The following is a 72,089-nucleotide window of genomic DNA, read 5'->3' on the forward strand; positions in this document are numbered from 1 at the left end:
GACTAAACTATCCTTCACCTGATTAAACCAGATAGAAGGAAAACTATCTGTGACTTAATTTGAAGAAATAAATGCTTTTTCCTAACCAAAATCAGGCATAGCCATTGATCTAATCATTTGAGAAAATCAACACTTTTTTCCTAACCGAAATCAGGCACAGCCGTTGATCTACTCATTTGAGAAATTCTTCACGTTTTTATTTAACTACTCGAATTCTAAGCGTATTCCTATTATTTCAATTTAATTATTAAAACTCTACTGATTCCAGCCTAACCCCATCCGGCCCATGGGTTAGCCACCACCCAACCATAATTGAATGCCTTTCTTAACTTTTGCTTTCGAATACAGATACGCACACACTCCTCTTTAAAACTTTAACATATAAAATAGTCCATTGACAAACAGTTATTGGTTATAGATGTCATAACTCGAAAATTCCATCCAGTCCCTTGTTTCTCAAAAAAAAAATAGTATCACTCTAGACTCTCCGTTGAGACGACTGGTCAGCCAACGAGATCCAGTAACAGATTACAATAATCATTTCGTCCATCATACATATCTTCCACGACATACGTATGGGTGTCCTAGGCACCGCGAGCCCGTGCATCGCCTAGTCAGAACCCTCGAGGATCCTCCTTAGGTGTCCTAGCACTTCACTAAGGGACCGCTTCATCGGCCCTCGTCCATCGTACCAGAAGCGCACCATTTTAACCATACCAAGGCTGGTCAAGACCTAGGCAGGCTTTACCACGTGAGCTGTCCTTTGAACACTCTCCCCGTTAGCTGTTGCAACCGAACATCCCTTAGAAAAACATATACCAAATGCTCCCTCCAGCATTCTGGCGACGTAAGACAGTCCTTTAAGAAAACAGGGATTCTATGCAAGTTTTCAGTTTGATTTTCTTTTGAATACAATGAGTATTTCTTGAATCAGTATCCCCAAAACTTCTTGATCGGCATTCTAAATTTCATACCAGAATTCCTCAGATTCTATAACCTTGATCCACAGATCAATTCGAAGGGTCTCAAACTTAGTTTCAGATTTGGCAGGAGTTTTGAGTGTATTTTTCTAAACTGATCACGTCTTCTTTCCTCGAAACTAACGAAAGAGTTTGGTCTTGGTCAATAGTCTGATTCTGTTCGATAAGATTTTTCTTACACTATCTTTCTCGAAAAGGTTTGATAATTCAGTTACTATTTTACTAAATTTCTTTCTTTGAACTGATTTCTAAATTAGTTACAAATTCCAATGAGGAATAAATAAATCATTTATCTGAATATTTTGATCTTTATAGATTTCTTGAATTTTCTTTTTACAATCCATGTGAATATAAAACGATAGAAATTTCTCTCTTAGTGTATTTAATTATTCATTTATCAAATACTCATAGAATTTAAACATAGAATTTAAGAGAATTCTAATTTTGATATAAAAATTCTTTATGCATCTATTTAGGCATAAAAATCAACTTCAATGGGAATAACACTTTTATTAAAAAAATCCTTTTATGCATCTATTTATGTATAAAATCAATTTGAATAGGAAAAATAATTTTAAAATAAAAAATTTTCCTTTATGCATCTTTCTATGCATAAAATCAATTTTAATAGGAATAACACTTTTAAAATAAAAAAATTTCTTTATACATCTTTCTATGCATAAAAATCAAATTTAATGAGAATAACACTTTTATAATAATAAAAATTCCATAATGCATCTTTTTATGCATAAAAAATAAATTTAATGAGAATAACACTTTTATAATAAAAAAATTTCCATTATGCATCTTTCTATGCATAAAAATCAAATTTAATGAGAATAACACTTTTATAATTAAAAAATCCCATTATGCATCTTTCTATGCATAAAAATCAAATTTAATGAGAATAACACTTTTATAATTTAAAAATTTTTGATTATGCATCTTTCTATGCATAAAAATCAAATTTAATGAGAATAACACTTTTATAATAAAGAAACTTCCATTATGCATCTTTGTATGCATAAAAATCGAATTTAATGAGAATAACACTTTTATAATAGAAAATTTCCATTATGCATCTTTCTATGCATAAAAATCAAATTTAATAATTTAATATCAGTGATATCCATGCATATTCATAGGTGAATATGTACATGGAGTAATTAGAATATTTCTTTTAGATGCAAAAATGTTGAAAATTACTCTTTTGGAATAACATAAAAACAAACTTTCTTTTCCACAAAATTCTTAAAAAATTTGTCATAACCTCCTTTGTATGGCTGACCATTTCTCATTTTTATCATTCTTTAATTGACTTAAATTAACCCAAATTAGATTTATAAAACTCTAATCTACACAATTTTCTAAATTCAAGAGAGTAAACAATAAGAAAAGTTTAATTAATCTCTTAGTTAATCTTTCTAGGATTAAGAAAGGCTGGAATGTAAAGAAGAGAAGGGGTGGCCTTTTCCTCAAAGGCATAGCATTTGAGTTTAATTCAATCAACTGTAAAACATGAAAATCAAGAAAACCATAGATTTAAAATTAAACAAGTAAGAAAATTAGCTTACATGGAGCCTGTAAGCTCTCCTTTGGCTTGAGGGATTGAGGGTTCTACTCTTGTTTGAAGCAAGAGTGGCCAGCAATTCAATTTGGAGAGGATTAGGCCAAAAACAATTGAATTATTAAGAAATTCAATGTAGATGGCTCAGGACAGGAGTAGAGTAACAGTGCATAAACACCATTAAGCTTTTACAAAGGGGGAGGCTTCTATTTATAGGAAAAAGTGAGCCTCTAACCAAGCAAATTGATTCTAGAATTTTCCAGATCAGTTTGGTCAATTTTTTACCATTTTTGGGTCAGTTCAGCTTACTTTTTGGAACTAGACTTGAAATAGGAGAGAGGAGAGATGAAAATATCTCATTTAATTGATTAGAAATTGGGGGTAATGATGAGAAAAAAGGCACCTCCTTCATGAGGGGGGATCCCCACTCTAAGATGTCAAAATTCAGTTTTTTAATGGTTTTCTTTGGTCCTTAGTCCACTCTTCATCTTATGTGAGCATTTACTCATTTTTGGAAAATTTTTCTTTTATTCTTCAATTTATCTCCTCCCTACATTTGGATTAATCTTATTGGTCCATAAGAACCTTAATCCAAAATTTTCAGAGAATCTGGACCCTTAGGCTAAGGTCTTTTGTGCACATTATAATTTATTTCTAATGCACCTTAGGAATTTCTTTTTAAACTTCTATTTTGGGGGAATTTATTTTAATAAGAAGGGATATTTTTTCCATCCAAAGATATCTAAAAATTTAAATTACCTCTCTTTAGAACATTTGCTCTCTCTAGGTCAAAACAGGTAGAAACAAGATCTTTTATTATTCCAAAAAGGGGATGGATTACAGGGGAAGAAATTGGACATCTTGAGGGGCTGGGAAGAAATCTTACACTGCTCCTTATCCTTCAACTCCTCCTAGTGCTCAACGCACTCCTATCTCATCCGTGATGCCATCTCCCTAACATACGACGGCATCCTCATGATGCCACTCAGGTGGTGATATCTCAAGAGGCCGTGGTGCCTCCCATTTCTAGGGGTTCTGCTATTCCTCTACTCACGTATGCATTTAATTAGCTCATTCTAAAGCTCCCCACTTGAGGTAGATTTGAAGGAGTCTTGCATGCGTGCCTTTTCTGTAAGAAATTGGCTCACGTGGGTGTGGTGAGCTAGACTCATGTCATGCCTAATAGGCTCATGCCTATTCGCTCACATCTCGTGGGCTCATGCTTGTGGACTTATGGCTTATGCCTAGCTAGGCTCACTCATGTTTTTATGAAGTAAGCTCACGGATTTTGATTTTTATAAAATAGATCTACTTTGGCAAATATTCCAAGTAGTCCAAGTAGTTTATGGAGCTCCGAGCCTATGATAAGATTGGTGAATAATTTTAATTATACTTAATGCTCTAATAATTACAAAGAACAAGAATATTTTTTGAAATTTGATGGTGGTATAGATGTTGGCATAGATTGTATAATGATAAAATCTTTCTAGAAACATAAGTAGGTGTATTGGCTATATAGTATTTAGTTTACCTACCTCCTCTAGACACATACCTCAGGCCTACTATGACTCATGTCTATAGGCTCACAGTTCTTCACGTTTGTGGATTCACGAATCATGTCTCCAAGCTCATGATTTATATCTCTACGCTCACAGCTCACATCACCTATCTAGACCACTAGATTCACGTCTCTCCCAACTCGAAATGTGGTTTGGCCTAGTTTTTTAAGTCATTTTTTGTGGTTTTTGTTGAAATGTGCAATGTAAACTAAAGCTTGGGTTATTTAGTTGAGGGTGTAAACGCACCCTAGAGGTGCAAGATATTGTGAAAAGATAAGAATGCCACATAAGATATTGTGTGAATGTTGAGAGTCACATAAAAGAATGTGGAAAAGGAGTTGCCACATGGCATGATGATGTGTAAAGGAGATTGGGTCAATGGATATTTATATTAGAAGCCTTGTATGGTATACATTATAAGCAAAGAGTATTGTTGAGTGTGCTTCTCTCTCTCTCTCTCTCTCTCTCTCTCTCTCTCTCTCTCTCTCTCGTAATGGCTTTCTTAGTGTGGTTTAACTCACCATAGTTTATGCTTAATCTATGTTATTAATCACCATGACCAATCCCATATTAGTTTTTTTAACATGGTATCAGAGCTAGGATGGGCTCTTGATTATGGTGGATATCTATGTATAGTAGTTTTTATGAGAGTTCATTTGATTAAGCATATTGTATGATTTTACATCTTTTATTATGAAAAAATTAAGCTCACTCATCATCTTTAGTATTTCATTTGGAGAGAGATTATGCTGTTGGTGATTGGAGAGACCATGAAGCTGCCTACAAAGCTGAAAATAGAGATTTCAGCAATATGAAGACCTTTGGAGTCTACATCGTCTCAACAAAGAAGTTGCCAACAAGGAGGCAATGGTGTCTTAAAGATAAGGTTAGTTTTACAGTTTTGCCTCATGAAATTTTGAAGAAAGGTTGCTTAGTGATGGGATATGTGAATCCCATGGTTCTTTGCATTTGGTAAGGAACATGAAGAGGTGTAAGCGTGTCCATGAAGGAGATAAGCAGTTAAGGGCTAAGGAAAGAGCCCACGGTTGGGCACACCAAAGAGAGGATTGTGCTAATTGAGTTTGCCTAAGGAAGATGAGCAAAATGGTGTGGAGGCCATTGAAGGCTTTCATGTTGATATGCACCTTTGGTTTCTCAAAAGAGAAACTTTTGAAAGAGCACCCTTGAAAAGTTATTGCATGTGAGAGTGGAGCATGCAAGTTTGACGCTCAATGTAGCCATATTGATAGCTGTTGGAACCTCATGGAAGAGGTTTGTGGAGGAAGTTTTAGAGTATGAAGAGATTGAGGGCTCAAATAGCTCATGGAGCTCAAGAAGATGCAACCAAACAAAAGGCTAAGGGAAGAGCATTTATTTTAATTGAAAGAAGGTCTTGCAAGCAAGAGTTGAGACGATTTGTAGAAATGAAAGCAGTCATAACAGCAGCAAAGGAGAGCACATAAAGCGACCAACTATGTCAGATGGCGATTTCAGAGAGAAATGGAAGCTTAAAGGAGAGCTATAGAAGGTGGCAGCCATAAAGCAAAGAAGATAAGCCAGTAAATGGGCATTAAGCTCATCTCTTGAGCTACACACAGATGTATAGCAGCAGCGCATCACTCGCATAAACACAGAGAAGCAGCATTTCAGAGTTGCAGAGAAGTGGGCACGCTAGGAGGAGTAGGCGGCCAAATCATTGGCCACAATAGCGTAAGCAAGGATTGGCCACAACAACGTACACAGTAGTAAGCAAGGATTGGCGACCTTGGCTGCTGTAGGCATGAGTTGATATAAAAAGAAAAGAAATTTGCTATTGCCAGCAGCTCAACACCACAAGAGACTAATACACAAAAGAACTCAGCTTGGTGATGGCAGTTGTATTCCTGCAGTAGCTTGGTGATGGCAGTTGTAGTCCTGCAGTAGCAGCGTAAGCAGTGTATGCGGTAGTTTTGCCACCAGCAGATGGGTCGTGTTTCAATTTTGGATATCATCCCTGCGAGGGGATAGATTGCAACCATTGATTGTGTAACTTTTGCTGGAAAAGAACTATATAACACTTAAGTTTCCCCATGGAATGGTTACCGTACCCTTGGCGGATAAGGGCTCCCTGCGCCTATCAACATCTCAAGCCTCATCCCCTTCACTTACAAGCCATCACCTCAGGTAACCCCTAACAATCAGTACTCCTCTTGCCTTATTGTGTAGACCACCCCGTCAAACCACTATGGAGATGTAAAACCTTGACAATCAAAGATAAATACCCCACCCCCAAAACTCAACCTCAATAAGAGGTCTCACCAAGAAAGAGTGGGTACCTAAGAGTACCTTGGCTAGCCAAGAAAGTTACATTGCTCATAAGACCTGGGACACCATTTAGCCACACCATTTAGCCAGAAGCCTATCTATGAGCAAAGATCTACCAAGCAGGAGCCCCATGAAATAGAGTTTTACCCAAACCTTGAGCCCCGTTGGATCCTCCTCATCATTGAACCTAAGAGTACCCTGGCTAGCCAATATTATGATGCCCATAAGACCCAGTCAACCATTCAACCAAAAGCCTACCTAAGAGCAGAGATCTGCCAACTCCCATACACATAGTTTTACCCAAACCCCGAGCCCTCTTGGATCCCTTTCAAGATGTTAGAAGCTCAAGGCTTCTATAATAAAAACCCTTAATTTTGGATCCCAAAAACCTCAAGAATTTCTCCTTGATCTCCATAGGTAGCAAAGAGAGTCAGGCGGCAGCCTCAACAAGCGTACCACTTTGAGCCTAACAACCCACATTATGTTGGGTCACAACATAGCATACCACTTTGAGCCTAACAGCCCACATTATGTTGGGTCACAACCAAGCTACTAGAAGCACAAGGCATCTATGAAGGAAACCCCTACATTTGGGTTCCAAAGTCATAAAAACTCGTAACACAAGCCTCTACAACTATATATTTAAACACCAGATCAAAGATAGAGTGGAGACCAAAATCCATGCCTCCGTGTGATGCCAACACTTAAGCTTAAGCAAGAATGAAGACCAGTGGGTTCCACCTCAACTCATGTGCCAACACCACCTTTAGAGGAGTTGGATTCACACTAAGAAGCAAGAGGCAATACCTTTCCCTAGGTGCAGTGTCCTTATCCATCCATTTTTCCCATCAAAGAAGAGCCACCCATGCTACCCGACCCCAAAGAGTGCCATGCACACACTTTCATGGAATTGCTGAGCAACCCCAAGGCTCAAAAAGAACAACAACACGACCCCATAACACCCATGCTATAAAAATACCAACTCGCCCGAACTAGAACTAAAAAAAAACGTAAAGCACAATCAAACGGCCAACAAAGCTAGTGACAGTGACGTTAAGTCTTTCATCCTTTGGATGGGTAAGTGACTCTCCACCTTCACTCAGTGAAGTGAGGCCACACGGTAAACATGGAACCTTTAAACCGAGTTATGTACATGTGTAACATAGCACTTCTTATTAATTGTATATACACATATACATGAAAATGATTAAAAACTTGAAATCCAAAACAAAACAAAAAATAAACAAAAAAATAAAAAACATGTATATATATACCTATGAGTACACACAACACACACACACACACCCACACTTACCCGTATGTGTAATAATACATACACATACGCACACTCAACCCCCCTCTAAAAACTACTCCCCCTTAGGATCTATCAATTTTTCTTCCCCTTAAACCCTTTAAAATTCTTCCCCTAAATTTTTAAAACACCCCCTCCCTTGGAGAAAAGTTCCACACACACACACACACACACACACAAAAAGAGACCCAAAAAAAAAATCTTGTAAAAAAGGGGTCTATCACATGGAGGCTCATGTGTACCACATCATCACCTTGGGTCACATTGTCACATCATCATGTAGGCTCATGTTGTCAAATCATCGCACAAAAAAACATGAAAAAAGCGGCCATGTTATCACCAAAAAATGTATCACATCATCACATAGGCTCACGTGTGCCATGTATCATCGCATAGTCTCACGTTGCTTCTCATCACACGTAGGCTCACATGGCCACATCATCACGTAGGATCATGTTACCACGTAGGATCATGTTACCACGTCATTAAAAAAATATAATTTTTATTATTAATTTTAAAAAAAATAAAAAGAGGTGAAAGAAAGTGAGAAAGAACAAAAGAGAAAGATAAAAAAAAGAGAAGAAGAAGGGAAAGGAAAGAAAAAGAAAGAAGGCAAGAGAAAAGATGAGAAGGAGAGAGAGAGGGGGGGTGAGAAAGGGTGCATGAAAACCTCCCCTGACAAGAGAACTGGGAAGAGGACCTCACACACCTGCCTTATATCAGCGAGTCTCCCTACACATCAACACTCAATTCCTTATCTCAAACCATGTGTGTAAGAGTCAAAGAAAGCAAACAAATAATTGTCAAAGAAAGCGGTGTGTTAGATTTTTCACTACCACAAAAGGAGCTTCTACATTGACCCACATTTTACCCAATGCCCATGCACGGGCTCTGCACACATTAACAAGGCATTGGTATCTCAAGCACCTGCATTAAGCCTCATCTTCTAAATCTATCCATGTATATTTTTGGAAGAATTAAAAAAGCACTTGAGTTAGTGAAATATTCAAGTTGGAAGAGTACACACAAGGGCACACCTTTTGCTCCTTGCCCATGCATGTCACCTGCATATTTCACTAGCGGGTATCTCTTTTTTTAATCTCACATCTCACGGCACACACAAACACATGCGCCTAGAACTAATCTCGTCAACATGGACCCTCCGAGTACATCTCTAGATGGGGGAGCCATGGTGGGTGCAAGCATGGCTCATGGTAGGACCCTCTACGACCTTACAGATACCTCCAAACAACTTCAATGCATATAACCTATGCTTCGACTCTAATTCAAGAACAACAAAACCTTAACTTGGTTGACGTATTTTCCATGAAGCAGACCAATCTCTAGGCATCATGCTATGAGCTCATGGTATAAAATCATGTCGTACCAAGAAGATCCGGACCACCATCTATTCATGCAAATCATTCCATGGTGATTCTAGTGCTCTTCCACCAATTATAGGGTCCTAAAGCCATTTCCATAACAAAAGGAGACCTCTTCTGTGAAGAACTTCTTCATCACATATACCTTTTATGCCACCTCGAGAAGCTGCCGACTTCTACCAACTACCTAATTTTGAAGGGTCCTAAAGCCATTTCCATACAAAAGGAGACCTCGTCTGCAAAGAACTTCATCACATATACCTTTTATGCCACCTCGATAAGCTGCCCACCATTAGCACTATCGAAAGCTTCTCACCACTTTGCCATGCATTTTGCTAATCAGCCCCAAATCATACCATTTAACCTTGCATGCCAACTTTATGGCGTATCTTAGACCATCCACACCTATCCACCTCAGTAGTAGCTTCACCATCAACTTGGGTGACGTGAGGAGGCGGTCACTTCTGAAGGGGTATGTTAACCACTCCATGGGTTAACATGGCGTCACCCACCCAACCTATCATAAGGCGTTGTGTTGGGCAAGCAGAGCAAGTTTATGGAGGCTCACGAGACGATCTCACCATCCTTCTTAATCACACCATCCTTGGTTGTAAGTTCGTATGCTCTTCTATAATAGCACACCCCTTGTTCATGTGTTACTCTTCTAAGATAGCACATCCCTTATTCATGTGTTAGTCTTCCATGGAAAAGTTTCCATTACTGCATGTGAGACCTATAATGACATCTACATTTTCCATGGTGGGGTGTTTTTGTGGCTTGCATAATAGCATTTGTCTTCACTCTATCCATTCGGATAATAATGGGAATTCTATGGATATTGAGCCCGATGAGATAATAACGAGAATTCTATGGATATTGAGGTTGATTGAGGAATAATTTTCTTTGAGAGGACAATCTCTCAAGATAATAAGTGATGGAAGAGTCATTTCTTCTCTACACAACATCGAACTACATCAACCCATATGCAACTTAACCAGGGAAGCTTCTTCTATTCTCTTTTTCTTTTATCTTTTATTGACACTTGATCATTTGCTTAAATTTTATTTTTTATCATATTAATCATAATTGTAGAGATAGAAATAATAAAAAATTAAAAATAAAATTACAACTTACAATATGTTAATGTTTAAAGGAAAGTAAGAATTATGCAACTACCTCTATGACTAAATCAAGGCCTATGCACCTTTGTAAGAGGTACTTCTTTTTAGTATATATTAATAGTGACCTAATAAGTTTTGTGAATGGATAAAAACTCATGATAGCTAGAATTCTCATATCCAATGTAATCAAGCAACCAATTCGGTCTTTCATGGAAATGAGTAGAATCATCATGTTATCAACCATTTTCAAATTTGTAGCAGATGACCACGGAGTTTTATACTTTTTATTTGTGTTACTTATTAGTCGATTGCATCAAATCAAAAGGTAATATTACATTCTTTAGAATCAAATAATATCTCCATAAAAGTCTCATATGAGGAGAAAGGAGAAAAGGACCTTGGTTAAGGGTAGTATCAATTTAGGTATGATCTAGAGATATTAAAACTTTTCAACCAAACTTTGACACTCTTGCCAAGCAAGAGGGAAATTGTCAATGAGACATTAGACCTAGAAGAGGGGAAATCTTTACCATTGACCTTACTGAAATGGTGGGTGCCACTTTTGCCACGCAAGAGGGAGAGACCATAGAGACCTTAAACAATAGCTAGAAACACTATGAGTTACTACACATAAATATCCTTATCAAGTACAAACTTAGAGATGACCATAGTAAATGACTATTAGCCAAGATAAGATGTATGTTCCAATATCTTTATTTCCCAATTGTTAAAAAGACTAACTTAGAGACTTGAGGAAAACACAAACTTAAATAGCCAGGGTAGTTTGATATCTAGTATGTATCTTCTAGACATGGAAGAATATACATGTTAGAACATCATTTGCTATCAAGACCCGAGACACCCGAACTTTGAAGTGTGATAAGACAGTGATGCACATGTCTCACACTGTTGGCCACGGTTGAGTATAAGTTACTTATTGTCCTTTTAACATTGAAATAAACTTTTAGAATATTGAACTTCTTTGTTGTCTTTTTTCTTGATGTCATACTGGTATGGGACGATGTAAATGTTAAGGAATTTGACAATAACAATCACGATATTCATATAAATCAACTTGACACTTGACCATAGTTTGCATCATTGTATTTCACCAAGACCATTTAGAGTTATTAATATTTAAAATCTCTCCATCCATAAATTCAATTGAACATTCTCTAGAAATGATACATGGTGCACACTTGAGTGGTTTTTCCACACTTACCTAGACCTCATCAACTCATATAAGAGAAAGCCCACAACTGGGGTCAGTTTCTACCCCAAAGCAAGAGGGATGTTAGATATTCCACTAATACCTGAGATATTGTTGTGCCATGCTAGTAGTTGGTATCATGGGTGATATCACATTAATACTAACGAGCTAGTGTTATTTATATATGCATTTCAGGAAATGCTAGTGTTGTTGGTATTGCAAGTGACTTACTGTGTTGAATATCGAGCTACTATAGTATTATTAGTATTGTGGGTGACTTATATATATATATATATATATATATATATATATATATATATATATATATATATATGTATATATATATATACCTAGATGAATCTAGGAACATGCCCAAATTCACCTTTTAGGAATGTGCATGTTATATGCTCGAGGTAGTCAACCCTCAAGACTATATATGCTCGAGGTAGTCAACCCTCAAGACTATATAACTATCAACTCCATTATGCATAGTACGGACTAGATACTTCAACATCCCCACTAATGTCATCAGTGCCCAATAGTGGGTGTAGAACTCTGTATCAAGATATGCTCTCACACACGCACTGCACACACACACACACACATAAGAGCATATATTCACACAAAGGCCTTCATACTGAGTTTATTATTGGTATTATGTGTTGAATATCGAACGAGTGTATTATTGGTATTATGTGTTTATTCCTATGACCATAAGTATGTTGGGATTAATTGTTGAGGAGTTCAATTAAGTGTTCTAACCAATGTGATTGATACTTGTGAGTACCAATTGAGGTGTTGCATGGATGGTGGTTTGAGCATGGTGTCCAATTAATTGTTCTAACCAATGTGATTGACACTTGTGAGTATCAATTGAGGTGTTGCATGGATGGTAGTTTGAGCATGGTGTGTGCGAGTGATCATGGTGTCACATGAAGTATCATGGTGATCATGGTGTGTACGAGTGATCATGGTGTCACATGAAGTATCTTTGGCAATGTCCCAATTTTCATATTTAATTAACGTCGTATTTTGGCTTCACTTGTAATGGCAACTTATATTACCTCGTTAGCACATCATAAATGTTAAGAGATTAATATATTTAATGTAGAGGTCATGCACAAGGTAATAAGGTTTATTTTTGTAAAAGAAGACCCAATTTTGGATGGAGAAAGCTATTATTGGCTCCATGGATCTATTTTTGGAATAAAAAGATATAAATACTCCAGATGGGGGAGGAGCCACCATTTGGATGGGACAAATTAGACTATACATCACTGGTTTATCTAAGAAATTGCATCAAAAAGTCATTTCTATGGTGATTTATTTTCGAATGGGATTTGGATGAAGAAGTGAAAGTGCTAGTTTCCTAGAAAAACTTAGGGCACCATCATTAAACCAAAAGAAACATGTCGAAGATGAATGAGATTGGAAACTTTCAAAAAGGTTCTCCAAAGTCTCCGTATAACGAAACTCGTCCTACAAAATATAAAAAACTAATAGAGACCAAAATGCAAAAACAAAGAAGAAGACTCACCACACAGCAAGGAGTCAAAAATATCTTAAAATTAGATAAACTAAGTGAAATACTGGTTGAAAAACTAGTAATTAACATGTATCAGGAAAAAGTTAAGTGAAATACTAGTGGGAAAACTTGAAATTTTTGCACAATTAAAGAGAAAAACAACCATATTTACATGATAAAAAATGAAAACAATTGCTCTCATTTGTGAAATTTATGGAAAATCTAAGATAATATTGTCAATGTTATTGACATGATTTTCAAAACAAGGCATTGATGAATCTTAAGAGGTTTGATTCTCAAGCTACAAACAAGAAGAAAATCATCATGATGTTTGAAAAGGCTCCAAAGTGATGTGCTAGGGAATTTCCTTTGTGTAGCCAAATCAAATTTGTAAGCAAAAGACTAAAAACTAAAATTTTGCATCAAGTTGTAGCTTCCAAGGTTAATCTTAATTTAACAAATTTAAAACTAGCTTACACCTCAAGAAAAGTTTAATTATGTGCTTTGACAACTTTGAAGAATAGCCATGAGATTCAATAATTGCTTTTCTTGCTTGAGATGAGAGGCCTTAAAAATGGCTAACTCAATGTTGCACATGGACTTGGAAGATTTTCTTTAAATTGTATTTCATGGACACTTCACACCAAACAAAAGCTCTTAGTGACCTAAAAAAGCGATGCCAACAAATAGTAATAAGACTCTCAAAAATGGCCAGCTCTACGTTGTTTGGATGCATGATAATTAGAGTTTTCTTCTTGATGTCACCAAGTACAAGATCACATGAATGCAATTTCACCTATAATTTGTTGGATTTGTGAGATCTTCCCTTCATGGTGGTTCCCCATGAAGATGAAGTGATCCACGTAAAGGATGATGATTTTTTACCTTTACTAATTAGGGAGTACATAAAGTGTGCATATAAAGGACTTCCTCATAAATCAATAGTTACAAGTATGTATCAATTCACTACTACCATAGGTATCTAAATTAAGGAGTATAATGCTTTTTGTAGCCTACATCCTTGTTTCTAGACTTAGGACCAAATACTCCTAGCAATACCTCCTCTGTGAGTTCTCATTAAAATTAACATCATGAACACAAGCATAAGAGGAGCATTGAAGTACTCTCTCCTCTCAACTCTCTATCTCTCACACACCATAAGAGAGTAAGGAGATAAGACTCAACTCAATTGGCACAAAGGGGGATTGTGTCTTTTCATTATGATAATTTGTTATTTATACAACTGGCCTTTATTCACACTTGGGTGCTTAAAACTTAAAAATAGATAAACTAAATGACTACAAGATACATAGGCTTGGGCATGGCTAGCTTTTCTCATAATTACAACATTTATAGTGTTGTTTCATGATACTTATTATGATGTCACTCATATGTAATGGAGAGATGCTAAGTTAACCTCAAAATGGGGTTAACAATGACTATGCTCAATACATGTCCTTGTAATAACATAGTGCATTGACTTCTAAAATACCCTACAACAAGAAAATAGACATTGGAAAATCTGACACTTCCTCTATAAAAAAGTAAATCAAGAGAGTTTTTAAGCGGATAAGAGCCACGATCAGTATTGGAAGAGAGAGATGCATAGAAGTGGGAGGATAAGGGCCACCCACCACCACGGCCCATGTAGAAAGAGAGAGGCAAAGGGCAACCTCCACCATCGTAAGGCAGGAAGAGAAAGCTCACGTTATCTTTGAAGAGAATAAGATAAGGAGGATAGAATCGAAACCCTAAGGTTAAAAGAAAATTCCATTCACACCACTCATGTATTAAGACCCCATTCACATGTTCTTTTAAAAACATGTATGCTTACTTGCAATCATCTCTCTATAGTACCCAAAAATCATAGGCAAATATTGGCTTATGCTAAAGGCCATGGTGAATGATGTTAATATGAGGGTCCCCTGCCCAAGCCTACAGGTGCTTGAAAAGGGTGAATTTGTGGTGTGTGTAAGTTTTGCACAAATTGGGTGCATATGGGTTGGTTTCTTTTCTCGAGTACATGGGTGTCTTAAAAGCACTTCAGTGGTTCCGCCCAAGCAAAATGGTGCTCAAAACGGACTTGAGGTGTCTAGGCTGGCTAGATACATGCACACACACTTGTTGAACACTCCAATTTGCATTGAGGGGGAGTGTTGAGATTGGCAATGCTAAATTGTTGGTGGGGGTGAGAGATGAGTTGATCAAATTGAGAGATGGTTAGTTCACACACCTAAGTTTACATTGAGGAGGGGTGTTGAAATGTGCAATGTAAATTAAAGCTTGGGTTATTTGGTTGAGTGTGTGAATGGACCCTAGAGGTGCAAGATATTGTGGAAAGATAAGAATGCCACATAAGATATTGTGTGAATGGTGAGAGCCACATAAAAGAATGTAGAAAAGGAGTTTCCGCATGGCATGCTGATGTGTAAAGGAGATCTGGTCAATGGCTATCTATATTAGAAGCCTCTCTTTGTATGGTATACAACATATGCAAAGAGTATTGTTGAGTGTGCTACTCTCTCTCTCTCTCTCTCTCTCTCTCTCTCTCTCTCTCTCTCTCTCTCGTAATGGCTTTCTTGGTGTGGTTTAGCCCACCATAGTTTATGCTTAATCTATGTCACTAATCACCATGATCAATCCCATATTAGTAATTTTAACATTTTTTGGACTTAAATGGGGTGATTAAGGTTCTTAATAGTGTGGTTTCCTGGACTTGAATGGGTGATTAAGGTTCTTAATAGTGTTCATGCTAGTGATTAAGGTTCTTAATAGTGTTCATGCTAGTGATTGTGTGTTTTTTGATTGACTATGGTTGACTATGGTTGACTTTAGATGCTTTTAAGCTACCAATTTCAACAATGCATGAAAATTATGAAATGCATGAACACAAGTCCAACTTTCTCACACTAAGTGGTGCTCAAAGCTTATGTTTTTTGAGTGGACTGCACTTCTAATCACAAATGGCAAGCTAATTCTTGATTCAATGCAACAAAATCAAAGTCTTGTGGGCTTCAAAATCATGTAGATCAACAAAGAAATAAGGGTTTTTGCAAGTAAAATGACCTAATTTACACAAGCTTCAAAACAAATTCAAAAACAACAAAACTATCACATCCAAAGCTCCAAAACCATATGTTTTTTAGAGTGTGCCCTCCTAATCAACACCATGCAAAATTGGGTGATTCCAATAGCTTGAAATGGACCAAAAAATTTGAGCTAAGCCTAGGCTAGTCCTCATTGGCTGTGCCAAATATATTTAAGTTCAGAGCTTATAGTAGCCTTTTACCAAAACAAGTGTTGTTTTTGGTCTTACCTTCTTAGAATTGAAATGTAACTTCCCGATGTGGGTACATTAGCGTGTCTGATACATCCTCACTCTGTTGTCACACATGAATGCGAAGGGGGTGAAGGTAGGGCTTCAATCACCTTGATGGAGGTGAAGAGAAGGTTGCCTACACTATGGATCAATCACATAAGAGGTGGATAGAGAGGAGAAGCTCATGCAAGAGAGATCCTACAATCAAACGTATCTAAGCAAGCATCTTCAAGCAAGCAATGAGGATTAGCACCGTATGTATTTATCCTTAAGTTGGCCTCTGTACTTTGTTTTTGTTTGGTGTTCTTGATACTTTTGTTCGCTGATGTGCTCGTTAATGCGTGAGACTTTAGTGGTTCTTATCCGGACCACTGGCTAGCTCTTACGAGCTGCATTGTACGACTATTCCCAATGTGATAAGAAGCCATCAAGGGTGAAGTACTAGACAATGCACATGCAAGAAGAGGTGGAGGTCCGTATCTTTTATTGAATGAGCCATTTGGTCTATGTCTGCTTTGGATAGTACATGTACTTTAATGAGCCATTCGGTCTATGTCAGCTTTGGATAGCACAAGATAGTACATGCACTTTTTAGATGTAACTATTGTATCTGCCTCTGCACCTCCCACACAATGGAACAAGCCAGGTGGTAGGGATGCACAAGCACACAAAAAATGTATTTTGCTAAAAAGTCATAAGAAACATCGATGACAAAGTAAAAAACGCAACAACAACACTCACTTACAAAAACGATTGGTTGGTTTCCAATATACATAAACATACATAGACTAAAACAAAACCATTAAAGTAGTAGCTCCATCGTCCTTCTTGAAGCATATAACGTACCAAGTTAAACTATCCTTTCAAGCTTCAAAATCTCCACCCTTTTGCAAGAGGGGACTCCCATCATTCGTGCAGTGCGCCCGACGGATGGTTTTCGATGCATGGTTTTCCACAACCTTGGAAGGGTGGACGTGTGTAATGTGTACACGCTTGTTGATTTAAATTGCTAGCTGGTACGCTAGGCTCTAAACGTCTTCCTGATTGCATATCCACACGGTAAGCTGAAGGGGTTTTAGGGTTTCTACCGATCTCTGTGCAGCGACCTCACAGCACATTTCAGGTTTTCATCCGAATTGACTAATCAATTAAGGGTTTTCAACTGATCTCGTGTACACAACCGTGTAGACTTTCCATCCGATCTACTTGCATTGAACCAGGTTAGGTTATCAATCTGTCAAGTATAGTGACCTAGGGTTTTGGGTTGTAGAAATGGCTACAGGGTGATGCAGGCTATGGCAGAAGCTAAGGTGCCCCGATCAGTGGCGAAGCCGTCTGCGATTTGAACTCGTGGAAGAAGGGGATGGATCGAGACCGCTATAGCAGCCCTCTCATGGCGAGGCAGAGAAGCAACAACAGCAGCAGTAGCGGTGATTCGCCTACGCAGCCTGCTGCACGCCATGTGCGCTCGGGCTCTGCAGGGGTTAGCGCAGGATCGGGCCGGAGAAACCAGAACTACACAGCCAGGGCAGCAGCACAACGCCTTGCCCAGGCTATGGCGTCTCAGTCCAACGAAGATGAAGATGAAGATGACACCCCCTTTGCCTTTCCCAACAAATTTGCAACCTCCACTCGATCTCCATCACCTCAGGTACGGATGGCATACATGCACATAGCCCCTCATAGAATAATATTTGCTGTCGATTCATTGAGAACGCCTTGGATTCGGTGTTTCCTAGGATTTTATGCCTTTGCCAAGGATTCGTATCTTGTATGGCTTCTGTATGGTGCATTGCTGATCGGAATCATGAATTTGATATTGCTTGAAAGAATGATTCCACCACCACTAGCAACAGTATTTTTATGGGGCCAAACTGCTTAGACAATTTGGAGTCTTTTTCAGGTGACACCAGTAGCATGGATGTACTAGTAATAATAGATGGGCTCCTCTTGATCAGGAAAGCGTGGACAGCAACTATAAGCAGCAGAGACTGCTGGAACTGCAGCTACATTGCAGGTGGTGGTTGTGAAGAGTTGCAGCAAAGAACAGAGATTTCAAGAATCTAGCACTTAGGAGAAAGCAGGATGAAATACTTGTCAATAACAGGTAGGGGCCAAAGGTTCAGAAAACAGAATCTGCGCAACAAAGAAGAAAAAGAAGCCATTAAGAAGGAAGTTTTGGTTGCACAACTTGCAACTTGCTGAAGAAGCCCATGAGTGTAGTCCACTTGAAGATTTGAAAAGCCACAAGGTTGACATGATGTATGCACACTGTTGGAACACAGACATTGATCAAGTTTTGTCAGTATGAGAGCATGTAAGTGGGAAAGGAAGGGGAAAGGGCACATGGTTCATGATGTGACATTGCTTCTTGGGAACCCAGGAAGCTGGAGATGCCAGGCAATACGGGAGGGGTGGAATGCTGTGGAGACCCTACCGTCACCCTCCCTTCCTTACCTACAGAAGGGCTGGGTCCTGGGGTGAGTGAAAAAATGAGGGGCGCCACAAAAATATATATGCTATTTCCCATTCCACATGGCATTCATATGTGGGATCAGACTGAGTGCCTTGCTTACACCACAAGCAATTCTCAGTCTAGCCCAATTTGCTTCCAACAACCTTCTCCAATCGAGCAATGAGTGGAGCGGCCCTGGGATCCTAGTAGATTCTAGCTCTGGTACCATTTTGGTAACCCAAAAGTGCTGGAGACGTGTAGTGGGATCAGCACCCAGCACACAGCCAGGAGGCAACATGATGCACAGGCAACCCTGGAGGGGTGGACGATTGTGGAGATCCCACCTCCACACCACCCTCCCTTCTTTCCCTGCGTAGGGCTGGGCCCAGGAGGAGTGAAGATATGCAGGGCACTACAAGGCTATATATGTCCTTTCACCTCCCACAGGGCTGCCATGTGGGATAAATCTAGTGCCTCACTCACACACAGGCAATCCCCAATTCAGGGGATGATTCACCTCCAGCATCGTTGGCATAGTTGCACAAAATGGGATAGTCATTGGTTTTGGAATGAGTGGCGAAGGGATTTGGCACATCAAGGTACAAGCTTTCTTGCAAATAGTTTGGGGCTGTTAGCTTTGCAAGCATTTCGATTGCTTTTTTTAAAGAATTGTGTGCATAGATTTGGGTGTTTCTCACAATTGCTTACTTTTGCATTTCGTGGGCAGATTCCTGCAGATAACTTTCTGTAAATGTGTGCCTTTTTTTTGCCCAGTATTGGACATGCCCAATTTTGCAAGAGAAATTGGAATTCATTTCTTGGGCTATTGGGGGATGTGTACATTGCTCTCTCTTGTAACACGGAGTGCGGATTTAAATGACCACAAAATTTTGCCACACTTAAAACAATCCAAAACCATGAACATGGCACTACAATGTGCCAAGAATAAGCCAAGACCATCATTGCCACACAGAGGGCTGAAGATGGGCCAACACACGCCCACCTTCTCTATGTATTTTATTACCAAAAGGAGTATTTGTAGTACACTATCACTGAGTTGCCGATCAAAATGTGCGAATGAAAACAGGTGATGCAGAATCCAACCTATTATAATCTTTAACTTCTCATACCTGTTCACTGGCCCTTTCCTTGTGGCCATGCAGCCATGAAATCCTAACTTCAGCAATTAGAAGGCTGTCAGTTGATTTAAGCATAAACTTATAAACAGGAACAACTCTAATTACACACACAAAGTGCTTGTTTCCATTATCCACCCAACCATGGTATGGCATCTAATGTTGTGCGACTATCTTGAAGCCTTAATAAGTATTTTATTCAATTGTGGCTTCCTTCACATGCGAGGCCACACACCCCATTGCTCAGCATTTGCCATTTGGCCATATTTTACTATAAGGCTTTAACCCCCTTTTGGGCCTTTCATGAAATGCCATTCAATTAATGCCTTTATGCATTCTCTAAGCCTCCCGTCTTCACATTGGCCACCTCAAATGCTGGTTAAGCCCTCTAGACTCCCAATTGTGCAGCTTCCCCTAGGGAATCTCATCAATACTCGACATGTAACAAAACCAATGATGATTGCTAATGAAGATGATCATGACTTCTCAATTCCCTCGTCAAGTGCCTTGGAAGGCAACCAAAAGACTTACTGAGCAGCCAATCAACCAAACTGCTGGTTGTTAATCTTCATCAAGCCTTGGTAGAGATTATGTGCAGCTTTGTGTTCCGTTCTTGTGCTTGGACAAAGATCGAAATAGCCCCAAATCTGCCCACATCACTTGGACAGCTCCTGGCCATCACTGCTCCAAGCCTAAAAGCTGGGAAAATCTTTTGATTTGCTGTAGAAGACATCTGGGCAGGAAGAGAGCAGATCAGCTGAGAAGACCTCCCGGGTAGCCCAAAATCATCCCCGAGTCAGAGATTGCAGTTTATGCACAGGTGTGGGCAGCCCCAAACTGGTAGTGCAGCTCTCTAGCCAAAACAGCCGGGCAGTAGCACATGGACCTTGGGCATCAACAAGTAGGCTTGAAGATGGACATACAAGTTTACAACATGAAAATCAACCCTCTATGAGGTTGTATAGCCGCCTTTGTGTAGGAGAAACCAAAACGATGGAGGAAGAGAGGAAACGATGGAGAGGAAGAGGATTGCTTGGCAAAAATGATGGTGTTGCAGGATTCGCTTTTTAAAACAGTGAGAGGAGGGGGCGTAGAAGCTTGGTCAACTCTTCTCATGCAGCTCACCAATCTTTGTCACATGCTTGTGCCAAGTGGTGGTGGGCAACCGCTTAAAATTGAAGTAGATACTGGAGGTTTCAGCCAATTCAAAAAACATTTTGGATTGATTCCAAACACTTGGATCCCTTTTTGAAAACCTCCATAAAGCCAGGGGTATTTCGTAACTGATAGATTGGGCAGCGGCTCTAAGACCACCCAGAAAAGAATATTTATTATTTGAGCCATACCCTGCCATGAGAAGACCTAGGGGTACAATGCTTGGGATAGCGATCCAAAAAGAAGCACCTATACTCAGATCAGATAGAATAATATGTTGACCAAAAGGTATTACCAAATGACTTATGAAAACTGGTGACTACCATGGCTGGTCCAATATTGAATAACCAAGTGTTGCCCCTGCCCCTGGCTGGAATAATGTCTTCCTTTAAAAGAAGCTTGATTCCATCTGCTAGAGATTGAGTAATTCCCAACGGACTTGCGTCTTTTGGTCTGGACATTTGGGAGGCCGCATGTCCACTCTCTTGTTTCCACATTCCATTCAGTAAAGGGTGCCCATTTTCGTAATGGGAGTGTAGATCTCGGGGCACTTAATGAAAAACAAGATTAGATCACGCAACTAACTGCAAATGAAATAGCACAAATCGCCAAAACCATTAACACCACACTAGGGGTCGAAGATGGGCCGACCCTGTGCAAAACCCACCCCCGCCCCCCCCTCCCCCTCCCTCTCTCGTCCCCCTTGTTTTCTTCTTCCTCCTCCTCCTCTTAAAGTATTTTATTACCAAAAGAAGTAATGAATTTGTACACGCTTGGAGCGATCCAAGATACAACTTGATCATGAAAACAAGTTCAAACAATGTGTTGGATCTTCATCAAATCTTCTACATTGCATATGTGACCACGGATGTTACATCCCAAGGCTCTAGTAGGGTTAACAGGTCTAACCTTGGGTTAGGTCAACCAGAGATCAAGAGTTAGGAGACATGGCTAAATGTAGCTCTTGGTTTATAGGATGCCTATATAAGTGGCTTTTGGGGTCTGTTTGAGGGAGAGCTCATTAGACGTGGGGGGAGGTTAGTGGTATTCATGAGGCATGGCTAAATATAGTGCTTGGTTCATAGGAGGCCTATGTAAGCAACTTTTGGGATCTGTTTGAGGGAGAGCTCGTCAGACGTGGACTCCAGGCCCACGAGTCTACTCCGTGCATACATTTATACATATACATATACATACATACATACCGGTGGCCCTACCTCTGGTTCCCCCGGTGAAGGCATACATACATACATATATACATACATACATACTGGTGGCCCCACTTCTGGTTCCCCTGGTGAGGGAAAAGGATACAGAAATTCAGCACCCATCTCCTTTTCCTCTCGGAGAGAAGGCGGCCGGGCAACCCGACTTCGAGACGAGGGGGGGGGATGCTGGCCCATGGCAGCCAGCATGTCAGCCACGCAGACGCCCCCGCCAGCCCTAGCAGGAGTGCCGTCAACTGGAGTATCAGGCAGGCAGGCCTCTGAGGTAATGGGGTGCCTACGGGTAACCGTTATGAGCATTTACCTCCAGATCTGGAGGTCGGTGGCATCCAGGAGATGCCAGTTTCAGGTTCTCAGTCTTCGGTTCGTTCCTGAGGTTCCAATGTAGGTGGTCCCACTTCCCTCCCTTCCCCTTCCCCTTCTCCCCCCCCAGCCCCCGCTTGGCTCCCTGGTCTTCCCCTAGCCCTTCTGTTGTGATCCTTACATCCTCCCCCCCCCCCCCCCCCCCCCCCCCCCCGACCCAAAAGCTTTAATACATTTTGTTTATCCTTGACGATAATTTGCTTACCTAATTATTTTTCATGTGTAACAAAGCAGTTGGGAAGAAACTCAACCGAGAACTCTTCAGGTTCTTTGCGGTCTACCTCCACTGGGCGCTCTATTGTAGCAAGGCCTTCAACTCCAGTCTCAATGCAAGCTCCCGTTCCCTCCAGCAGGACTAGGCCGCCCGCACCTTTGATCACAACACAAGCACCTCCTGATATTGATGTATCCAGATTTGGAAGGTAATGCTTATACTAATGGCCTCTTTGGTATATTATACTTGTGAACGTTTGCCGGTTTTTTCTCTTTTAAGTTCGCAAACAAATGTGCTATTAATCATACCTTAAGAGGGCTTCACCACATTTTTTTAAAGCTTTAATCTGATGTACAAGGTGAACAGATTCTCCAACCCTTTACAAGATGATAAACGAGAGACTGCTTCACTCCATGACAAGGTTGGTGTATGGATCTCATGGTCATTATAATCCATCAAGATATTTATATATAAACATAATATACATTTTTTTAATAATATGAATAAAAAAAGTACACACATAATATACATATCCACATATATCTTTGTGTGGGGCTATTTTTGTGTGTATGTATGTAAGTATATGTGTAAAAAAAAAGTGTGTGTGTGGATATTTTGTATGTACATATTTTGTTTCCATGTTTTTATTGGGACCCAAACAAAAGGGTTTCCATTGTAAGAAGCCTTGAGCTTCTAACATTTTGACAAGGATCCAACTAGGCTGCCTTGAGCTTCTAACATTTTGACAAGGATCCAACTAGGCTCAGGTTGTGGGTAAAATGCTTTTGCATGAGGGTCCCACGTGGCATATTTCTTCTCATGGGTTGGCTTCTGGCAAAACGGTGGCTGCTGCAAGGTCTTTGCTTGGGCGTTGTACTTTCCTTGACTAGCTTGGGAAGATTAGTGCAGGAAGTGAAAAGGGTGCGTGAGCACCAAATCCCAAACAATTGAAATTAGAATCCTTGAGAGTAGATTTTTAAAATGAACAAGACATAGGCATGAATTACGCTTCTAGGTCCTTGACTTGAAATATATTAAATCTATGATCCTCACTGCTCAGTTAGGGGACACCTTGTGTATGCATATGTTTTAAAAAATGAACCTAAGGACAGAAACTGTTTCAAACATTAAGGATATGGGCCAAGGACTTCCTTTTTCCATCTTACGTATTTAGTTACACATGGAGCTGATTAACTTTTCAGTCTCATAGACCCATAGGGTCTTCAGGAGGTGTTAGTAAAATTCTTTTTCTTTCTCTCTCTCCCTCTTTCGAAAAAATATATGTATTTAATAATAACGAATTCCATCTTTAGTAGTTATTTATGTAATATTATAAAATATTTTGCATTATAATATGAAACACCATGTATATTTCACATGCACTGTCTTTTAACTGTATTTTTATCTTCAAGTCTATGGACTGTATTAATTGAATACAGCCTTGTTACAGATTGACCAACTTGAAGAGGAGAAGGAAGACCTTATCAATCAGGTGTGCATGGAAACATTCTGATTCATTCAGAAGGATTGTGATGTTGAGGAATGAATCCAACAATAATGCATGTTCTTGCAGACAGTAAATGATATTTTGATGGCAGTAAAAATCGTTCTTTTTCTTGTCCTGGAAGTTTTCTGAATGCCCATTTGGCTGCTTTATGGTCTAGCTGCGTATTGCGGAAGACAAGTGGAAAGAAGGGGAGGCTAGAGCAAAAGAGCTAGAGAAGCAGGTATGATAAGCCAAAACTTTTTCATTCAATATATTACTTATCGAGTAAAAGACGTATACTGCTCGGGCTTGGTAGTATGTATGTACTTACGTACCATTTATATATGTATTTAGTGCTACTGCTCGGGCTTGGTAGTATGTATGTACTTACTTACGTACCATTTATATATGTATATATTACGTATGTAATGTACATTTGTATGCATGCATTTAATGTATGTGATGTACACATGCATGCATGTATCATATGTATGTTTGTATTTACCTAGGGAGTTAAAGACGTTAGCATAGTGATGACTTTTAGATAGGCTTCTAAGCTGGCAGGCTTTGATTTTTTAAAGCTTAGGAGATTCTATTTAATGTCGTTTGTTTTTTTAAAAAAGGTTGCATCCCTTGGAGAAGGCATCTCATTAGAGGCACGGCTGATAAGCAGGTACTATTCTCTAGTGGCATGTTTTTAATCGAAATTGTGTTCTCTATCAAATTTATTACATAGTTAGAATGACACCATGAGGTTGCTTAATTTGCAGAAAAGAAGCAGCCCTCAAGCAACGTGAGGTATAAAGATGTCAAATGTTGCCATGTTAATTACAAGTTGTTCTGTTGCTAGCATGAATTTTAAGGGCTTTTATTTCAAAATCTAAAATTCTCTTAAGGAATTGGGTTTTTCATGTTGATAAGAACTTTACTTCTTCATCTCATGCATTGAGGCTTGCGTACATGCATGTGTACACTGGTCGCACGCGCATTTGCGCACACACACACACACACTTGGTAAGCTCCATAACAAAGGACAAAGGATTACCCTTCCAATCTACATGAACATCATGGCTGTAAAACCATTCCTTCCCTATAATGACATCAACCCTGTCTAGATCCATGATCAAGAAATCTAGGGCTTTTGTATAATCTTGGATGGAGATCGGCAATTGAGAAACTCGCCGGTCCCAAATCTGTCCATGTCCTCCTGCTTGGTTCATGCGATAAACATGCTCACTTGGTTGCGTCTCTTGTTACATGCACCGAGGTTGATCGCAATAACGCGCAACAGGGCATTCTTTATACCTTTACGTGGTGAGAATATGTAGCATCAACTTTAGAGAATAGGGAGAGAGTAGAGAATGTAGAATGTAGAAGACGACACCGTTTTGGGTCCCAATACCCCCCCCCCCCCCCCCCTTGCAAGTAGGAGTATTTGCTTATATTATTCTTTGGAGAAATGCTGTACAAATGATATGAATGCCCAACGCAAGGACAAGGAGGCCCAAATGTCGGCGGAGTATCCAGCTATCCCAAGGCTCTGCTGAAGACTCTCCTTGGCCACTGATGCAAGTCCAGATGACTGAAGGACTGCACATATGCTGGCTGAGATGTAAGGGAATCCTCCTTGTTGCCTGGAGATGCGTAGGATGCTGCAAACTGAAGTCGTTTTCTGCTGAATACCTGAATATGGCATTGGGGGAATAAGGCCATGCTTTTTATACCCTCTCAAACAGCAGTCGGCTGCCTCAAGAGGCTGTCGGCTGATGCATGAAGCCTCCACGACCGGGAAAAACCTAGTCGGCTGCTGAAAGTACCCTCACGACTTGCTAACTAGCATTAAATGCTGGTCGGGTATTGCACAACCAGTCGGCTGTCCTTTTGATGCTGGTCGGAGGCTGAATTCCCTGTCGGTTGCAGGTCGGGTGCTGTAGCAATGCCTGTCGGCTGCTACCCGAATGTGAGCCAAAGGCCTTGGCTGCCTTGGGGCTGGCCTCCTTCAATGTGAATGCACCAAAAATGCTTCGTATGCAACTACTGCTAAGGTTGACACATACATGCTCTTGAATGATGCTTTCTCCAAGTGGGTTAAGAGGACTGACAACTGACTGACCTTTAAAGCTTAGAGACTCACCTATGTAGTTCGTGCCTGACTGTCCTTGGACTGAGGGCTCACAATGGGGTCACGGCGTACGACATTTACCATCAATTTTTGAAAATCCGGATGTATGTGAAGCTTGTATGATGGGTAAGCAACACTGAAAACCATTTCGGCAAGAGGCTAGTTTTTAGGCCAAGGGTCCTCTTCAGCTAGTACACATTGATCTCTATGGATTGATGAGTACAATTGCATTTGCAGGTTCGTTCTTTTTTTTCCACGTTAGTTTTGATGACTATAGTAGGAAGATTTGGGTGTATTTTCTTAAGGCAAAGTCTCAAGCTTTTGGAAAGTTCAAGGAATGGCTAGCATTGATTGAAACTGAGCCAGAAATGAGATTGAAGTAGTTTAGGATAGACCGAGAAGGAGAATTCATGCTTGATGACAGCTCTTAGGTTTCTGCAAGGAAAGAGGCATAAAGCGTTAGCTCACTACCGCTCACACCCTGCAGCAAAATGGTGCTGCTTAGCGCAAGAATCATGCTATTGTTGAGATGGCAAGGAGTAGTATGCTGAATGGCAGAGATCTTCTATGGGGTTGATGCAGTTAACACGGAGATATATGTGTGTGTGTGTGTGTGTGTGAGAGAGAGAGAGAGAGAGAGAGAGAGAGAGAGATTTGTGCATGTGGATGTGATTTTGGGCTCTCTGGACAGTTGGATTGCTTGCAATCGACTGGTTTTCCAGTCGACCTCAATTGTCAGTATTTCGGTCGATCGTTTGTGACAATCTCTACGTGATTGCTATCAGCTACAACAGTTAGATCAGTCCAGTCTCATCTGGATTTTTTTTTCCACTGTTTTTTAGTTTTCTTACTGCATCTGTGAGACCTCTGTTGCTTTGACAGGGTCTCTCTCTGTACATTTGACATAATAGAAACAGTGGTTTTTACAAAAAGAAAGTTTGTGTACACACATGTATAAACATGTGTGTATGTATGCACATAGATACATATATATATATACATACATGTATGTGTGTGTATGTATATATGTATGCATGCTTGCATGTATGTATGTAATGTATATTTGTGTATGTGTGTGTGTGTGTGTGTGTGTGTGTATAGATGCTTGCATGTAGGACTACTGCTCATAATCATTAGTAATAAAGAGTACTACCAACAACGTACTTTTTCTCATCATGTTCAGGCTGCTCTCAAGGCTGCAAAGGAAACAAAGGATGCCAGGGATGATGAAATAGCTGCGCTTCGTTTGGAAGTTGAGGTTATTTTCAACTTTAGTGAGATGTAATAAGCAGTAAATCATTCAGCAAAAATCTTTTGTCAGTATTATTGGGCATCATGATGCTGTTACAGGCTGGTAGAGATGAGGCAGCTGCTGCAATTGAACAAGCGCGAAATGCAGGAGGAGAAACACGTTCTTTACGCACCATGACACAAAGAATGATACTGACACAGGAAGAAATGGTCAGACTACTTTCCTTGCCATTTTCAGTCTTATGGGAGATCCTGCTCTCATCTAACTGCAATAATTGTGGCCCTGTGACCTGTTTACCCTGACACCATGCTAAAATTATTGAACTCTTACACGTGTTGACAGGAGGAAGTAGTTTTGAAGCGCTGTTGGCTTGCCCGATATTGGGGCTTGTGTGTGAGATATGGTATTTCTTTGCCCTCTCATTTGCACCAGATCAATAATGAACGTGTAGTAATGCATTTGATATTCTGAGCCGCTTGGTTGAAATCCATCTCCTAGCTAGCAGGCTCTAGTCGGAGTGGTAAGAACTGGGACTGGGGACGTGCAGGTCCTAGATTTGAACCCTAGCACAGTAGATTGGCTCAATCAATGTTCAGAAGAAAGTTGGAGGATGTGCATGCGGATAATCCGGTTCAGTTCCTATTTATGGAGGTGAACCGTGGAGGTTGGGGACATAAAGATTGTTCTGGAAAGCTAATAATTTGTCCATCTAAATGCCTTGAGAGAGGAGTCATCTAATACCCTGCCAAGGTTTTCGCCTTCTTTAGGTGAGCTTTAACAACCTTATGGTAATGCATTGGCTGGAAAAAACTACCCCCCAGGTATGTGTAGGAGTCCGCCACGTTTATTGGTTCCTCTTTTTATGCCTGCTCATTATCACTGTGGAGGTAAGAAAGATCGTCGCCTTGGTATTTCTGAGGTCTGCTTTAAGATCTTTGTGCACATAGATGGCATCTACTGATGTCTGTCTGATGAAGAAGAAATTATCATGTATCATACACATACAAGAGAATACGTTCTCACGATTTAGATAGAATCTGCTATCACAATTCAAAGGGCATTTCATTACACATTTTTTGGGTAAAAAGATCAGCAGCGTTTGAGTAGTAGCCTTTCTCAACCTAGTAAACTGAAACAATAATGTAGATGTATGAAGTAGCACCTTAGCTTAAAGTAGAGAACTGACCATGTGCTGATGTGTCATTCTGCAAAAGTAAGCATGTGCATAAGGTGCTATTTGTATGGAAGGTCAAGGTTTAAATATTTGTGTGGAAGAAAAAGCTCACAATTAACTTTTTCTTAAACCTATGTTGGCTGGCACTTACTAATTGGGTAGGGTTCCCAGCTGCCAAAGTAGCCGTATAGGTTTGAATCCTTGAGACATGTTTAAAATCTGTGTGTGTGGGGGGGGGCGGGGAGGGGGGGGGGTTCAAGAGATTCTCTCTGTTCATGTCAAGTACTTCAGGATGTTGCCTACTAAGAAGGTTTAGTTGACTGCCGTTTTGCTGGTTATGGGGTGGTGTCACATATACAGGCATACATGCGGAGATTGCAGGTCCAAAGCATGAGTATTGGTCATCATTTGCACCACTTCCACTAGAAGTTGTTCTATCAGCTAGCCAAAAGGCAAAAGAGGAGCCTATACGAGATGAACAAAATGGTAATTTTCAATGTCTACATCTAGTATACTAACATCTGTTTTTCCTAGCATGAATCTTGGAGTCTTATTGGTGCTACTTGTTACATCCAGTATGTCGGGGAAGCATTATTAATGATGATTAAGGCAGTCGTTAATGTATGCAAATGAATGATATATATATATATATATATATATATATATATATATATATATAGAGAGAGAGAGAGAGAGAGAGAGAGAGAGAGAGAGAGAGAGAGAAGAAATTTCTATTAATGTCTACAAAGTGAGTTCTTCAAATGAATTTCTCGAGATGGGATGAGCATAGATCTTGAGGGGATACAGAAGGTTTTAGATTGGCCGGTCCCTTGGACTATAACTTGTAAGGCAACTTCGGCATTTTTGGAATTCGTCGTCTTTTTCAAGAATTCAGTGAGGGATTATTCACAGTTAACAGTACCTTTCACGAACATCCTTTAGGAAAGAGGACGTAAGTCTAACAGCCTGATTTCTTGGAGCGAGAAGCTTGATTCTCAAGCTTAAGTTGAAGGAAGTACTTGTATTGGCCTTGCCAGATCCTGGTAGACCATTTATGGTCGAGATAGTTGCTAGTCATTTTGCGATAGGCGCCACATTATTCCAGGATGGTTGACATGTGGCATTTGAAAGCAAGAAGCTTAACGATACTCAGGTTAGATGACACTCTCAGGAGAAAAAGGTATATACAGTTGGTGGTTATACATGCCATGAAAACATGGCGACATTATCGTTATGGAACCAAGTTTGTTCTGTTGATTGACCACGAGTCGATTAAGTACTGCCTTTTGATATGGTCAGTATAAGGACTCGGAAGTTTTATGGACATTTTTGGCAGCTAGTTTTCTAGAGATTGGAGACTACGCTGAGTATGAGTTTCTCTGATCATCCTCAATATGATGGGCAAACGGAGAGGGTGAATCAAGTTTTGGAGGATATGCTCATAGATGAGTAGATTTATGCATTGCTCGGGTACTAGGCATTGGCAAGCTGTCAAGTAGGTTTTCCACTACTTAGAGGGCACCCAGCTCCTTGGATTGTTCCATCCCACCGCTCGCCCACGCGGGGGCGGGGGGTGCACGGGTTCAGTGATTCGGATTGGGGAGGATGTTACGACACCAATGTGTCCACCAACGGATTTTGTTTCTTTCTTGGTGGTTCACGCACATTGTGGCTCAGCGAGAAACAACCGATAGTGGCCACATCTAGCTATGAAGTTGAGTACTGGGTAGCATTTACATCTACCATTGAGTGTGTATGGCTCAAACGCCTTTTGGCAGATCTTAGTGTTGAACAACAGTCCTTCTCTACTCGTATCGACACTGACTCTTAGAGTGCATTGGTAGTTGCAAGGAACCTAGTCATGCTCATACAAAGCACATTGAGGTGCATTATCATTATGTCAAGGATAGGCTCCATGTAGAAGAGATCAGCTTGGTTTATGTCTCTACATATGACAATGTGGCAGATTTACTCATGAAGACTCTTCCTTGTGAAAAGCTTGAAGCTTTCCTCAAAGCTATAAGCTTATTGCCTTTTGGGGATTAATTAGGCATAAGCCTGTACATGTTCACATCATCACTCCACTGTAGGGGGGTTTGTAGACATCTATGTCATGTGTGTGAACATTCTAGGACTAGCCTGGGCACTTTTTCCGTAGCTAGGAGGTTTTATCCCGTGCACAAGAACACACTCTATCTCACTTTTGGGAGTGTGTGTGTGAAGTGACTTTTGCACCCTAGGTCAATCGTTTGTACTAGCATTGTGGTACACTCAACTATCATAGAGTACTGTGTCTCCTTGTTCACGACCTTGTTCACGACTTTTGCACTGTGTGTCTATGTTATGCATTGCTACAACCCTAACCTTAATCCCAACATATGTCATGTGCACGTACCGGATGTAGACCGCCTTCCACGACAAGCCCTTGAGTCCTCCATGCAGCTTACACGAGAGGGACAGAGCAAATCGTGGTACTCATGGGTGGTCAGCCAATTCGATTGACATGGCCTTCAGATGGATTACCTCTTGATTCACCGTTCTTAGATCTCTCACGTCAAGAGATCAATTGCCTTATTTGCCACGACTTGGTCCCACCTAAGCTCCCCACAAAACTCTAGTTCTACAAAGAGCACTTCTTGAAAGTTTCTGAAGATGGATATATTAGGAGCGCTCGATACCTCCATTGCTTGACTGTGATGGATTGTGGGTGGTGACTCACCACCCAAATCGTAGGTTCAAAGCCTCAAACCACCCCCAAGCCTAAGGTCTAATTTCCATGAGCCTGCTTGGAAGTTGGTACCGATGGCCCCAACCTGGCGTCCCATACGAGTAGGCCGAACGACCCACCTTGTAGCTCCATGGCTATGAGGTCTTTCATGCCCCCTTGTAGCCTTCCTATCTATCGCGTGGATACCTCAATAACTCGTAAGTGTCCTTGAGGTCACTTATATAGCAATAACATAGCTATTATTGGCCCCTGCTATATTTATATACTTTCGTGCTTTATTTATAAGCTTTAAGTCATTATTAGCTCTCGAGTATTAATTATAAGCTCTGAGCTAATCTAGACCACATCTTGCTAGCGCCCTTAGCCCACGTGTGAACCCTTCGAGTCCCCACACCCTAGTTAAGCCCTTAACCCTAATCTTGGATTGATCTTAATCCTGATCTTGGGTTAGTACACGTTCCCTAGCCCATACATACCCGGATACCTTGGGTAGCTCCCTTTCGGAGCTCTGATGAATCTATGTATAAAAATAGTCCTCAAGAAGTAATCTGGTGGGATGATAAAGTCCCATTACAATTCCATGCGGCTAGGTGAAGCATATCCTTGGTCTCATAGACCTCGCCCCCTCATGTGGGGCATCTCTCTCTCTTTCTCTTGTGATGGCCTCGGGGTTACTTTTATAGGCACAATCTGACCAATTGGCGATGCACGTTTGGTGAGAGGATATATATCCCTAGCATGCCGAGAGAGAGAGAGAGAGAGAGAGAGAGAGAGAGAGAGAGAGTTATATTAATGCATACAAAAGGCCAAAATGACCTATGAGACCAAAAGGGTTAAATCATGTTACATCATCATGGTAATAAAATGAAAGAAAATGACAAAGCTAAAATGCTAAAGCTGAGATGCTAGGGCTGATCCATGCACAAAGAGCATAAGGCTCGCATATCATCCTAAGATATCCTGCATGGGGCACTGCAATATGGCACTCAAGTGGTCGGCGTGAGGAAGCCCTGTGATGGTGCAAGATGATGGCCATGATCCTCCTACGGTGTCGCTGTAACATGTGGAGGCTTCGGAGAAGATCGGTAACTTCAATGCTCAGAAATCAGCACACTTTTCGCAATGGAATTAACGCACAAACTGAATGAAGATGTGCAGAAAAAGAGAGAGAGAGGGAGAGAGGAGAGGACACGGTATTGGGTCCCAAATACCCTCTGTAGGGCCCCCACCATGAATGGGTGTATTTGCTTTATTAGAATGATGTAAATCTGAAAAGAAAATACAGAAATCTTAACCTTTCTTGGCTGAGAAATCTCTGCCCTTGACTTGCAGTCCTCCACCCCTTTGCTTTAGCAACTTCTTGGTTGTCCTAGCCCTTGTATGCTTGAGCACTTGGTGAATTGTGAGATAACACAAATTGATTTATGGCTCACCTATATATACTACTTCTAATAAGCAGTTGACCAGCATCATATCCAGGCGGCCAGCACTGATTTCTGTCCATGAGTGAAAATCAGCATTAAATGCTGAATACATCATAGAAAATGCTGCGCATTACGTCATGGCAGGCTTGGCATCATGCGCCTGAATCTTTAGGGGCTGGACACTGTTCCGCAGGCAGTCTGTGGGCTGGGCAGCCTGTATGGGCTGCCCCATACGTGCCCTACAGCCATATAAATGTTTAATGTACTGTCGGCTGTCCCTGGCATGCCCCTAGGGCTGTCCTACAACCTCTCCATGGCTGGTGGGTTCAACCAGGGCCTTCCTGGTCCTCATGGGGGTGGTTCACACCATCCCCATGCCCACACTAAGACTTGGGGTAGCCTATTGGGCTGGCCCCTTTCTTATAAGCAAACCCTAATTGTCTACACAATGATCTGGCATCCGGGGACCATACCAGATACACAAATTCACTGACATCATTCCAGAGGGAGGCTTACAGCGCGGACTGGCACTGTTCATGTGCAGGACAGTGCACACCTGACCTTGGACTCATGTGCAGGACAATGCACACCTGACCTCGGACGACCGGGATGGATCCCTGGTTGACTTGTCCCGGACTGGGCTCACATGGGACCAGTTTACCATCCCAAGTCCTGCACCTTCTGTACAGATATGTCTAGTGGCATCCAAGTGCGGGATGTATGTGACATCCCCTTCTGCTTAACTTGATGGAAGCTGCATAGCCTCCAAATAATCCGTCAATAACGCCGGATATAGTCTTCGAAAAACTCTTTGTCAAGCCATACCGTTTCGTGGGTCCCTTGGTCTTGAAACTTCGTGAGGAACTATCTTTGTCTTCGGCCTGAGCCATGCTTGAAACGGTGCAGAAGGATCTGTTTTGGAACCATAACTTTTGCTTCATCAACAATATCTGGTTCCGTTTCGTCTTTGACTTCTGAAGGATAGGACTTGCATATGGCTTTAACCAACTGACGTGAAACACATCGTGCATAGTCTAACTTGGAGGTAACTTTAACTGCATAGACACCTCATTAATCTTCTTCCTGATGGGAAAAGGTCCGAAGGCTCTTGAAAGACAACTTTGGGCATTGCTTGCCCACCTGCTTCAACCTTTGCTTCATAATCCGAAGATAAACCCAATCCCTTCCGAAAACTTCATATCCCTTCTGTCTTTATTGCCTGTCGAGTGTGGCCTCTTGCGCTTAGCCAATCTATCTTTTACTGACTCTAAAAATATCTTGGTAAGACTCCGTCACTCTGTTCGCTTCAAGTACTGAAGACGTCAACAATGACTGGAAAGGTCCTTCCAAATGCTGCCTCATATGGAGGCCTGCTAATAGCTGAAGAAAAAGAATCATTCAAAACAGCTTGAACTAAAGGTAAATAAGATTCCCCACTTACCTTGCTGATCGTGGACATAACACTTCAGCACATCAAAGGCCAATTGGTTGTATCTCTCTATCTGGCCGTCCGTCTGTGGATGGAATGCATTAGAAAAATTCAATTTAGTACCAAAGTTATCAAACAATGCCCTCCAAAAATGACTTGTAAAACTTGGCATCTCGGTCTGACACTATGGTCCTAGGAATCCCGCCAATCGGGTACCAATGCCGAATGAACAACTGGGCAACATCCTCGGCGGTCACATTGGCCCTGCAAGGAATAAGCATAACAAATTTGCTAAATCTATCAACAATAGTTGAGCACTGCGTATTACGCTTACTCGGATTGGGAGGCAGATTCGTGACAAAGTCCATTGAAATATCTTGGAAAGGACCCTCAGGAATTGGCAAGGGCTGTAACAACCCTATCTTCTTTCCACGAGGAGCTTTCACCTTTTGACAAATATCACAGCGTTGTACATATGTAAACACATCTCGCCTCATCTTTGGCCAATAATATTGCCGTTCCAATTTCTCCAGAGTTGAATTCATGCCCTATGACCATGAGTAATGGCGTAATGGGCATCATGGAGAAGAGTTGCCCTGAACGACTTCATGACAAACAGTCGGCCTTTGTAGAAAAGCCAACCATCGCGTATCAGCAAGGGGCATGGTTCTATGGCATCCAATGCCTGTTCCCACTATGTACCGAATTCCTCGGAATCCACCTACGTGTGCTTCATGTCATCTAGTCCTGTACCAACAAGATCGAGTCTAGTGGTCTGAATCGAAGTCACTTGTCCCTTCTTGCTCAAAGCATTTGTCACCAGCCTGGACATTTCCTAGTCTGAAAGGGGTCTGGTGGACTCCAGGAGGATGTTTAAATATTTGGAAAGTACAAGCTTTGGGAATGGGAGATTATCCTAGAATACAAAGGACCACACTCCTAAAATTTAGGAGAGTTGCTATTTTTGGCCCGACTCCGATGGAAATTTTGTTCGCGTCATTACATCTGGAATTGAGCAGATACCAAGAGTTGGCAAAGTGCCTATGACAGAATGTCTACCAGTTGGGATATTTTTAGAGGTAAAGATTATGGAAGGACCCATGTCTTAGATTGGGACATGTGGCAAGAAAGTGGACCAAAGTGAGACAAGTGGCTTGACACTTGTTAGAAAGTGGATCAAAGTGAGACAAGTGGCCTCACACTTGTCACTTCAGCTATTGTGTGGTTCTCCACTTGTCATTGTAGCCTTCTCTTGCCATTTTAGCTCATGGGAGGCCCAAATCTATAAATTGGAGCCCTCTCTCTTCATTAATGGAGGCTCTCTTGTTGCACACTAGCCTCTACCACCATTACAGGCTGCCCTAATGATGGCTACTCTCTTTCTCTCTCACTTGAAGGCTGCCCATGAAGAATACCGGCTGTTGGGGACTGTTTTGGAGGCTTCCATCGCGAAGAAATACTGAAGGCAAGGGTATTTAATCATTTATTATGATTTCTAGCCATTGTACTTGTTGTACCAGCATTTGTACTTGATGTATTTGCTGTACCAACCCTTGTACTGGCCGTACCAGCTTTTGTACTTGTTGTACCACCCATTGTACCGGCTGTACCAGCTTTTGTACTTGTTGTACCAGCCACCGTACCGACTGTACCAGCCACTGTACCTAATGTACCAGCCCTTGTATTGGCTGTACCAGCTTTTGTAATTGCTGTACCACCCATTGTACCGGCTGTACCAGCTTCTGTAGTTACTGTACCTGCCGTACCAGCCATCGTACTGGCTGTACCAGCCACTGTACCCGCTGTACCAGCCATTGTACCTGCTGTACCAGCTGAATGGAGAGTTGTACTTGCTGTACCCTTTCTATTGCATGAAGACCCGTGGTTTTTGGGGAAGAATCAGTACCCACACGGAGGTATATGGATTATATTGTTGGCTCGGCATTTCTATAGCATATGTTCCGGCTTGGTTGCTTCGTGTTGGGCTGTGTTATGGCATTTGTATATGGATAATCCGGCATCTCCCGTGGGGAGAGTAAGGCTCTCAAAGCTTGTACATGTTATTATTCTCCTTGGGTAATAAAATACTCCAAGGGGGGGGGGGGGGGGGGGGGGGTCGGCGCCCATTCCGGCCTCTATGCGGTGTCACACGTGCAAGCTCCATTTTCAGCATTTGTGGACGTTTTGTCCAGCTTTATGTTTTATGCAAAGTGATGATGGATATGTGTTAAGGCTGTGGCCATGTTTAATGTTTTAATATGCATTGATGGTATCAACAAGTGTGTCAAAGGCCCTAGTCCCCTGGGCACTGCCGCCGCGAGTTTCATTGGTATCAGAGCATAGGCTTTCTTGGAAGCGGAGGCTTCCTTCTATCAATAAGGAAGAAAAAATATCTCAAGTGGGGACCACACTTACCATCATTGCTGTTAAGCATGGCCAGCCGCTTCATAGCTTATGAAGCAAGAGCATGAGCAGTAGACAGCTTGTTGATCTAAGGATTTATGAATTCACAGAATTTTATCGTGGAAGTGTGAAGTTGGCTTTATGTGCACACGTTTAGCACTCTTTCCATATGGATATTGTGGATTATATTATCAAGCTTACAGGCAAGCTATATGGAGATATATCTCGGGATATCTTAAGGATATGGTGAGGAGATATTTCTTTTGGCTTCATGACCAAAGAAAAGCTAAGTATACTTTTGAGTGTGCAAAGTTGGTGCTTTTGCTATTTACTATGAAATGTTTTTGATGTTCACTAACCCTTGTATAGCTATGCAAGGAGAAAGGTGTTGTTGTTTGCCTTGAGATGGTTTCAGGGAAACATTGTTTATGGCTCCCTTTAATGGGATGAATTCTTTTCATGGCTCCCTTTATTGGGATGGATTATATCCATGGAGATTTCTTTCTTGGACGAGATTTCTTTGGCTTCATGACCAAAGAAAAGCTAAGTATACTTTTGAGTGTGCAAAGTTGGTGCTTTTGCTATTTACTATGAAATGTTTTTGATGTTCACTAACCCTTGTATAGCTATGCAAGGAGAAAGGTGTTGTTGTTTGCCTTGAGATGGTTTCAGGGAAACATTGTTTATGGCTCCCTTTAATGGGATGAATTCTTTTCATGGCTCCCTTTATTGGGATGGATTATATCCATGGAGATTTCTTTCTTGGACGAGATTTATATAGATATTGGGCTTCACAAGCAATTTCTATAGACGAATCTCTCCGAGTTTATAGAGAAGAAATCTTTGGATATCTCATGGATATGATGCTTTTATGGATAAAGTCCACCTCTACTCCAAGGTGTGTGGTTAGCACGGAGTATGTGGTAAGAGTTATGGTATACAGGTCTATGGATTCCTGGACTTCTTTTCTAGGGATTTGGATCCATCCTCAGGTTTATGGATTATGTTTATGGCTCCCTTTTACTGGGATGGATTATTCTTTTTGGCTCCCTTTATTTGGGATGCATTGGACTTATGAAACTCGTGATTCACATACCCTGTGTAGTGTTCTCTTGTCCTACGTGCTCTCTTGAAGATTGTTTCTACTATGTAAGAGTGGAACAATAGAGAGCAGATGGAAGGGAACATGGGCACTTCAAAGGGTAGTGACAAGCACAACATACCCTGTGTAGTGTTCTCTTGTCCTACGTGCGCTCTTGAAGATTGTTTCTACCATGTGTGGGTGGAACAATAGAGAGCAGATGGAAGGGAACATGGGCACTTGAGAGGGTAGTGTGAGTTGGTGGCCGAAATGCCTACAAACTATTGGTGGCCGAAATGCCTATAAACTATGTGTAGCAGAAATGCTTATGTAACACCAGGTTATCTATGCCTGCGAGACGAGTGATTGTTTTATCTTGTTACTTGAGCCCACCTCTCATCCAAGGTGTGTGGTCAGAGTACCAACACGGAGTGCAAGTGGTAAAGTGGACATGACGAGACTTATGTCTATGCCAAGGGTCATGTGGACCGATGTCTTGTTGGCAGGAGACTTATTTTGTCTCGTCCATTTACTTGGGACATGGATTATGATATCTGGACTTATGGGACTGTTTTGTCTCGCCCATTTACTTGGGACATGGATTATGATATCTGGACTTATGGCATTGATTTGTCTCGCCCATTTATCTTGGGACATGATTATGATATCTGGACTTATGGGACTGTTTTTGTCTCACCCATTTATCTTGGGACATGATTTTCATATTGGTATTATGGAGACTTATTTAGTCTCGCCCATTTCTTTGGGACATGGATTCTTCAGTTATATTGGATTTTTGAGACTGTCTCGTCTCGCCCAATCGATGGGACATGATTATATCTTGAATATATGGCTTGAAGCTTAAAGATGCGGACAACTTTTAAGAAGTTGGGGAGGATGTCACCAGCCTGGACATTTCCCAGTCTGAAAGGGGTCTGGTGGACTCCAGGAGGATGTTTAAATATTTGGAAAGTACAAGCTTTGGGAATGGGAGATTATCCTAGAATACAAAGGACCACACTCCTAAAATTTAGGAGAGTTGCTATTTTTGGCCCGACTCCGATGGAAATTCTGTTCGCGTCATTACATTTGGAATTGAGCAGATACCAAGAGTTGGCAAAGTGCCTATGATAGAATGTCTACCAGTTGGGATATTTTTAGAGGTAAAGATTATGGAAGGACCCATGTCTTAGATTGGGACATGTGGCAAGAAAGTGGACCAAAGTGAGACAAGTGGCTTGACACTTGTTAGAAAGTGGATCAAAGTGAGACAAGTGGCCTCACACTTGTCACTTCAGCTATTGTGTGGCTCTCCACTTGTCATTGTAGCCTTCTCTTGCCATTTTAGCTCATGGGAGGCCCAAATCTATAAATTGGAGCCCTCTCTCTTCATTAATGGAGGCTCTCTTGCTGCACACTAGCCTCTACCACCATTACAGGCTGCCCTAATGATGGCTACTCTCTTTCTCTCTCACTTGAAGGCTGCCCATGAAGAATACCGGCTGTTGGGGACTGTTTTGGAGGCTTCCATCGCGAAGAAATACTGAAGGCAAGGGTATTTAATCATTTATTATGATTTCTAGCCATTGTACTTGTTATACCAGCATTTGTACTTGTTATACCAGCATTTGTACTTGTTGTATTTGCTGTACCAGTCCTTGTATTGGCTGTACCAGCTTCTGTACTTGTTGTACCACCCATTGTACCGATTGTACCAACTTTTGTACTTACTGTACTTGTACCAACCACCGTACCGACTGCACCAGCCACTGTACTTGTTGTACCAGCCCTTGTATTGGCTATACCAGCTTCTGTAATTGCTGTACCACCCATTGTACCGGCCGTATCACCTTTTGTACTTGCTGTACCTATTGTACCAGCCACCGTACCGGTTGTACCAACCATCGTACCGATTGTACCAACCACTGTACCCGATGTACCAGCCATTGTACTTGCTGTACCGGCTGAATGGAGAGTTGTACTTGCTGTACCCTTTCTATTGCATGAAGACCCGTGGTTTTTGGGGAAGAATCAGTACCCACACGGAGGTATATGGACTATATTATTGGCTCGGCATTTCTATAGCATATGTTCCGGCTTGGTTGCCTCGTGTTGGGCTGTGTTATGGCATTTGTATATGGATAATCCGGCATCTCCCATGGGGAGAGTAAGGCCCTCAAAGCTTGTACATGATATTATTCTCCTTGGGTAATAAAATACTCCAAAGAGGGGGGGGGTCGGCCCATTCCGACCTCTATGCGGTGTCACACGTGCAAGCTCCATTTTCAGCATTTGTGGACGTTTTGTCCAGCTTTATGTTTTATGCAAGTGATGATGGATATGTGTTAAGGCTGTGGCCATGTTTAATGTTTTAATATGCATTGATGGTATCAACAAGTGTGTCAAAGGCCCTAGTCCCTCGGGCATTGCCGCCGCGAGTTTCAGCATTGGCCACTGGATTGGCCTTTCCTAGAAGGTACTCAATCATACCACCGAATTGCTGGAATATCTGACTCCAACGGTGTTGTCGATCACTCCACTGTGCACTTGGCATTGTCTGAATCCAGCGTAATGCATGATGGTGGACAGTGTGAACCTCAAAGTCACGGCCATAAAGAAAATGTTTCCAATGTTTCAAGGCCTGTATAACTACTAGGAGTTCACGATCATAGACTGAGTAGTTTTTCTGTGCAGTAACTTACGAGACATATAAGCTACTGGATGACCATTTTGTTGCAATACACCTCCAATTGCGATGTTACTCGCATTGGTGATCATCTGAAATGGCTCGTCCCACAAGGCAAGTGCTAAACAAGGCGCTTCTGATAAAGTCACCTTGAGGTTCTTGAATGCCTCCAACGCTCGTGGAGTCATTCGAATCTTTTGCCTTCTTGTCTTCACACCCTTTAGCAGATCGGTGAGATTCGTCGAGAGATCAGAAAACTTGTCTATGTAGGTGGAGTATGCCTGGCATATACCCACAAAGGATCTGATGTCATAGGCTGTCTAAGGTATTTCCCAATTGACAATCTCGGCCACTTTAGCCAGATCAAGTCGAATGCCTTCGGCACTAATTATGTATCCCAAGTACTAAACCTGGAATAGATAAAATTCTGACTTCTTTTCATTGACGTAGAGCTCGTTGCTTTCCAGCAACTTAAGGACTTTCTTCACATCAATATCATGCTGCTCAACCGTAGCTGAAAATACCAGTATGTCGTCCAGACATATGAACACACACTTTCCAATCAAACCTTGGAAAACACGCATCATCATGCGGTTGAAAGTAGCTAGGGCGTTTGTCAAGCCAAATGGCATGACCACAAATTCATAGTGGGCCCGTTCCGTACGGAAGGCTGTCTTGGGGATGTCCCCCTCCACAATCCGCACCTGGTGGTACCCACTCTTTGAATCAAGTTTCGAGAACACCTTTGCTCCATTCAGCCTCTCGAGAATATAATCAGTTCGAGGCATCGGGAATCTACTCTTGATAGTCAGCTTGTTGAGTGCACGATAATCGACACACAAGCGGGAAGACCCATCTTTCTTCTTGACAAATAAGATCGGTGCTGCAAATGGCGACACGCTGGGGCGGATGAAGCCAGATTGCAATAATTCTTGGAGTTGGCGGTCCAACTCCGATTCCATTGCCTTGGAAAGGCGATACGCAAACTTGCTCGGGGGTTCCGAGCCTGGGAGGAGGTCAATCTTGTTGTCCTCCGGTCTAGACGGGGGGAGTTGGGGAGGGAGATTGTCCCGAAGAAAAATCTTTTGGAACTTTTCATGGAGAGTTGAGTACTTCTCGGAAGCACTGGCCACCGTCTGGACTGTGTGGATGTATATCATCGCACACTGTGCGCCTTTCCTGACTGCTCGCTTAGCCTGCAAGTGGCTTATGAGCGGAAAGTTCGGAATTCCTGGCTCACACTTAATGGTCACTGGGGCGTTTGACACATTCCGATTGATCTGGAACGTGTGCTTGTTCCACTTGACATCTGGAAGAAACTTGTGAAACCACTGAATACCCAAAATTATGACTGCTCCTACAAGAGGGGCAACCATAAAATCACGCACAAATTCTATGCCCTGAATAACTAACTTAGCACCTAGAGCTTCATACTTGACACTCGTTGTCATGCCTGTGCTAAAACCCTCAACCTGTTTGTCCACCGAAGTCGGGACAAAACGAGCACGCCTAGCGGCCTGTTCCGCGACCACATCCTCCATGCTGCCGCTGTCAAACAAGACGACGACTCTCTCGCCACCTATGTAGCCAAAGGACTTGAGCAATTCGTTACGCTCATACTCCTGGTCATGGGCTTCCTTCTGCTTATCTTCGAGCTCCCGGCTATTAATTGCTCCAACTGAAGCACCGGGATTTGAAGAACTAGGGGCAGCCACTGGGGTGTGCGTGGGAGCTGAGCTCACCACGGAAGCTGTGGAGGCAGCGGCGGCGGGCTTTGGAGGCTTCTTAGGGCACTCGCGAGAAGTATGTCCTTTTGTATGACAAAAGAAACATCTACCCTCCTTCTTGTATTGAGAAAGCTCCTCAGCACTCAACTTGCCACCTGCCTTGTCTGCCTCCGCTTTTTGGTCTGGAGTAAGCTTAGACGCATTATTCGAGTTCTTGGAGCCAGAGGCTCCGGGGCTCTGTCTTGGGGAAGACTCCGTCTGGTTCTGGTTCTGGCCTTTGCTCCCCGAGGCAGTAGCCTTGGGAGAAGTAGGCTGGGAAGTCTTGGGCTTGCCACCATTATGCTTCATTTCTGCACTCTGCGCAAGCGAGAGTGCATCTTCGAAGGTGCCTAAACATACGCACCTCCCATTGGATTTGAGTGTCAAGGCCATACAAAAATTGCCCTTTCTTGTCCGAATCAGATAAGCCTAATTGCAAACATAAAGTCGAAATTCTATTGGCAAATTGAAGGACTGGTTGCGCGTTCTGACGCGCTCCCTTGAACTCGTCTTCGAGTCGCTCAAGGTAGTGGAGCGGTAGAAACCGCTGCTTAAGGTTGTGGACAAACTTGTCTCACACATAAGCTGCCATACCTAATCTCGTGTGGGCATGAGCCCACTGAGTCCACCAAGGAATGGCCTCACCTTCCAAGTACCAACTGGCTAAGATCACTCTGTCAGTATCTATCTTTCTAACTGTGGCAAAGTAAGCCTCAAACTGATGCAACCATGAATAAAGAGTTGTGGGGTCGAGTTTACCATTATACTTGCTGAAGTTCATTTTCTCGGGAAAATGATTCGAGGGCGCTGTCGGTGTCAATCTAGCGTCCAATGCTACTGGGTAACGCTCGTGTTCCACGCGTCGCATGGCTTCGTCTTCTCGTTGTCGGATCTCCAATGCACGCATTTGCAACTCAAGCAAAGAGCTCGGCTGCGGTCGTGACCCTGCGAGAGGGTCACTGTGTCGAGGATCTGGAATCTAGGATACGGAAGAAGAGGGAGGAGGAGATGGAAAACGCGACGCTGGGGAACGGGTACGTTCTTCCAGAGCCTCAATCTGCGCCTTCTGCTCTTCCAACTTGGTCGTCTGGTCTGCGATTGCTCGCATCATCTGCTGGAACATCTCTGCAACACTCAAGCCTGGTGCCCTGGCTAGGTTGCCTCGTGTACTCTGGTCCCATGGTTCTTGGTCTCTCTCGTTGTCGAAGCTCGCCATAAAACCAACTGTCCTTCGAGGGACAGGAGTCACTCCAAAAGGGGTAGTCCACCGACGTCTGAAAACCAACCACACGAGCGAGAAAAAATTCTGGTTTCTTTGCTGAGTCTTTGCACTTGAAGTAGGCTCTGATACCACTGTAACATGCGGAAGCTTCGGAGAAGATCGGTAACTTCAATGCTCAGAAATCAGCACACTTTTTGCGACGGAATTAACGCACAAATTGAATGAAGATGTGCAGAAAAAAGAGAGAGAGAGGGAGAGAGGAGAGGACACAGTATTGGGTCCCAAATACCCTCTATAGGGCACCGCGAATGGTGTATTTGCTTTATTAGAATGATGTAAATCTGAAAAGAAAATACAGAAATCTTAACCTTTCTTGGCTGAGAAATCTCTGCCCTTGACCTACAGTCCTCCACCCCTTTGCTTTAGCAACTTCTTGTCTGTCCTAGCCCTTGTATGCTTGAGCACTTGGTGAATTGTGAGATAACACAAATGATTTATGGCTCACCTATTTATACTACTAATAATAAGCAGTCGGCCAGCACTGATTTCTGTCCACGACTGAAAATCAGCATTAAATGCTGAATAAATCACAGAAAATGCTGCGCATCACTTCATGGCAGGCTGGGCATCATGCGCCTGAATCTATAGGGGCTGGACACTGTTCTGCAGGCAGTCTGTGGGCTGGGTAGCCTGTATGGGCTGCCCCATACATGCCCTACAGCCATATAAATGTTTGATGTACTGTCGGCTGCCCCTGGCATGCCCCTAGGGCTGTCCTACAGCCTCTCCATGGTTGGTGGGTTCAGCTAGGGCCTTCCTGGTCCTCATGGGGGTGGTTTCACACCATCCCCATGCCCACACTAAGACTTGGGGTAGCCCTATGGGCTGGCCCCTTTCTATAAGCAAACCCTAACTGTCTACACAATGAACTGGCATCCGGGGACCGGTACCATACCAGATACACAGAATCATTGATATCATTCCAGAGGGAGACTCACAGTGCGGACTGGCACTGTTTCATGTGCAGGACAGTGCACACCTGACCTTGGACTCATGTGCAGGACAATGCACACCTGACCTCGGACGACCAGGATGGATCCCTGGCTGACTCGTCCCGGACTGGGCTCACATGGGACCAGTTTACCATCCTAGATCCTGCACCTTCTGGAATCTGTACAGATATGTCTATGTGGCATCCAAGTGCAGGATGCACGTGACAGTCGTCGCGGGCATGGGTGGGGGCCTCTAGGTTGAGGTCGTTGACTTTTGCATAGCTCGGTGGCTCTATCCAGAGAGAGAGGGAGAGAGAGTACTGGGTTTCTTTGTGGTTGAAGCCTCTAGTGAAGTTAGCGGTAGTTGGGCAACAGGAATCTTAAGGTGCATGTGAAATTTGAGAGATTAGCATAGCATAAATTGGTAGGAGTGTGTGCAGATAGGGTGGTGGGATTTGGATAGCTTATCTTGGAGTCTATATAAGGAAAAAATATCCTGTGGAGTTTAACCCATGGGGTATGGAGTAGGATTACATGAAAGAGGAGCTTGAAAACGTTTGAAGGTCATTTGGAGTGCAAAAGATTTTGTCGCTGGATTTGGTTTCATTGAGAGTGCTTCTTGTGGAATGTATTTCACTGGTTGAAAGTATTTTTCCAATAGAACGAATTGTAGGAGTGGATTGAGTAGAGAAGAAGAGTAGAATGTAGGATTTCAATTGGGAATTATGGTTTGGGAACCCTCAAGTGCGGTTATACTTGGTGACAATAGGTTGAAAGAAAGAAACAAAGAATGATTTTTTTAACATATACGAAAGACCCAAAGGGTCTATGAGACCAAAAGTAATACACGTGATCTGCGGGTAACTGTATGCCAGCAACAAATGTGAAAGGAAAAAAAAAGGAACTAGCTACCCAACGAGAAACACCCACGTACTATGTGAGTGCTGCATGGACAATGTGATAAGCCCAACCAGCCATGTGATGTGGTCATCCAATAATATACCCTCCTTCTCTGCGACAGGGCACAGCTGTGACCAAGTCCACCTCCTGTGGTACAGATTCATGTCTCCGGAGTATGTCATGGTGGATGAGTGGAAGGTCCAGATCTCTGAGGGCGGAGATGCCTGGCTCTGAGAAGGGATCGGGCTCAGAGCCAGCCAAAGGATCCTTGCTCTCGTATGTCGGTGTCCCGTGTGATCCCTCTATCCATGTGGGGTCTGAGTGGTGTTCTCTGTCCCAGGCTGAGGTAGCTCAAAGAAATATGTAATGGAGGTCTGAGAGGCATCCCATAGTTATGCTTGCATGAGCGTTGTTTGAGCATGACGTCCCGAGGACGATAGAGGGCTTGTAGGTACATACCCAAGCATCGTTGATCTGCATATTGCAGTGACCGAATCCAATCGGAAATGACTTTGAAATCTCCTGCGAATCTCATAATACGGTGGGCATCTATGCAAATAGAATCTTCAGTTGTGCATACCCCACATATGTGTGTCTCTTGGGGGATGCCTTCTAGCCTGCCAGACTCAGCTCCTAGAAAGTGTGATGATACTCTCAGTTGGCACATGGCATGGGACATGTGCCATTGAGTCATGCGGTGCATACGATGTTGGGCCTACGAAACCTTGTTGGGGTTTCGGTTCTAGGTCAGATGATCCTCGGGCGTGGTCTGTGTAGACCTTACATTGGTATTAGAGCATGGATTTGACAAGTGCTAGGACCCGAGGCATGGAGGATGTACAAGATAGTACCCTTTATTCTGGCTAGAAAGCCATGGTTTCTTTGCATTGATGTGTGTGAAAGCAAGAAAGGGAGAAACCCCTCATGCAGCTGAACAAGGATTGGAGAGAAGGTGAAAAAGCAACCCAGCAGGTTGTTTGCCCATGAAACCCTAGCTTTTTAACCTTGGTGTTGTCTAAGGCGTGAAGGTAATCATGACACTCTTTGGGGCTGCATTTTTGTGCGTGTTGTAATCATAAGACAAGGTACCCATAGGCTTGTTATCTCAGCAGAGAACAGCTGGGTGATGGGTGGTCTTTGTAGGCAACAAGGGGACAGCTGTGGTGTCCGCAAAGAGGTGACAGAGGGGCGAATGGGATGGCCCAGGCAAGGTGGCTAAGTCAGCCCCAGCCAGCCCTTGTGGCTAGGGCCAAAGTGCGGCCAAAGAGCAGCCAAAGAGCTGCTGTTGCTGTTCACACAGGCTCCAGCCCATGATGGGCTTGGAGGCGGTCAACTCAAGCAGTAAGTGCAGGCCGTGCAGCCATGATGGCGACTAGGCCATGCTTGGCTGGAAAGTTGGAAAAACGCAGGGCGCGCAGGTTGGTGGCAAAGGGCGCATAGGCCATGCAGCAGAGCAGTGCGTGGGCAGCGCTCTGGGCAGCTGGCAGAAGTCTGGGCAGCGCGGGCAGGAGTATGGGTGGGTTGCACAAGTCGGGCAGATGGTCTGGGCAGCCAGCTTGATGCGCAAGGATGCTCTGGTTGTGCAGATAGGGTTGTAAGGGGCTAAGGGGCCGTGTGGAGAAGGAAAGCTAAAAGAGGCATGATTATTAAAATAGGGATAAGAATGGTTAAAAAAAGCATAAGTGAGCTTTTTTTTTTGGGGTGCTAAAGTGAGAGGGGGCTTAATTTTAAGCTTCAGCTTTTAAAAACTACAAAACTAAAGCATGGATGCTTTTATTAAAAAAAAAACTCAATACCCCTATAAATTCAACCTCTCCCTTCTTGTTGGCTAATACAAACACATTGTGCAAGATCTATGTACGCCATCTCCAAGCTCATGGTATTGGAAGCTGCAAACTTCACTTTAGTCCTCTCATCCACCCTAAAATCCTTTCTCTAACCTTCCACTTCTTTCTGGCCCATAACTCGTCACCTTTCTATCACTGCTTTTCTCCAAGTTAACACGCACGTTTCGTGTGCACCGGAGGTATATAGAGTCAATGGCCAGTAACTCCATGAAGTCATCCGGCAGTAACGATGTGGAGTCGGTCGGTGATGATGACATTGAGTAAGTGAAGCCACCGGGACGGCTAGGATTTCACCCACCACCAACAGTAAGGTTGGAAGATAAACAAGAGCGCATTATCGAGGATCCCTGAGGGAGGATAGCGTCGGGCCCAAGTTTTATGGGTGCTCCATGCCTTTGCCAACCGATGACCGTGGGGTTGTCAAGTGGTGTTAGGAGGCTTTTGCTAAGTGGGATTCAAGTCTAAATTTGCACACACATTGGTAGGTCCAAGAATAGCTCAAAAGTTGCAACGCTTATTTTCAAGTACTCCGTATTTTTTCAAGTACATTGGTGGATGCAAGAATAGCTCAATAGTATTGACTTCACAAGCCCTAAGTTGTGATGCTTATTTTCAAGTACTTTGTTGTTGCTACTTCCCACCTAAGACATCAGCCTATGCACAAGATTTGATGCAGGATGGGCATGCTCTTTGTTTGTGGACATTGTGGAGTTCTCCCAACATGGGAATATCCACCAGTTGGGTGACTTCAATGCATGGACAGCTGGGATGCATGATTTTCAAGCAAAATCTTGTTATGCTCTGAGAGATGGATCCGGGAGAGATTGGATTGCAATGGACACTCAAGATGTAGGACATGTTACTATGTATGGGAGGCATTTTTTAGGCATGGGAGCCATACAAGAGCTGATCGTGTACAACGAGATGTGCTGTTGGCCTACATATAATACCCTTACATGCTTTCCGTATAAGGGCGGCTCCAATACCGTCAATTATTTGATGGGTCTCCTGGTCTTTTGTCACATATTCGAGATTCCACTATCCCACCCCCATTCTTAGGAGCGGACCATACTTATCTCACTTTCAGCATCTCCTACCTGTAAAGTCCTTCCCATGATCTGCCCTAATCACAACCGAAATCGGAGTTAGTACAAAACCAAACCATGAGGTAGTAGGCTAGCTCACCTCCCAACCACGATCAGCATCCATAGATCTCCCCCGAGGCAAGGCTAGGGCTCTTGCACAATCCCATAGACACATGTCTAACTCCAGCGTCCCATACCATCGAAGCTTGTGTTGGAGAATGCACATGCGGAAGCATAAACCGTACAACAATGAGAGCGAGCAAAGGAGATGGAGAGAGTTGGACAAGATCACCTTTTATAACAGCAATAAGCTTTACAATGGCAATAGCCAGCAGTGGTGTTGAACTATGTGCAAGGGAATGGACTACAACAAGTGAACAATGAGAAGATCCCTTTTAGAGTGCATATGACCTGGCTGACTGCTTGATACAACTGGCTGACTGGTCCAAGACATAAAAATCATGTGAAAATAGATAAAATGCCCAATAAATAGGCAGAGTCCCATAGCATTGAGATGCACAATTCTAACATCCCCTCTGTAGCTCATAGTGTGCAAGAGTCTGAAGAAGATAAGTTGATGAAGATGCAACCATGGACCCTCCAGCACCGCAAATATTGGAATGACCTCGGAGAGAGCATCTGTCAACCTGTTTCCTCCAAATAAAATGCCACCACGAATAGCAAGGAACTTGCGTGGCTACAAATTCCCACACAAGTGTGCAGTGAACTCCAAGAATAGATGAGCTGCTGGACACACTGTGCCCAACAGTGGATTGAAAACACATCACGTCCCAAAAGCCTCGAACAATGAACTCAAAACAGAACCAATTCATAATCTATGCTACACAAAAGATAACCATGTCCTGCCAGATGTCTAATGCTTGGAACTCCGAATCATGATTTCCATGCACCAGTAAGTGGAGCTGTAATCAGTCCCCTCTCTCGCTCACAAGCCTCCTTTGGCTGGAAGCACATGGGAGAAACTGCATGTATAACACCATCTGGGTCCTCTTGAGCCGGAACCGCCCTGGGAGCCCTAGAAGTGGTACTAGAAGAATCTGTATCACTGTCGTGTGTCGTGTGTCGTGTGTCTTTGCCCTTTCTCTGAGAGGAAGCCTTGCCCTTGGTCTTGTCCTTCTTCTTGGTGGACAAACGATCCTTGGATAGATGTCCTCTCTTCCCTCGAGAAGCAGTGACTCCGACCTTTTTTCTGCACTGTAGAAAGTGCCCAGTCAGAATTGCTGAGAGACACCTTCAACTCACCCTGTGAAACGAGAACGGACTCTTGCTCCAAGAGTAGGGATCTAAGATCATCAAAATCCAACTGGATGTGACGTGGCACCGCAAAGATCGAGAAATCACATCATAGTATGGGGGAAGCTTGGTGAGGATAAGTGTAGCGAGCTGAGCAGAGGACAAAGCAGCACCCATAGCCAGTAACTAGTCACGGATATAACCTTGGCCTTCATGAGGAACGATTGCATGGAATTGCCTGCAGGGAATAACAAACTGTAGAGTTTCCCTTGCAAGGTAACTGCCGTCATCGACGAACCTCGGGCAAAGAGATCCTCCAATTTAGACCATACCCGATGAGCACTAGTGATAGTTTGCACGGCCGGTGAGACCTTCTTTGTGATGGTCTGCACAAGCACTAAATGAGCCTTCGAATCTTGATTCTCCCAGTCATGTAATTCCGCAAGAAATTCATCCTCTTGATCTTGAGTCCACCTCCTAGAGTTCTGAGGATGCTCGGGCTTATTCTCAGTGCCCTGAACAATCTCCCACTAACCCTTGTGGATGAACCAGATCCGCATTTGAAGCTTCCAATGGGCATAGTTGGGTCCTTTCAACTTGTCATCCTTGTTCGTATAGGGGGGGGAGCCATATCCACAGCAACAAAGAACACAAATCACAGCTCTCCAAGACTCCTCTCAAGTGCTTTCCAATGAAGCGAGGCTCCAAAACCAATCAGCCCCCTCTCAAATCTGAGAGAGACAGAGGCTGGACAGCAGCAAAACAATCCTACAAAACACCGGGAACCTCCTACCAGAAGGGTAGGGACTCGTGGAGGAAGAATAAGATGTACAGCCACTTGTTTGTCAGCACCACATGCAAGAAGCTCACCACAACTGATGCTGAAACAGAAAACGCAGCCAATAACTCCACAACCTGCTTCTTAAGAGCAAAACACAGCCTGTAGGGCTGGCCTACAGCAGCAAGAGGGCTGGCTGGACCAGAAAATGCAGCAAGGCAGTAAAACTCAGCCACTGTATATGCTGATCTGCAGCCGGAGAAGCTATGGAAGCAAAATGCACAACAGAATAGAAAAGGGCGAGCAGCTTGCAGAAGGATGGAGCAGCCTGAACCTAAGCGAATGATACCATGTTGGAGAATGCATAGGCGGAAGCATAAACAATACAACAATGAGAGAGAGCAAAGGAGATGGAGAGAGTTGGACAAGATCACCTTTTATAATAGCAATAAGTTTTACAATGGCAATAGCCAGGAGTGGTGTTGAACTATGTGCAAGGGAATGGACTACAACAAGTGAACACTGAGAAGACCCCTTTTATAGTGCATATGACTTGGCCTACTGCCTGATACAACTGGCCTACTAGTCCAAGACATAAAAATCATGTGAAACTAGATAAAATGCCCAATAAATAGGCAGAGTCCCATAACACTGAGATGCACAATCCTAACAGCTTGCCCAAGGGCCTTCGACACGCCAAGCTACGAACTTGCCTTGTGCACGCCATGAGCATGTCTACTCTCCAGGTCCAAGCCAGACCTTCAGTGGTGATTTGCACAATTGTGTCTCATAATGAATCCTAGCCAAGTATTTGCCTGCTAATCCCTAATCCCGGAGCCCCCTAACCTGTGAAGTCCTTTCCAAAATCTTCCCTAAACACAGTTGAAAACAAGGCTAGTCCTAACCAAATCGTGAGGAACCGGGCTAGCTCACCCCCCAACTGTGACCGGTATCCACCGATTCCCCCCAAGCCAAGGGTAGGGCTTCCTTTCCAATCCCATAGGCCCGTGTCTAACTCTAACATCCCATATCACCGAAGCTTGCCCGAAAGCCTTTGACATGCCAAGCTACATTATCAACCAAAATGATTTTCGGTCTCACATAGTCCTCTTAGAGAGTCATAAAGATCAGCCCTAATCTCTGTGAAGCTCAACGAGTTCACCTCCCCAATTCTACTCAAGGCATCCACTGCTCGATTCAAGCTATCCTTCTTCTGATACTTTATTTACATATCAAAGTCTTCCATCAACTTAGCCCACCGTGCCTTCCTCCCCCTCAACTCGGGTCTATCAAAAATGTACTTCGGAGATGGTTTGATACTCGAACCATTCCGTACAAATTGGTTACCCTTCATTTAATGTAATTTTCGGTGATTTTATGCTGATAAATCTATTGTAATCATCTCCTAAACACCAGATTGAGTTGTAGAAGAATAAACACTGCCCTTGAATCTTGAAATTGGATCAAGAGGTAAGACCCCCTTCACATTATCATGAGTATGGTACAAGAAATAGCCAAATTTAATGGGGAGCAGTTTTACACATGGCAGACAAAAACCATGTATCTACTCATGAGGAAAAATATGTGGGGGCTAGTTGAGGGAAGAGATGAATACCGAGAGATGAGAGGGAAAAATGAGTGGAAGAGCAGGAATGAAAAAGCATTGGGACTTATCGCACTCAGTTTAAATGATGAAATCATTCATCACATCACAGGGATACAATGGGGGCAAAAGATGCATGGGATGAACTTTTCAAAGCGTGTATAACCACATACAGTTCTCTCTCCTCAGTGTGCCATTTGGCCTGGGTATCGTCAAGTTTCTTGGTGTCAAATGCCATAGTTTGGCCATCTGAACGAAATCACTAGCGTCTGTCTCGACTACAAATATGTCTGCTAGGATATGGCAAGGCTAATATATGTGCTTCCTTCACCTAAAGCTTGAGAGCTCGAAAAGCCTCATCAAACTTCTCGTTCCAAGAAATTGGGCTGTTTGGACTTACGTCCTCTTTCTCGAAGGAGGTCCGTGTGAAAGGTATGGTTAACTGTGAATAATCCCTCACAGACTTCTTAAGAAATACGGTGAATCCTAAAAACGCCCAAAGTTGCCTTACGATATGAGGAACCGGCGAATCTAAAACCCTCTGTATTTGCTCAAGATCTATGCCTATCCCGATTCCCATCTCGAGAAATCTGCACAACTGTCTCGTAATAACCCAAGCTCTCACTTATATAGTGATAACTACGCCATAACTTGCTATAGACAGCCATTAACTTGTTTTATCAACGAGGAACCTAGCCAAATATCTTGCTTGCTAATCCCTAATCCCATGGCTCCCTAATCCCGTTGGATGAAGTCCCTAATCTGTAGACTAGGTTCTAGGTACATAACATACTTCAAACATTTACTCATAGATTAGTAATGAGAGCCTATTAATACTCCCAAGTTCTTTCCAGCTCCGATTGAGAAAACAGTTGACAAGAAAGAACAAGCCATCCATCTGGAGTTGAGGAAGGAACATTGATGGTGCCTGGCAGAGTTTCTAACAAGAATACCCATGTTATACCACAACTTCACTTGAAGGCCTTTCAAATGATTGAACCTGTCCTGCAAGATCTGAATGAGCCTAGTATCCTCCTACTTACATCAAGATGATGTTCATAGATTACCGAGCCACCTTGCCATCGTTGGCAGATCTGCAGAGCTAACCTGATGCTTGATATCCTTGATGGCCCCCTCCCTCTACTGGGGCGTTGGCTCCATAGGTTGTGTGATGATGATGGTCCCATTTTGTATCATATGGCTCGGATTTGACATTCCCAGCTCATAGCTCTAGTCTTTGTTCTCTTTTGTACCATGACGAGATTACATGTATCACTTGTCTAATAGACCCATTGGGTCTTTTGAAGATGTTTAATATAACTCTCTCTCTCTCTCTCTCTCTCTCTCTCTCTCTCTCTCTATATATATATATATATATATATATATATATATATATATATATATATATATGGCTGTCTCTATCAAACTTTTTTTATTTTTTTTAAAATATAAAAATTTGTTTGTTTTTGGTGATTCTCTTCTTTCTTTTAAAATTATTCGTAAGTTCAGATTCATCTGGTCTTATGACAGTATATATATATATATATATATATATATATATATACTCAAACACACACACACACACACAAACCATGTAAAGAGGTGAGCCATGTGCTTGACATTTACTTTTTTTATGCAGGTGATGGTGGATCCAAGCCAGAAAGGAGGGAAATATCAATTAGGGATTTGCATGATATAAGTGGTGAAGGAAACATTGAAAGCATGCTCTCTGTTGAGAAAGGACTGCGTGAGCTAGCATCTTTAAAGGTTAGTACCATGGCATCTGTGTGTGGTCATTGTCAATCATTGTGTAGTTAAGGATTCTGATGCACAGTTAACATGCAGAATAGTTCACCAGTAATATAGCTGTTTTTGTTGGAAGGTCGAAGATGCTATCATGCTTGCCATGGCTCAGCAAAGGCGTCCAAGCCCCATTCGAGTTGGTCATGCTATCTTAGGTGTGTTTGTTGCAAGTCCTAACTTTCTAAGCCTCAAATTCATGTTTCATCAGATACTTCACTTTTTTTTATAAAAATAATTGCAATAGCATTCCAAGACCTGAAAATATGTTTTTCTTGCATTCCTTAAGAGATCAAAAGCTATGGGGGAAATTTCCCAATTGACACTACTATCTCAATTAATTTGGGTATTTCGGCAATCATGCATGCAATTATCTTCGTGGGTTTTCTAGTCATATTGATTTATTAGGAGAAATTGAGATATCGGGGAAAATTAGTTGATTGCATGTGGGTAAGATCTATTGGTGAGGTGAAAAGGGAGAGGAGGATTGAGTGACCACCTTTAAGAACTTCCCACAGTAAGTTCTACAACTGTCTTTTACGCCAGTTTTTCCCTGTGATGTAGGAAACCAGGACATGTATGGGATAAGTAACAAAAAGCTTAACATTTTTACAGGAAAATTATCTATACAATTTGTTCTGACACAAAGGTAGAGTAATTTACTGTCAATATTTTTTTAATTAAAAAAACTGCAGAGTCTCCTTCTTTAAAGGGTATCGACAGTGCAAGGCTTGCAGAATCGTTCGGTATGTATGTGTATCTGAGCAAGATTTATTTTTAATGTGCATTGGAGATGAATGGTTTTGACCTTTTTAACCTTGTTTTTTCACTGACGGGGATTTGTTGCAAAGATCTAAGCCCAGATGAAGTCGAAGATGCACAGTTTAAGCAGGTAACAACTCTTACACTGGGTGAAGCCTGTTAGAACACCTAGGTCTTTGTATGGATTATCAAGGTAGTATATTGTTCTAAAGGTTTATACTAAGATCTGATACTGTTCTTGCATTTGGGCAGGCCTGGCTTGTATATTTCTGGCGCCGTGCAAAGACCAGTGTTGTTGAGGAGGATGTTGCAGATGAGCGGCTACAATACTGGATCAGTCGCAACAGCCAGAGCCCCACATTTCAGGATGCTGTTGATGGTATGCAATTTTTCTGGAACTTCCAGCATTTTGTCTGTTAAAATTAACACCATAGAAAGTGTTTACAAGGTGAAGAAGGGGGAAATCATAAAGTTGTTACCTTTGATGGCTAGCTCACCACCCAGCCTTGTCCCATTCCACCAGAACCCATCTTCCTGGTGTTAGCCTTGAGCCAGAACCATGCTTGATCTGGGTCCTGATTCTCAGGGTCTCAACCCTCTTGGAATGCCCAATAATGAGCCTAATCCTCATTTATAAAGACAATAGGAGAGCATGCATAGCTCATCACTTAACAGCTTACTAGTGGGGCTGAACATCAACTCAAAACAAGCTCATAAATGCTGAACTGGACTCAATCTGCTGCACAGCTTCACTGCATGTACTGCATCTTAGCAACCAATTCATTGAAGATTCAAATTTTTGACTTTGTGCCAGAAAAATTCCATGCCATATTCAAAATTTGGACTGAATTTTGGATTGAGTTGGTGGTTGGACCTTTGAGTACAATTCTGCTGCTACCTTCTTTCAAGCCTTTATTGAGATACTTGGGCTTGGTAGTGAGACGAGAGTTGTGTCTGATTAATTAGAACTAATAATTTCCTTATTAGTACCTTTAGTTGTTTGTGCATGTTTTACAGTGGATCGAGGACTTATCGAGTTGCGGAGGTTAGGCATTGAAAATCAACTGTGGGAGGCTTCCCGGAAAGAAATACAAGAAGCAAGCTTGAAGGCTACACTTGGTACTGATGGAGAGGGGGGGACATCCTAAACATGAATGGCAGTGTAAGGTTTATGTATGGACCAAGACCATGTTTCAATTTAGTTATTGTTTCTATTGATAACACCATTTCTGTAAGGGCATCAGAAACTCAACATGTTTAAGCATGTAGCACTAATTGAGCTTGTAGATTTTTTGCATTATTTTTTGAAAGATGATTTTGATCATGGCTTAAGGACTTCCTTTCTGTATGAAAACTTTCCTATGGCCATACGTAGTATGGGCGGACAGGTGGTGAAGGAACCAGACCCCCAGAGTGTGGTCTTGCATTGAGGCCTCCATAGTTCCTGGCTGCATCCCCCCAGAGAGGGAGGGATGATAGACGGTCCTCCCTCTTGCCTCCCTCTTTTGGGTAAACTTTTGACTGAATAAATATGCCATTTACTAGATGATGCTATTGCTTGAATTAAGTAGTAATTTACTCTGTTGTCCAAACTCTTGACCAACAAGCTCTTGTTGCTATGTGTTAAACAGCAATTCCATCCTTGCACGACAACGTTTGTGTATGCTAGATGAGATGTATGTCACTTACTCTTGATTAATGAATCAACTACATGCATGTAGTCTGTACTTCTCCCTACTGAGAGAATTAGATAATTGCACAAAACTAAGGGTGGGGGTTTTTTTTTTTTGCTCCCCCACTAGCTAAATGCTCCGCTTGTTGCTTCGTGTAAACTGTGGGTTGAGGTCATCGTTGAGCGCGAAGAGCGGTTGAGTGTAGTTAGGCTGCAAGAGTCATGTTGAAAGCTATTGAAAGTAGATGATTGGATGTAGTTGCGGTGCTTCTATTTAGGTCCAAGGAAGTGGAGAACCAGCGTGCTGACGACGAGAGGGAGGTTGGAAGCTGTTGACGAGTTTGTGCGCTGAGGCAGGGCCGAAGTTGGTGGACATCAGTGCAAGTAGAAATCAATCAGGGATGGACCCGTTGATGGTACCAAAGTTGACTGTGTAACGTGAGTTCCAACTAAATTCTATGGTCGTACATGAAAACAATACTGTTTAAGACTAGGTGACTTGTAGGAACAAGAAGGTTTTAATGCTTCATAGTTTGTTTGAGTAAAAGTCCATTGATGGTTGGTTAATTCATTCAATCATGTCTTTGGTTGGCTAGTTCATTTGCACTTCAAGACATGCCTATGCTGTGCATGTGGGCAAACACATCACATTGGTTGATTGTGGTCTTGTACTCCAATAGAATCCAAGTGAATGCCAAGGGTCATCTTGAGTAATTCTTGATCCAAGGATGTCCTTAAGTCGTTTCGGTTAAACAAGGAGGATAAAGTCAATAGTTTCTCTCATTTGTTGATATTTATTTTATTGATTTCTTTAAATGAGTACTTAATACCCTAATGCTAAGAAAACCGCCTACTTGAGTGTTCGTTCAAGATACACACACGAAAATAATTGTGAAGTAATCCAAGTAGTTGTAATTCATGGTCAAAAACTATCACGAGAACATAGGTGGGCTTTGGTAGAACCCACCACCTATCCATAGCACAAATTGGACACAACACCGAAGCTAGAGACCACAACCTTGGTACAATCCACATCATGAAGGCATGCACATCCCATACCATACCTCACTAGTCACTAGGGTTGTCATGATGCAACTACCTAGTGGGGTATCTAGTGGTTGGGTTCTTGGGAGGCCCTCTCCCAAGGTTTGAGTCCCACTCTTATGATGCGTAAAAGAATTTGACTATATACCCTATTAAACTATGAGTATCGTTTAATGATTGTAGGGAAATTATACATATGGATGATTAGTCTTTTTAAAGTTCAATGAAACTATTCCTCGCATTGACATACGAAGTGGTTGGTATCTATTGCAATCGAGAATCATTAAACAAGCTTGAAATCTAATTGGGAGATTATGTATTGAGTTAGTATTTGATTCCTTGGATAAATATGTAAAAGTCTTTAACTTTGATTGAGCACACATTCTTGAGGTACTAGCTCTGAACAAATTGTTGGAAATTAGATGCTAGAATAGTAAGGATTTAGAGAATAGATTGTGGAATAAGTGAGTTTATGGTAGTGAACTAGTGTGAAAGTGCGATACTCAAGTTTTGTGTAAGTCAAATTCTGTACTCGATACACACTCCCTCTCTCTCTCTCTCTCTCTCTCTCTCTCTCTCTCTCTCTCTCGTGTGTGCACTTCTCACTACACTCCTTGTGGTACTCTTGGTATTTCTTGTTCCCTAGTGTTTGTGTGTGCTCTAGCTCTCATATGAGCTCTTGTCATGTTGGTTTTTGCTGCATGAGTGAGACAGATAGAGAAAGGAAGACTAGGAAGATCTAGTTAGGCATATAACCCATTGCAGCAGTGTAGTCATCCACATGGCTAGTGATTGCAAATCCCACGAAAGACATTGTGTGTCTGAAGTCACCGGATTAACAAAAAATTGGCACCATTGCCAAGGAGTGTGCACCATTGTGTAGCCAAGGTCGCTTTAGTATCACACGAAGCATATTGCAAGGAGGGAAACAACCTAAACAAAGATCAAAACCCTCACCCAAAAGCAAAGTGACGCATGAACTTGAGATCCATTGTGATATATTGTCTTCACAAGGTACAAAAGCAAACCTAGATCCATCGATGAGCATTTCACAAGCTGAAATAGGACTTCAACGCAAATCCAAGTCCTTGTAAAAAACTTCATTAAATCAAACTTTAAGAATATTCTCTTTGATGGCACAATAAGAGCTAAGTTCGGTCCCAATTGAGTTAGTGTAGTGGTCAAAGCTTGTGACTTGTAACCTCTAGGTTATGGGTTCAAGTCCCACTAGGCTCTCTCATGTTATAAAGGGACACCTATGCTCGCTTGATGTGTTTGGTTGCTCGGGCTCTTGCCCCTTGAACACTCGAGTGACTCCTCCTCCTCGGGTGATCCATACGAGACCCCTCCGCTGTTCCAGTGCTCGACTCATTGCTGGAAGGGGAAATCGGCTCCACCCACTTGAGTGGGCCCCGGGTGTGTACGAAAAAAAAGAGAGCTAAGTTTGAATGCCAAGTATAAAGAACAAGTTTTAATGGTCCAACACATACCAATTTCACTAACTATCGTGAGTGAAGCACATAGAGTAATACAAAGATTATAAAAATGAACTCAAGTATATACAACACTTTGAGACCACATACTTAGTGGTTGTGGATGGATTCAACAAAGCTCTCATTGTAGCAAAAGGGAAGAAGACCATGCAAAGGGCATTTTCGAATATGTTTGATTGGTATGGGTCATGATTGATATGAGGATTTTCTAGCTTCCACAAAGGAGTGGGATAATTTATGACAAACCTCCATCACTAGGTTCCTAGAGGATTTTGGGATTAGCGAGTTTTACAACTACAAAAACTAGGATAAAAGGTGAGAAACTACATTGCAAAAGTCCATAGGATGAAAGGCCATAGGAAACAAGGCTTAAAGAAATAATTTATTACCAGTCTCAATTGCAGGTTGTACTGAGAAGAAGTAGGAGCATGTGAAACAATAGATGATTATTTCGAAGGGTCACATTGAAGGGCGACGTGGAGCCAGTGAGCTTGAGAATGAAGTAAGGATTGTTGAAAATGGTTCTTGATGGAGATAAGGCTACATAATAGCCACTTTATACGTAGTGTAACATTTTATCATGTTAATAAAATAATCCCATCACCTTGTCTCATATTATTCTTTGTTTTTTCCCTCCTCATGCTCTTTCTTTGTGTAGTCTTTTCTTTTTGTTATCCAATGTTGATAGAGTGTATTTTTGCTATTATGATTTCGTAAGCTCAAAGGTATGGTATTTATATTATAGCTTCTATCACAAAAACTTGCACACTATGATAGGATTCAAAATTCCAATATTGTACAAAGCCAAATATTGATGTGATGGATCTTTGGGTGAATTATAAAAAAAGGCTAGTGGTGGCCAAGAGACTTTTATATGTCAAGGTATTCTAGTTCCATGAGACTTTTGTCCCCAAGACAAATTGACTACATTGTATAGTCTTATCTCCTTACTCTCTTGTGTCTATGTTATGAGAAAGAGAGAGAGATTTGAGTACTTCATTCTTGGTGTATGCTCCTCTCATGCTTATGTTCATGAGTGTGAGTACGGAGGAGTGAATGTCCTTATATGGAGAGGGGCAACCTCTTGGTCACAGCTTGAGGGAGGAGGCAAAGGCGTGGAGTCTTCAAGGTACGAGCTTGAAGTCGGCTTCCCCACCACGACATGTTAAGGTAAGCATATTCGTTGTATTTGGAGAGGGATAGTGTAGCCTATAATATTTTTGGCGGCTCTGCCAGGGAGCCACCAATCACTTTCTACTCTATTTGCACTCCCTACCATCTTCTTAAAAGTTCCTTTTACCTAGATATGGCTTCTTGAAGTTGTGTGATTGTTTGAAAAGAGGATAAGTTATGGATAAGGTTGTGAGAAGGGAGAAAAAAGAGAAAAAGAAGGGTCTTTTTAATTGTTTTAGCATTTGGAATGGTTGGTTGCATGGTTTAAGAGTTAGAAAAATAAAAAAACAAATTATTGGAATCCATAGTTGCATGGTGGAAGCTCATTAATCACACTTTAATGAAAAAAAGAGCCATTGTTCCTATTGCTTGTTATCACATAAACATTCATGTTGCAAAGAAATAATCTTGAAATTTTGAACTAGAGAAATTAAGATTTACACCCTCAAACCATTGAGTTTTGGTCAAACCATTACGTTTTGGTCAAAACTTGCAAAATCACGTCGCCGCATGATTCCGCAGTCTCAGCAAAATCAAGCCCATGATTTTTTATCACATCATGATTCTCTAACAATTTCGGTTATACAGGAACCTCAGGATTACACATTAATCACACCTTATTAAAGGTTATTAGGGTTAGAGGGGTAGATGTTGCTATGGGGGATCATGAAGAAGTAGGGGCTGCATTAGGGTGAAGGTAACATGTGCACTTTCTCCATTAACAAGCCTCTTTAAATAGGCTAGAAATACAATGTTACATACGTGACTGATGATATCACTTAGCCTCCCCCGATCTCCTCCATGAGTAGCTCTTCTTATCATCTACTTGTGTTAATCATGCATGCTATATTCTTTACATTTTACTCTCCATAATGACCTTACAAACTTGACCTCTACTAAACCTTATGGTTATCAAATTGCCCTTCTAACATCCCTCCTCAATTTGATGACCTTATTCCCTAGCAAGATAGCGTTAGCATGGCTTGACTCCAAGAGTCTCAATCCTTTGCTATCACATGAGCTACATGGCTTGACCCCTCCTAGGCCTCTACCTACTCCTCAACATGACCAATTTACAACTGAGACAAGAGTTAACAAGGCTGAAAATTAAAAAGATTAGTAGAATAAAGAAGCTCTAGAAGGTTCCAATCAGTTTCAACAAAGCTAGCCTCCTCAAATAGTCCTTCTCAAAGTGGCCAGGTTTTCCATATAAATTACACTTCATCTTTGACTTTGAGTTGAGGTAGGACTTGTGCTGAAGAATTTTCTAGTGGAGGATTTGGTGTAGTTTTTGTTGACATAGAAGGCTCCTTCTTCAAGACCATGGTTCTCTTGCTTCTTCTTGTATTCTCAAAATAGTGGAGCTTTAATACCTTCCGAGGTAGGTTATGGAAGATTTTGCAATGTTGAAACAAGGTGACCATATTCCTCACTGGGCATGCTCTTGAGAAGCACTACAATGGCATCTTATTCTTCCATTGAAGCTTCAACTACTGTTGGTTGTGCCATAAAACTTTCCATATAGTTGAGGTGTGTAGGAAAAGTATATGTGGGTTTCATTTTTAATTTGCAAAATTTGATCTTTAACCCTATCCCTTGGCCCCATATATTTTTTCTAGTGTGTTCCATGCATCAATAGCATCCTTAGCATCAGCTATATGATGTATATAGTTGTCACTAAGTCCTAGGGCTATAATAGCCATAACTTTTTCATCCTTTAACATCCATGTTCCTTCTCCCCATCTAGTAGAAGGTTTCTTTTCTTTACCATTTGCAATTGATCACAATCCTATGCCATTGAATTTGTCCATTTTAAGTGTGGCCATCATGTTAAGAGGTGCAATAAAAGCTGAAACGCATAAGAGCAACCGTCTCTAGCCAATCTGCACAAACTTATCTACTATCAGGTGGTAGATGATGAGTAGGAGGTGCTCGGTGAGTCATCTGATATGATCGTGGTAACACTCATAGAAGCAACAACATCATGGAGTTGAGGAGTGAAGCCATGAGTAGCAGGTTAGCAGAGCTGTAATAGTTACATAGCTCAGCAAAGCTAAAAGTAGAAGGGCCTCATATGTCATTCCACTAATGGGTCACAAGTACAAGCGCGAGCAACGGGAGCAAGCCCTAGGCCTTGATACCACTAAAGGTGATTAGGGTTAGAGATAGATGTTGCTATAGGGGATCCTAAAGTAGGGGCTTCATTAGGGTGAAGATAACATCCACACTTTTTTCATTGTGACAGGCCTCTTTAAATAGGCTCGAAATACAAGGTTACATACATCACTCATTGAATGAGTGCATATAGCGCAAGCAAACAAGCAGTAGAGTGTGCTGAGAGAGAGTGCAAGAGAGAGAGAGAGAGAGAGAGAGAGAGAGAGAGAGAGAGAGAGAGAGAGAGAGAGAGAGAGAGAGAGAGAGAGAGAGAGAGAGATGAAGCAACTATGCTGAATATACTAAAGTGATACAATCCTAAGCAAGAGACATGAAGAGTCTCATAAGTGAGGGAACAAAAGGAAGACTAGACTATGAGAAAAGTGGGAGGTCAACCCACCTATTTATAGGTAAGAGGGGCTGGCCAACTGGACTTGTGAACTTGGCCGACTGGACATGGGGTAGCCGGTCGATTGGGAAAAAGGTACTCGACCTGGAAAAAATGCCAGAAAAATGTACAAAAATAGGGTGGCCAGTCCACAATCAAGGGCCATGAAAACGGACCAAAAAGGGGACTTCAATGATGAGCAGAATCTAGGGATGAATGTGCTAACACCCCTCTCAGCACCAGATGTTGAACATACTCTGAGAAGCCGAAGATGAGAAGCCAAGGAAGCCTGACAAATAGGCTTGGTGAACAAATCTATTACATTCTCCGCTGAAGGACAATACTCCAAATGCAAATCTCCAGCAAGAACCCGTTCACGAACATAGTGATGTTGTATCTCAATGTGTTTTGCATGAGCATGAAACATAGGGTTCTTGATGGTGATGCAACTCTGATTGTCACACCAAAGAACAATAGATCTGGTAGGAGGACAACCAAGCTCCCCCAACAATCTCCGCAACCAAATTGCCTCACATGCAGCATGATAAACCACATGATACTCCACCTGTATAGAGGAAAGCGCCACAATAGACTGCTTTTTATTGCTCCATGAAATGGCTCCAGACCCAAGTGAAAAAACACAACCGGTGGTTGAACGTTGAGTATCTGGACCCAATCTAAATCAGACCTTCTAAGAAGAGTGCATCCTTGGCCATAGAAGATGCCAAAGTCCAAAGTACCACGCAAGTACTGAACTCTGAGAGCACACCGCTAATGCTGCTGAGACAGGGTTTGGATGAGAAAGAACTCAATAAGTTGATTGCGAGAGACACACATCCAATCGGGAGTAGGTCAACCAAACCAAACAACCGACGAGAACCCTATATTGTCCCTGATCAGTCCCTGGAGAAGCATCAAGAAGAGAAAGCTTCTGACTATTATCCATAGGAGAAGACTGGTTTGCATCCAGTCATCTGAGATCTATCAAGTATCTCCTGTGTGTACTTCTGATGTGAGAGAAGAAAATGCCCTTCGTGGTTTGCTAAATCTCAAAGCCAAGGAAATAATGTAGAAGGCCAAGATCCGTCATCTCAAACTCTGTCTCCAAAGCATCCATGACTGAACGGATCCTCACAGAATAAGAACCTGTAAAGATGAGGTCATCAACATAGACCACAATGATAAGAATCAACCCCCTCTCAAGGAGGATATAAAGGTTTGAATCTGCATGAGAACGGCATAGGCCGAGCTTCTGAAAGAACCGGACGTTTGGGCTGATCTAGAGAAAATCAAAGAGGTTCACTGACATGGTATTTCCCTTGAGTAGATCCTCCATAGAGAAAGGTGTGAGCTGTGGTTTGAATTGTGGAAGAGAATGGGTAGGTGGGTTTTCCAACATGGAAGGTCGGTTGTCGAGGTCCTTGAAGGCTTGCAAGAAGGATTGATCTATGACTGTATGGGGAACGGGCAAAGCTTTATCATCTGGATCACCCCCTTGTTTCTCTTGAGGCATGGACTTCCTTTGTGATCTGGTGACCAATGTGGTGGATGGTGGATTCTCATGGGTAGGTGTGGGGGTTGCGGACACCCCAAGAGTGGGAGAGGAAGGTTGACAAGTGGATAGAGGATGTGGAAGAAGGATGTCCTACAAAGACTAAGTAGGTGGTTGGGGTTGGAAATGTGAAGTGAAAGGATGTGGATGCCCTTTACTTGAGGCAATCCCGGGTATAATGATCCTTGGATTCGGGACAATGCTGACAGGGCAGAGCATCTTCAGGAAGGGGACAATAGCTTTGGTAATGACCATATTCCCACATCTATAGCAAAGGGAGGGAGAATAGGACGGTTCACGGGGGCTACTGCCATGGTGGTTGGGACAAGAAGATTTGGGATGAGTGGTGGAAGGTAGGTCACCTGGGGAGTGGGTGGGCAAGGAGGAGGCGTAGCAGAATGGAAGGGTTGTGGAACGGCAATGACAGTTGTAGCATAATGGCAAGCTTAGGGACTGCTGAGGTGGGAAGGAAGGTCACCTGGGGAGTGGGTGGGCAAGGACGAGGTGTAGTAGAATGGAAGGGTTGTGGAATGGCAATGGCAACTATAGCATAATGGGAAAGGTTAGGGATTGCCGAGGTGGGATGAGGAGGTTGTTGTTTATAGAGTTCATGGAACCCCTTGAGGTAGTAGCAATCTTTATCTTCATGTCCTCCTTTTTCACAAAAGGAGCAGTACTTCCTTTTTGGGAATTCTTGGTGGACAGTGTGTCCAAGTGACCTGGCATATACACACCACAGCCCCTTCTTGGCTTCGTGTTGGGTCTTGAAGTCTTCAATCTCCCTTTTGATCTGGAGCAAGATACTTTCCTCGCTACTAGGAGGTTTCTGGCTCACTTTGAGTTACCAGGACAGAAGGTCCGGAGGAAGGTGTCCTTCAGAGTGGTCTAGTCTGTAAAGTGGTCGATTGGAAACTGATTGAACCACTTATTGGACAGTGGACGAAAAGAGTACCAAGAAGGCATCCTCCCACTCAAGACCTCAACTCTTACAAATGGAGATGAACCGTCAGATGTGGTCATCCACATCCTAAAAAGTGGATGATCCTTTGAAGGTGGGAAGCTTGACATTGACTCAACCCAGCACCGTGGTGGAAAGGGGTTCTATGCCAGGAGGATTGGTTGGACCAGCAGGGTTGGCTTGGCCTCTCGCGTTGCCGAGGGTGGGGTTACCAAGGTTAGTCGCCCCATAGGAAGAGGTGGAAGAGGGTCCCTAGGTGGTACATGGTTGAACCTCTTCCAACTATGGCCGTGTATTGAAAGAGGACTCTTAGATGGGTTGACTGGACTACCAAGGGAGCGTGTATTGGGTATTCCGAGAGGACGCAACACAAAAAGAGGACACAATGCAGAGGAAAGGGTGAGCTATTAGGACTCCCAGTTTTTAGAGTCCCACCCAACGTGCCAAATTTTAGTGTACCCATGCAGGGCTAGCTACCTGGCACACTACATGGTGACTCTTCTTTGGACAATATGTCCAGAGTCCTGGCGCACCACAGAAGACACTATGGAGCAGAACACAACACAAGGAGAAACGAGACTGTGGACGAAACGAGAACACTTGCACTACTCAGAGAACACTGATACATGTCCTTCACTGTGTTGAGATTCAAGCTCGATGATAGCTTGTGCGAGCCTGCACTATGTGCTGGCGTGTTAGGTAGTAGCATGTGTGAGACATAAATGACTGCGTCTAGTTGGTCATAGGTGTGTGGACAGTAGCTAGGGTTAGCTATGTGTGGACACAACACAAGTAGTGTGTTGTAGCTTTTCTATTATGGCTTCATGCATTGTGTGAAATGGGAGATGGCTTTTGTCTATGGCTAGGGTTTGAGTAATACATTAGGGTTTGCTCCTGTATGTGTGTTCCCTCTCCCTCTACCTATTTCTCATCATGGTATCAGAGCTTGGTGCTCTCTATTAGGGTTTATGAGTGAGTGAGAGAAGAGGGAGAAGAGGCTGTGAAGAAAAGCTCTGGAAGAAATTAGAGCACTTTTTCTACTGGTTTTACTGGTTCTCAAAACAGAGAAGGGATTTTGATATTTCTGGTATGTATGCACCTTGGTTGGTCTTAATGTTAATATGTAACATTGAGCTTGTTCAAGTGTCAATGCAAGTTATCCACACTTGATTGAACCACTATATTGCAATTTGAAGCATTTGGAAGCCTTGGAAAGTGCGCCAAAACAGGGTATTTTGGATTGCGTATGCTAGTTCAATTTGAATGCACTCAGTGTGATTTTATACATCAACATTAACAGTGAAGTTGGTTGAATACTTTGGAGTATTTGGGACACTTATTAGAGTGTGATTGAGCTGAGGAAGGCTCATTTACAAGATTGGACATGTGCAAAAGGTTCATTTGCATAATTGAGCAAATATGTTAGACAACCCAGTACAGATTGTGGGTGAGAAGTTGGATAGAAAGAACTTCCAGGCATGGAAGTACAAGATCAAAAGCTTTTTGAAAGGAAAAGGATTTTGGAACCTTGTTACAGGTGCGAAGCTAAAGCCAGATCTACCCTGACAACCTACACAACTGTTAAAATTACAGCAATGTGATGAGCTATGGTGGATCAAATGCTAGAATCAACATCATTAATAAAGTGATTAGATGATAATTAAGATGTAATTAGTGAGCAATTAACTAATAGCTTAATGTAGGCATGGATAATCAAAAACCAGCAAATTCTCATTAGGCCAATGCCTCAATTTATAGAGTTTATATCCAAGCATCTAATCCCACTGATTTCTCCTTGATTCACTCCACCTCTTTTGCTTGATTCTCTCCACCTCTCCCAGAATATCTCCACACCTCCTAAATCTTCTCATGCTACCCTTTATTCTCTCCCAGTTTTCTTCTCACCTTTTCACAGGTTCTCTCACATTTACAGATTCTCTTTTTACAGCCTCTTGCCAAGGGCGTGTTCCCGCACACACCCTATTCACTCGTATATTTCAACACCTCCCCTCAAGTGAATACTCCTAGCACACCTGGACCCTATACCAAGTTTCCCTCTTACGCGACCAGTGTCTAGCACACCTCCCCTCAAGTGAACTTAGCACACCTGGACCCTGTACCAAGTTTCTCTCTTACTTGATAGTCCGCGACTAGTGCCTCAAGTCCCTAAACTCATAGTCCTTGACACTCTCTCTCTCTATGTGTCCAAGGTTACTACAAGTGCCCGCGACCTTGACTAAAGTGCTCACACATACATCTATCACGTGGCTCAGAGGTGGTTTTACTTTGTTGGGGCAGGTTACATTAGGTTGTGGGGTCTCCCTCTCTCTCTCCCTCTCTCTCTCTCTCTCTCTCTCTCTCTCTCTGAGATTTTCACATGGCTCCTCACTCTTTGGAGCCTCACATCTTCTCTTGTCTTCAGTCTTCTTGTCGTGTGGCAGCTTCTCTCCATGCGTCCATGTCTTCCTCTTCTTTGAGTCTTCTTATTATGGCAGCTTCTCTTCTCGTGTCCATGTCTTCCTTCAATGCTTCCTCTAGCTTTTCTTCTTGGTGTGGATCTTCCTCTTGGAAAGAGATGTTCTTCTTCTTTCATGGCTGGGGCCATGAGCTTGTCCGTCAGGTCTTCTTGCTCCATGTGAGCAACATGTTTAAATGTTTTGTTGACAGGGATGCTATACTCATACATATACATGATGCTAAGAATCCCAAGGATGCATGGGATACTTTGGTAAAGTTGCTTGATATAGATACTAGTGCTTGTAAGTCTCAGTTGAGACAATAGATTCACAATGTGAAGCAGAAAGGAAGAAGTAGCTTACATGAAAGATATTGTGATCTTTACGTATGGAGAAAGCAAGAGTTCATAAGCTTGATCGTCAATTTTCCTTGTAATTATATAAGGTCTAGTTCTTGTACTTTCCTAAGGAAAGTGAACTTCTCTTGTGTCGTACTCAAAGAAAGATCATATCCTTCTTCAGTTTTGTGGAAGTATGCTTCAGATCCACATGTTGCCTTTGTGTATCTTGAGCAACTTAGATATCTTTCTTTATTGCCTACGTCTGATAATGCATTTCATCTAACATCTATTTTGACACTTCAACTCTGATCAATGGTTAGACCAATTCGAATGCATCACACAATCTATAAGGCTATCATGAGCTTCATTTAAAGTTCTTTTTTAAGATCTCTATCTTCATGAACACACAACTAATTATTAAAGTACATGCATCCATCTTGAAACTTGAATACTTGAATCTTCTTAATTTCTTGAGTATTCTTACTTTCTTGCTTAAGCAATGTGATAACAGGAGTAAACAATTTGTCTGATTTGATCTTCTCCTTGATCTCAACATAGGTAGAGGATTATAAATTACTATAACCCCACAAAAGTAATGAAGCCTTCTTGTTGCTGATCTATACGAATCTCAAAATTAAACTCCTAAAGCATCTCCATCTACCTTCTCTACCTCATGTTAAGATCATTTTGGGCGAAAATCCACTTTAAACTCTTATGATTTGTAGCCAGAGTAAACTTCTATTTGAGAAGGTAGTGTCAGCAAAGCTTCAAGGCATGAGGCTACTACAAGCAACTCAAGATCGTTTGGACAATGTAGTTCCTTTCATGAGGTCTTAGTTTTCAAGACTTATAAGATGTGCAACATCCTTCCTGCATTAGGATTCCTTTGATAGCAAATCTGCATTAAGATTCCTTTGATAGCAAATCTGCTCACATCAATAATAACTTCAAAGGGCTTCCCAAACTCTAGCAATATTAGGACTGGATTAGTCATCAAGGAAACTTTCAACTTATCAAAAGCACTTCGGCACATCGCAGACCAACATAATGGAATATCCTTCTTCAGAAGTGTTTTTAATGGCTACCTTGGCATGTTGGGGAATAAAAATCTGATACCACCCTGTCAATCCTAGGAATCCTTTGACTTTCTTGGGAAATGGAGGGAGATACTTAAGCCTAGATCCTTACTGCCCATGGTTTAGTGAAGTGCCCGAGAACTTGGCTTAGGGGATGGTTTATTTTTTTCCCATTATCATTCCTTTCAAGTACTGAATGGAAAAAAAAACATTCAAACAACATCAAACATTCCTTTGAAGTACAAAATGAAAAAAACAAACAGTCAAACCATATCAAACATTCTTTTTAGGCTTATATATCTTAGTCAAGACTCGCACTTGAAATAGATACCTTACCAACAATTAAATCATTGGTTTTCCCATGCCTAACATCATTTCTACACACCTTGGCTAATTATCACTAGGTGCATCCATGGGACCAAAACCATCTGAACCTTGGAATTTTTAATAAATCACTTTTTTGGACTCTTCCAAGAGTCATTATGTCACAAACCTACACATAGGTTCATATCTCTAAGACCACATCTCGGTGATGTGACCAGGATAAGGTTACACTTCAACCCATGGTTCTAATACCATGTTGGAAATTGAGTGTGGGGGGCCAAGTCCTAGGAGGTCACACATCCCATTTGTGTTCACACTAACGCATGCTTAAATGGAGGTTTCCACAAGTTGATCTAGCCCTCCAGATCCCAAAACCTTAGTATGATGATAGAGGACCTCCATTATATCCATTTTGTGGAAATCTCCTATAGTGCTACACTTTGGCACCACTTTTCTCAACAAAAAATTTCTCATGACCTAAACAATAAGCCCTTTGGCCGTGGTACATACTAAATCACTTAATATTTGTGAAACATAGCTTTCCTACAACATGTATAAACTAGACATAGTCATAACTATGGATTAATTGATGAGGGCCTAGTTAATCAATGAGGGTCCAATTAATGATCATCTGCATTGATGATTATGAATGCTTTAGGGTAAGGGTTACGTAATATAAATTAGGATTAATGATGGAGGATTAATGATGGTTAATTAATTGTGCCCTCATCGATTAATTAATTAATCGATGAGGGCCCAATTAATTAACCAATATATCACTAACATGCATACATCATAGACCGAAGGTTCATAATTGTAGTGCACAATGAATGCCCAATCATCGGGTACATAGTTTGTTGACTTCTTTTTTGCACTTAGTGATGCATCAGCCACACAGCCATGCTTGACTCTTTCTACTTCTCCTTCTCTAACCTTTTTTTATAGTAATTGATATAATGTCTTGGCTTCCAATAATAGTTGCATTTTCCTTTCTTCTCAGCCTTATCACCCCCCTTCTCAGCATCCTTACCAAAAGATTGGTTCGATTTTGCCTTTGGCTTATAGCTAGCTTGAGAAAAGGATTTGCCTTTACTTTTTTTATTACAAGCGAATGCCTAATCTCTAACACACACATAATAGTTTGGTTTTATCAAGATTGATCTTCTTATTATATGAGCATTGCAACAACTCATCAAATGTGAGGGCATTGGGGCTACTTTTCATGATGAGTTGAAGTGTGATGCAAAAACCTAGTATGAATATGGTAAAGCTATGAGAACAATAGTAGAAACCATAAACTATCTGGTAAAGCTATGAGAATATTAGATACCAATGAATTATCTAGATAGGCCTCCTCAATACATGAAAGTTGCTCCCTATGATCTTTAATATGTGTCGAACTCATCCATTAAATCTCCCTCATTCATATGCTTGGACTCTAACTACTTGTGCAAGTAGGCCACTCGTCCCTTGTTCGTAAGCATAGCAAGTGCATCCCAAGCCTACTTGGCAATTTTACATGAGTGAATATGAGAAATAATATTAATTTTCTTGAAAAGTGCCACCAATGCATGTGCATGTGTATCCTTTCCATCCCACCTGGCTTATCCCACTATGGTAGGTGCGAGAAGGTCGGTACGGGTAGCTGGCAACTACCAAAAGAGTAGACTGCAGTGGAGTGAAATCCTACATGTTGGTTTTATTTATGGAAGGTTGCAGACAAAAGGGCAGCGCTATGTGAGAAGGCCTGACTGGATCAGAGCAGAGAGAGGTAGAAGATCAGAGAACTGGCTAAGAGATGTGTCTCTTAGATTCTCTATATATACAAAACCTCTATTAGAGACCTAGCCAAAAACTAATCATTGGCACAGCAGCAGCCAGTTGGGTGTCTGTTGATGTGTTATCTGAGAAGTTTCAAGTCATGGATGAAGATGATGTAGTCAAGAGCTGAGATTTATCAGAGATTTATCAGTGGAGAACCCTGAAGTCTTTTATGTTTTCTTCTTTTTTCTTGAAGCCCCAAGTCTCAGGGCTATTGAGACATTGAAGCGTTTTGTCTACTTGAGGAAATCTAAGAGTTCATGTTGTATTAGTTGAGAATGCTTGTAAAGTCATTCATCTTGAGATTTTTATTGTAATATGTGTGTTGATTAGATAGAGCTTATGAAGATTGAGTCTCTGTGGGAGTAACAGTCTAATGATTGGGGAACTGATTCTTAGTCAAAATCAGAAGAGAAAGTGTACAGTGTCAGTTGAGGATCAGATGAGCTGAAGGCATAAAACCTTATCTTTGGCTTGTTTGAGCTTGGTAGAAGTGTTTGCAGGCCACACCTGATAGATAGAGTTGTTATGCTGACAGCAGCAGAGTTAGAAGGCTTTGTGGTCTGAGTGGTTTTTGTGGCACCTCTGACTCAGCTGTTGTCACACAACTAGGAGTCCAAAAGGTTAGATCTATGTTTGGTTTGAGTGACTGGAGGGTATAGAAGTGCGAGCTAACGCAGAGGCAAAGAAACTTGAGTCAGTTGGGTTAGTTCAGTCGGCTTTGAGGAAATGATCAAGTTGGAGTCAGTTGTGAGCCAGCATCTATCAGTTGGAAGTAATTAATGAGATATCTTGATCAGTCTGGGGTAGCCTGAGGGTTGGGGAAGGTCAGAGGACACTTGTGTGGAAATTTCTACTCCAGTTGAGTCTTTTGAGTTAGTTTAGTCTATTTTGTGACAGCAGCAGCCAGGTCTATCTCAGATTCTACAGTCAAAAGGGAGTTGGAGAAGTGTAAGTTGAGGGCAGCATACTGGTGTAAAGAGGTCCTGAAGCAAGAGTTTGAGGTGAGCTAGCA

General features: G+C 42.1%; 1 protein-coding gene across 10 annotated transcripts; it reads left to right on the plus strand.

The window, feature by feature from the left end:
- The first annotated feature begins 17,049 nt into the window (after nucleotides 1-17,049).
- LOC147634703 (coiled-coil domain-containing protein SCD2-like) lies at nucleotides 17,050-57,015 on the plus strand. Of its 10 annotated transcripts, none has more exons than XR_015266777.1 (19): nucleotides 17,050-17,930; nucleotides 22,849-23,036; nucleotides 23,195-23,249; nucleotides 24,279-24,320; nucleotides 24,493-24,555; nucleotides 24,938-24,987; nucleotides 25,085-25,112; nucleotides 27,620-27,694; nucleotides 27,787-27,897; nucleotides 28,031-28,091; nucleotides 29,223-29,348; nucleotides 53,700-53,827; nucleotides 53,943-54,018; nucleotides 54,556-54,606; nucleotides 54,712-54,752; nucleotides 54,875-55,001; nucleotides 55,640-55,795; nucleotides 56,254-56,298; nucleotides 56,573-56,861. XR_015266777.1 is itself a non-coding variant. In XM_086803845.1 (18 exons), the coding sequence occupies exons 1-17, from the start codon at nucleotides 17,643-17,645 to the stop codon at nucleotides 55,768-55,770; spliced, it is 1,641 nt and encodes a 546-aa protein (XP_086659971.1). In that variant the 5' UTR covers nucleotides 17,050-17,642; the 3' UTR covers nucleotides 55,771-55,795; nucleotides 56,573-57,015. The 10 variants fall into 10 exon arrangements, 8 of the variants coding, with proteins under 8 accessions (XP_086659971.1, XP_086659972.1, XP_086659968.1 ...); XR_015266778.1 differs by having other exon boundaries at nucleotides 55,640-55,784; nucleotides 56,573-56,665; XM_086803845.1 differs by lacking the exon at nucleotides 56,254-56,298 and having other exon boundaries at nucleotides 56,573-57,015.
- The last annotated feature ends 15,074 nt before the right edge of the window (nucleotides 57,016-72,089 follow it).

The sequence above is a fragment of the Cibotium barometz genome, chromosome 10, assembly GCF_041138505.1.
Source record: "Cibotium barometz isolate CiBa-2024 chromosome 10, ASM4113850v1, whole genome shotgun sequence".
Taxonomy (NCBI): Eukaryota; Viridiplantae; Streptophyta; class Polypodiopsida; order Cyatheales; family Cibotiaceae; genus Cibotium; species Cibotium barometz.

Bases quoted from the DNA above. Each gene is read 5' to 3' on its own strand.
- LOC147634703 (XM_086803845.1), top strand. From the start codon at position 17,643: ATGGATCGAGACCGCTATAGCAGCCCTCTCATGGCGAGGCAGAGAAGC. The intron at 27,695-27,786 runs GTTATTTTCAAC...ATGCTGTTACAG, and splicing joins CGCTTCGTTTGGAAGTTGAG to GCTGGTAGAGATGAGGCAGC. The intron at 54,607-54,711 runs GTATGTATGTGT...TTTGTTGCAAAG, and splicing joins AAGGCTTGCAGAATCGTTCG to ATCTAAGCCCAGATGAAGTC.